At 41.5% G+C, this 53,371-nt stretch overlaps 4 protein-coding genes across 7 annotated transcripts in view; all 4 read left to right on the forward strand.

The window, feature by feature from the left end:
* The first annotated feature begins 400 nt into the window (after nucleotides 1-400).
* Nucleotides 401-3,960, forward strand: SRGN (serglycin). The gene is made up of 3 exons (XM_062580180.1): nucleotides 401-579; nucleotides 2,047-2,194; nucleotides 2,995-3,960. Exons 1-3 carry the CDS (start codon nucleotides 489-491, stop codon nucleotides 3,206-3,208), a joined length of 453 nt encoding a protein of 150 aa, XP_062436164.1. The 5' UTR covers nucleotides 401-488; the 3' UTR covers nucleotides 3,209-3,960.
* Nucleotides 3,961-5,147: 1,187 nt separating this feature from the next.
* On the forward strand, nucleotides 5,148-16,743 carry VPS26A (VPS26 retromer complex component A). Of its 2 annotated transcripts, XM_062580361.1 has the most exons (9): nucleotides 5,148-5,255; nucleotides 8,100-8,249; nucleotides 9,830-9,905; nucleotides 11,782-11,938; nucleotides 12,829-12,993; nucleotides 13,415-13,521; nucleotides 14,647-14,715; nucleotides 15,544-15,686; nucleotides 16,421-16,743. In XM_062580361.1, the coding sequence occupies exons 1-9, from the start codon at nucleotides 5,253-5,255 to the stop codon at nucleotides 16,532-16,534; spliced, it is 984 nt and encodes a 327-aa protein (XP_062436345.1). In that variant the 5' UTR covers nucleotides 5,148-5,252; the 3' UTR covers nucleotides 16,535-16,743. The 2 variants fall into 2 exon arrangements, with proteins under 2 accessions (XP_062436345.1, XP_062436346.1); XM_062580362.1 differs by lacking the exon at nucleotides 14,647-14,715.
* Nucleotides 16,744-18,858: 2,115 nt separating this feature from the next.
* SUPV3L1 (Suv3 like RNA helicase) lies at nucleotides 18,859-38,285 on the forward strand. 2 transcript variants are annotated; one of them, XM_062580012.1, is made up of 15 exons: nucleotides 18,859-18,962; nucleotides 24,612-24,689; nucleotides 25,195-25,302; nucleotides 26,865-26,979; nucleotides 27,495-27,663; nucleotides 28,897-29,008; nucleotides 29,316-29,393; nucleotides 30,453-30,544; nucleotides 31,479-31,659; nucleotides 32,137-32,230; nucleotides 32,880-33,099; nucleotides 33,474-33,554; nucleotides 34,971-35,147; nucleotides 36,952-37,100; nucleotides 37,493-38,285. In XM_062580012.1, the coding sequence occupies exons 3-15, from the start codon at nucleotides 25,239-25,241 to the stop codon at nucleotides 37,983-37,985; spliced, it is 2,025 nt and encodes a 674-aa protein (XP_062435996.1). In that variant the 5' UTR covers nucleotides 18,859-18,962; nucleotides 24,612-24,689; nucleotides 25,195-25,238; the 3' UTR covers nucleotides 37,986-38,285. The 2 variants fall into 2 exon arrangements, with proteins under 2 accessions (XP_062435996.1, XP_062435997.1); XM_062580013.1 differs by lacking the exons at nucleotides 18,859-18,962; nucleotides 24,612-24,689; nucleotides 25,195-25,302; nucleotides 26,865-26,979 and having other exon boundaries at nucleotides 27,608-27,667.
* A 4,266-nt stretch (nucleotides 38,286-42,551) lies between these two features.
* The window catches only part of LOC134143096 (hexokinase HKDC1), a 19,372-nt gene continuing 8,552 nt past the window's right edge, over nucleotides 42,552-53,371 (forward strand). The window contains exons 1-9 of one of the 2 annotated variants that reach the window (XM_062580819.1): nucleotides 42,552-42,935; nucleotides 46,047-46,209; nucleotides 48,268-48,416; nucleotides 48,508-48,627; nucleotides 49,495-49,590; nucleotides 50,943-51,042; nucleotides 51,558-51,741; nucleotides 52,091-52,246; nucleotides 52,781-53,014. In XM_062580819.1, coding sequence (XP_062436803.1) covers nucleotides 42,873-42,935; nucleotides 46,047-46,209; nucleotides 48,268-48,416; nucleotides 48,508-48,627; nucleotides 49,495-49,590; nucleotides 50,943-51,042; nucleotides 51,558-51,741; nucleotides 52,091-52,246; nucleotides 52,781-53,014 — 1,265 coding nt within the window. In that variant the 5' untranslated portion in view covers nucleotides 42,552-42,872. Of the gene's footprint in view, nucleotides 42,936-46,046; nucleotides 46,210-48,267; nucleotides 48,417-48,507; nucleotides 48,628-49,494; nucleotides 49,591-49,890; nucleotides 49,969-50,942; nucleotides 51,043-51,557; nucleotides 51,742-52,090; nucleotides 52,247-52,780; nucleotides 53,015-53,371 lie in introns of those variants that run through there. The other variant, XM_062580820.1, reaches the window with a different exon arrangement.

Consider the following 53,371-nt stretch of genomic DNA (forward strand, 5'->3'; position numbering starts at 1 on the left):
AAAGGAAAAAAAAAAGCAATTGGCATGCTGTTCCTGAAATAACTTATGTCCGAGAGGAAAGATTATTTCCCATTGGGTGCCACTGCTGGGTTCCCGCTGCGGACAGCAGGCTTCAAACCTCCCCAGTGCCAGCACTGTCAGAAGGTGGGATGAAGTTTTCTCTCTCCAGAGGAAACAGTGACCATGTGAAAGCCCTCTGCTTTGGGGCCGGCTTGTGTGGACCAGAGGGAGCGGGCAGGCTCAGACCCTGGGCATCCCCCTTTCCCGCCTGCCCACTCTGGTTGAGGGTCACTGTCTTTCTCAGGCAAAATTAGAGATGAAGGCGCTGGGGATTTTCTGTAGATGCCTTGCTTGAGTGAAGCAGGAAGCTGTGACGCAGGTTATGGGCTGGGTCTGAGGTTTTGGAAACCTTTTCTACGCACGCAGCTCCTGGCCCCACTGTATTTCTCGTGAAATATTTCTGCACGAAGCCACGGCAAAGGCTGGCAATGCAGGGCAAGATGCAGCTCCTGATCGGGTACAACGGGAGGATTTTCGTGACTCTCTGTATAATCCTCTTTGTGGGATACACAGCACAAGGTAAAACTGGGAGCAGTTGTTCTCTCTGTAATCCTATTTCTGAGCTATGTGGTGTAGGCCAAGGGAGCAACCTCTGAATTTCAGGAAAAATACTTGAGGTTGACCTTCTTGTAACAGTAACAAAATCAGCTTCTAAAACAAAAACTGTTTTGCTAACAGTTTTTGAGGAGGGTTATAAGAAAAGATGTCTTTTTTTACGTGGACCATTTCTGTGTCCCTCACCCAGTCTGTCTGGGTAAAAGGCTTCATTAAAAAAGTTAGTTCAATATTTATTTTTTAACTAGCTGTTTCATAGCATCTCATTTATTCAAGTATTATTCAATAATTTAGTTACAGATAAAGTATGTAACAGCTCCCATGTTACAACTCTACTTTTATTTTTCGAGGGAGGAAAATTAAATTAATGAGGAAATGTTTGATTCTGTAAAGTGAAAGAATTGCGACACATAGCACTAAACCACCCAAAAGGAAATGTTGATTCATGATGACATTTATTCTGTGGATTTGTTTCTTGTAAGAGATAACTACTTTTCAAGTACGTATAGTATAATTTTTACCCAAACAAGGCTATAATGGTGATCAATATCTACCACTGTTTCTGCTTTGAAGTTCACCTTTGAGAGATGATGGCCTGCTTTTTGCATGTCACTTATTTGCAAATTATTCTGCTGAACTAGTTTATTTTTTTGCCACTTTTACAGAAAAAAATCCTCTTACTAATATGCTATCAGAGGCAAATAAACATGAAAGGGAACTATGTTATAAAAGGAGCATGAAATGATGCCTGTGAGATATTCTTTCTCTTACAGAAGAGTAGGAGGTGACTGAAAGTCATCTTGTACATTATGGTAATATATAAGGCGAGAAAGAACTGTAATTACAGAAAGATATTCCCAAGGAACAGAGAAAAATTAGATAAAGTGCCAAAAGAAGGAGAATATGCCAGGAGGCTTTAGAACACATTGATTAAGCAAGACCAAACAGAAGGATGAAAGACTGTTGTTTTTATTCTGATTTTGTGATCATTATTTTTTCCTTTTGATATCTTCTGAAAACTTCCTTCTCAGCAACAGTCCTGGTGAGGCATCTGGGGTGGGCGGATGGGATGGGACGGGACCAGAAACAAAACTGTTGGTTTACTTAATTCTAAAGAAGCTTCTGTAAGTGTCTGAATCACCTATTTTCCCTGAACTTGCTTCAAAAGCTCCCTGACAGCACACTTCCTTGATTTCCAAATCCACTTGGTTGCCCTTTAGGCACCTTGAGTTTTGGGTTCCTCAGGCAAAACTCATCCCATTGAGCATACAGGACAGGAAGGGGCCAGGGATTCACTCACTTTTCTGCAGCTGAGCAATTGCGGTCACAAAAATTTCTTTGCTCCTGTAAAGTTTAACGGGTGCTCCCCAAGTTAGCGGGTCACAGAGGTGGCTCGGGTCCACATGAATAACGTCTCACTGCTTTCTGCAGGCGCATCGCTGCAGAAGGCAAGATACAAGCGAGTGAGGTGCAGGCCAGATGCCTGGTCTGCCAACTGCATCGAGGAGAAAGGGCCCTGGTTTTATATGCCCGAAGGTGGAGCCAACCACATCCTGCCTCCCATGGCTCATCCCTCTCTGTAAGTTCCTGCACTGTACCTTCGCGATTCATGCTGGCATCAAAACATTTTCGGTATTCCCATCTCAACTACTCAGGCAAGAAGTATATGAGTGGAGAGGCAAAGTTTGAGGAATAAATCCCACCACTCGGCAAGTGAGTAAAAATCACCATGCCCTGGGCAACTCAGCTACAGCATTTATCAGTGTCATGGCTTTAATGAGTTCAAAGCTAATAGAAGAAAGATCTACTAAAGACCACTGATACAGATGCTTCACTTCTGGGCAAGAAAATCTTTACGGCATAAATTATCAGACTAGTAGGGTATTTTGGGGAAGTGTCAATATATGCTTGGTCTAGTCTTACCCTTTTCAACTTCTCTGGAGTATACTGGATGAGGCAGGCGTTTTGTCCAGTCGAGAGGACATGGCTGGGGTGACAGCCGTGATGATAACTTTAGAGTTGACTTATGCAGTGAAATGTTTACCACTAGTGAGATGGAGATAAATTATCTTTTGAAAGGCTTCAGTGTATTAATTTTTTTAAAAAGATGTATAAATAGGACTGTGACAGTGGTGTTACAGGTCACGTGTTACGGCTCAGGCCCCACTTCAGGAGGAGGAGTTAGCTCTTCTCCGCATGCAGGTGGAAAGGGGAAATGTTGTTCCTCTTCTCTGCGGTGGAGAGAAGTCCACAGGCCGTTAAGTTTGTGGCTTGGATGCTAGTTTCAAGTTTTGTGGCAACACATGATCTCAAGGTTTCCCTTACAACTATCCAGTGAGGGTAGTTAACCAGCATAAATGTTGCTGCTCCATGTTTCAGGATGAAGGACTACCAGGAGCTGGCCAATATGTTTCCACTTTCGGAAGAAGAGTCCGGCTCTGGGTTTGAGAACGTGGCTGAAGTGGAGCAGGAATCCGGGTCTGGGGCTGACTTTGGCACTGATTACCCTGGCATGAAGTTCCACGACTTCTTGGTGGGCCAGCAAAAAAGCAAGCTGAAGCGGAAGCTCACAGAGGAGGATTTAATTCTGTAGGGGAGGAAACTTGGCCCTCATCGTAAAGATTGTGACCTTTCTTGCCTTCGGCATGTCTTCTCTGGTGTATGACCAAATCCGATTACTCTCAGGACAAAATGGTTTTATAAAAGTTCTAAATCAATAAAAACTGCCTTACAATCTCTATTGCTTTTATTCACTAAAAATCTGTATTCAATCTGAACTTACTATTTGCTTTTTAAGTGTAGGGTAACGATCCAAATCAGGGGAAAATAGGATTTTAAAGGATCTGAGATAACCTTGTTTGTATAAATATTATGGCTTGCAAAAAAAAAAAAAAAAATCACCCACTGGTAATAAATTAAAAATGTTTATTTGATGGGAATCAGATGCACATTAACACAACTCAACTAATTCTGTAAAATCAACTCAAACCGTTGCCTTTCATCTAACTTTCCTTAGATTATTTCCTCAAGAAGCACAAATGTTGTGAACTGTTCTGGCACTATAGATGTTATTTCCTGTTACGAATGTAAGAGTGGGTCTTGTTGTTATGGCCGGTTTGCCTCAGTGTAGCTTTTACACTATTTTGGCTGTGTAACCTTAAAGGAAGCCATGAGAGGCAAAAGCCATAACTCCCTTCTCCATTCTCTCTTATGACTCTTAACATTAAAAGTGGCCAATGAGCAAGTGCACCTACCTTTCAAATCGCTGAATGGATTTTCCCCTGATGTCTGTATCTACCTGGCTGTAATCCTATTAAAATCTAAATTAAACCATTTTTTTCTTAAGCATTAGACTGAGCTCTTGAAGCTGTGTGTGGTGAGCCCCTTGAGATGTACAGCGCTTAAATGACAGTGCTTGCGGAAAGGGTTGCGGTCTGACACGAGTGTTCCAAGAGCCTGCTACTTTCCAGTGGGAAGCTCTTCCAACTGATTTTTCAAATCAGTTTTCCTAGCAGAAATGCATAAATGTTGTATTTGGAGGGACGAATGCTGCATTTGGAAGCACTAGCAAAAATACAGCTCCGTGAAAGTCCATAGTCTGGACACCACTGAGCTTTTCTGGTTGCCTCCAGTGACATCCGCTCTCTAAAATGTGAAAAGAAGACCCTAAATCAAAACCAAAACCAAAAAGCTAACTAAGTCTATAGCTGTAATCATGCGTTTGCAAATGAGCTTACTTTTAGTTGCTTTTCTAGCTCAGACTTACTGTGCAAGTTGCAGAATTGAAACCGATGGTTGCTGAGCACCACCTAACATTGCCATCTGATGGCCAAACTACAAACTGACAATTCAAAATACTGGGCTTTCGAGTGTAGCCTTTCCTCTGTTTACCTGAAAGATGGTATCTGGAAATAAATTTTTCTCTGGAAATAAAATTGTCCGTGTATCAAGACATCAGCCGTCCTTCATGCTCTGATCACTGCGCAGAGGTGCAAACAAATGACAACCTGTTTGCCAAGAAAAAAAAAAGAGACTTTTACTGATAGATGTTTTCAAAGTTGGACAATTTTATGCAAAGCTCTTGATGGATTATTTTTTCGAACAGAAAAAGGAGTCTTGTAGTTTAATTTAAATGTATTGCTATTCCATCTAAGATAAATATAGAATGAGACCGAATTAAGCTGAAATAAGTGGGTCCGAACAGTTTTCTGGCAGCTTAGCTAAATCAAAACGCCTTTGCGCTACGAGTCTCTAGGCTGCTGAGGAAGCTCATACCGCCTTTTAAGGCCGTTGCCGCCACGTTACTCTCAGTCTCCACACGAAGGCGAACACGGCAACCCCACACAGCTGCAAACGGAAGATCAATTAAAAACGTAACGGCCGGCCGCGCGGCGCCCCGCCTCCCCGCGGTGCGCATGCGCCGTTCTGCCCCCCCCCCCCCCCCCCCCCCCCGCTCCCGCCCCCAGGCCGGCCCCGTGCGGAAGCGGCGCTCGGAGGGGAGGGGAGGGGGCGGTCACGTGCCGGGCGGGGGGCGTGGCGTGGGCGCCTCTGCGGTCACATGACAGGGGCGCGGGCCGCGGCCGCTGGTGCTGGTGCTGCCTGGGGTGGGAGTCGGCCGCCGCCGCGGGGCTCCGACCATGGTGAGTGCGCGGCCGCGCGCGCGGCCCTTCCCCCCTCCCGCCGCGAGACCCCGACGGCCGTTGGGCAGCGCGCGGCGCCTCCCCCCCCCCCCCCCCCACCGCCCCGCTCCCGTCAGCCCCGAGGCGGCGGCCTGGGCCGGGCGGTGCCGCCTCCTCCCTCCGCCACCTGTGGCGGCGCGGGGCGGGGGGAGCTGCCGCCCGCCCCCTGCCCTCCGCCGGCCCCGGCGGCCGTGCGCCCCCCCTCCCCCCCCCGCCGCCCCGCGCGGCGCCCCCTGCGCTCTGCCCGCTGCTCCGGGGGCCTCGGCGGCGCCCGGCGCCCCCGGGCTGCGTCACGCGGCGCTCGCCTCCCCACGCGGGCCCTTTGCGCCGCGTGGGGCGGCCGCGACGCCCGCCCCGGCTCGCCGAGGGGACGCGCCGGGCAGCGCCCGCGGGGCTCCCGGCGTCCCCGAGAGCGACTGCGGTTATTAATCCTGCTGGGCTGCTGAGGCAGCTGCTGAGGCAGCTGCTGCTCCGTGTGCCCGCGGCGCTCGGCCTGGAGCAGCCGCTCAGTGCGCTGCGCGCTGCTCCTCTGAAACTCAGAGAATCAGCGGGCTCGAGGCGCTGCGAGTTTCTGGAGCTCGTGCGTTCCTTAACGCACATCCGTGCGGGGCGCACACGAGCTTTCTAGGGCTCTGCGCAGAGCCGAGGCTGGGATTTCTGTACAGTTTATCAGCTTCCGTCAGATGCTGGGCTCCTTAGTACAGCCGTAACGTGAAAGGAGTTGATACAGACTGACTTGAGTGCTGGTGTAGCAAGTAACGTGGCTGTGTTGTACATGTGATGGAAGGGCTCCAATACACCGAGTCTTCAGAAGCGGTGCTCTCTGTCGGTAGCTCTGGTTGGCTGCAGTAAACGATGGTACAGCTTTATAGAAGCTACTGTGGGAGCCTCTTGTACAAAATATATACTGTAAAGGTAATGTGCTTCCTTGTTTAGTTTAGGGGTGGAGGAGGTATAAGATTAAGCTAGAAAGTGAGTACAGAATTTCTAAGGAAAAAGATAAGAGCATGCCCAAAGTAGTCTATATAACAGTTTAAAGTAGGCTAAAGATTGAGGGTTCTTGTTGAAGCTTTATTTTCTTTCTCTCTCCCCTTCTCCCAGGAGCTGAAAATCAAGAACAGCATTAGTGTATGGTCATTAAACAAACAAACAAACAAACAAAACAGCCATGCATACAAATGTGTGCATAGCAGAGGCTTGGAGGACCCTTCAGTCTTGGGTTTAACCTTCTTGTGGATTGTGCTTTTGCTTTCCTCTGAGAATATGAAGTAGGTGTAACTAATCTAGGTTTCAGTTGTAGAATTACATGCATATTCCTGGACTGAACTAGAGCCATTTGCTATCTGAACGAGTACACAATCAGTTTAGTCTTGCTTGAATTGCTGTTTCATAGCTCAAAATTGCACAATGCTTTTGCTTGACTTGTATGGGTAAGCAGAACAGTGCCTCAGTATTCCTGCTACTGAGGCAGTAGCATTCACATGAAACTTTCTTCTAATTTTTCTACCTTAACGCTACACTTTAAGCTTCAGGTTCCGAAAATGTTTTGAACATGTTTTTAACTCCTTAGTTCTTGTCACTAAATTTGTAAAGTTCACTGAAAACTAATTGGTAATTTTGCCAAAAAAAGAGAAGTTGCAGTGAGTTACCAAAGTGTTGTCTACTTCAGTACATCGAAGAAGATTCATGGATTAAGGCGGAAAAAAATGTGGGGTTTTGTACTAGCTTGTTGAGTTCCCATAGAGCTGCTAGCATGTTTCTCAGTTCCTTGTAAGAAACTCTTGTACAAGGTCAAAGGATGGTCTTTCTTCATTTCTTGTATTTGATGCTGGTCAGGAGCTCATGCCTAGCAAAGAATTTTGTAAGGCCAGGGTGACCATTTAGTATTTCTCCACAATACTGCTTTAGGTGTCAGTATTGTGGCCTGAAAGCTTCCTGGGCTGGAGGTGATACTTTACACTCAGTAACCCCTGATGAGTTTGTCCCCGTTGAACCCATATAAACTTCTAACATCCACCATATCTACTGGCAGAGCTGTAAAGCTGGAGTACACTATGTGAAGAGGCACTATCTTTTGATCCTGCTACTGCAGGACCTTCATTTAAGGTCCTTCATTTAATGAATGAACTATGGGGCACGGGAAGAGGCAGCAAATGCTCCTCATTCACCTTCTCTAGCCAGAGGAATTTTATAGGACTTTTTTATATTCCCTGTTAGGTAGGTGTTCCCCTCCCCCCCTGCCCCCCCCTTCCCGACTGAAGCATCCTAGTTTGCTTCATTAATTCTTCAACTTTTACTGGTGTTTATACAGTAAGTTATAATGGGTATAAAACAGTAAGTAATTTGTTCCATAACATTGCAAATCTTAAACCTGATGGAATCAGTTTCTTAACAAGATAAGGTTTTTAAAGCATAATTAAAAGCGATTAATTTTTGAAAGTAATAGCAATTAATAGTAAATAGGAGGAGAAACTTTGTAGTGGCAGAAACCAAAGCTGTGTTTGCAACAGTGATAGTGTTTGTTTTAGTAATATCTTAATGGAACAGTAGTAATGATACTGTGTGCTTTGTTACAAACATATTTTGTAAGAACTGCTTCTCCTTGTTACTGATCCCGTTTCAATTATTTTCTAGACAAACAATTGTCCTATGTCATTGTGATATTTCTTGGTTCTTTAATACAGAATAGTCTTGTAGTGGATGTGTAGATTTTTCCCCCTAATTTAGAGTGCACAGCTGCAAGTAAATACCACATTTTAAAAACTGTTTACTGTGTAGTAACTTACCTAATTATTCTTATTTCAGAGTTTTCTTGGAGGCTTTTTTGGTCCTGTGTGTGAGATTGATGTTGTTCTTAATGATGCTGAAACACGGAAAACGGCAGAAATCAAAACGGAAGATGGTAAAGTAGAAAAGCATTATCTCTTCTATGATGGCGAGTCTGTTTCAGGAAAGGTAACTTTCTTTTTTAAAATGCTTATGAATTGTTCTACTGATTCTGGTATGTGAATACCTATAGGAGGTTAAATGATAACTGATACAAGCAACATCTGGGACTGGAATTGCAGCTTGTACTGCATTTCAAATCAAAAACACTTTCCCTATATCTGATCTTTCCAGCAATAGTTACTGAGGACAAAACTGAACCTTTTTAATGGTTTGCTGCTGCTTATTTGTCTCTAGTTAGCTTGTCTTTATGGAGAATCTGTTTGTGCAATTATGTGCAATCTTGTCATTGGTTTTGACAAGAAAACTATTCCCAAGTGGATCTCCTCTTCTCTTCCACTCTGCTCTTCCCCCTTAAACTTCAAAATCCACAATGTCTTACATGTAACAGTAATCACTGGCTGATGCAGCTGACTTGCTTTGCATATCCTGAAGCCAAGTCTTAAGCTTCATGCTGTGAGGACATTTCTGGAATTGCATCAGAGGAGCAACATACTAAGTTTAGCTGGCTGCCCAAGACATAGGAGTTTTTCTGGTTGAAAAAACAATTAAGTTAGGATTGCCAGAAGAATTCCTCATCTTTCAGTATTGCACCTAGGAACTCCTTGTGATTACTCTGGTTTTAACTGAGCCACTCTTTCTCTGAATGTTTCTATTCTAATCCACTTCTCCTAGAAGCTTGAGCCAGATATTGGGTTCTGGGATTGACTTCTAAATACCTACTCCAGCCTTAACTAATCTATTGCTACTAGGCATCTTCCTGCTCTTCAGATACCTTTCCATATTATGAGCTTGAGTCATTAGAATCCTTTCCAGGATGTGAAACTCTTGCAATAGGCCTCAAACTCAGGGAACAGAGGAACTAGCTCTCATGTGTTCTCTGGTCTAAGGACTTCTTGCTTGTGTCAGTGACTCCTGAGGGGTGCTTGATGAGTTTTGATTAACACAATCACAACTGGATCGGGGGTTTGGAAGACCAGTGACTTGTTGGGCACCTTCCCTCTGCCTCTCCATTGCTGCTTTTCACCACAAAGGCAGATTGTCCATGTGGTTTATTTGCACTCAGATGTCATCGATACGCTGGTATGAAGGTCCTGATAGTAGGTTTGATTGTCTGTTGTTTTTGCTTTGACTTCTCTAAAACTTCTGCTGAGGAAGGGGCTTAAATTCACTTGACTTGAAAGGAATATATCTCGTGATGGTTCTTTTTTTGCACATCTCAATATGACTGTCAGATGATGTTTTGAAGATCTCTGCCTTACAAGATGGTAAGATGGTCATGGCTGGCTTGCGTGAATTGTACTGAAGCTCTGGCTTAGTCTTTGCTATTTGTGGGACTTGAATTTCAAGCCTATTTATCAAATCTACTCACATGGATGATTCATATATGTTTTACTGATGCCTTGCTTGGTGATGCTTAATTTCATCATCAACTACTTGATTTGTTTGCCTTCAGGCTTATCCAGTATTCTTAAGGAGAAGGTCTCCGTATTCCTTGGCATGTTTTAGTAATGTATTTTTTTCTTTACTAAGATCAAGTAGTAAAGTGAAAACATTTAAAGCTAACTGGTACTTTCTTGCTTTGGTAGGTGAACGTCGTCTTTAAGCAGCATGGGAAAAGACTAGAGCACCAAGGAATTAGAATTGAATTTGTAGGACAAATTGGTGAGTTTTGGAGCTATAAAGGGGCTGTTAGGTAGGTGTGGTTTATAAAACTTTGCATTTGTGACTGACAACAGTCTGGCTCAACCATCCCAGCTTGATCAGGTTAGTGAATGGCAAGTGCTAAAGGAAGTATTACCTACTCACTTTAACACAAATGATATACTTTATGGTATTCAGAAAATTAATGGGAGGGAGGACTGGGGTGAGAAGTATTCTGTCTGTCAGAGGCTGGTTGAGAAGCTGAATGAAAGCCGTTAGGGGTCTCTGAAATTAACTGGTATGTGTTGCTTTTGCAACATGGTACACATTGCTTTTGCTTCACATATTTCTGACTATTAATTTTTAAGTTAGACACCCCTGAAAATTACTATAAATAAACGATATTAAAAATGGGGTCAAACTACTTTACTTTTTTTTTTTTTTTTTTTTTTTTTTTTTTTTACTTTCTGCCTATGTCTTACTTCATCTGTATTTGAGGTTCCAAGCCAAAATGTCAGCTTATCTATTTTGCCAAATATCTTAATTCTAGCTTTTAATTCTGGACATGGAAGAAGAGGCATAGGGGAAAAAAAGACAGAGCAGCTTAGAGTAACATATTTCTGGAAATAATTCTGTGGTGGTTGCTTTTCTAAAGCATAGCTGTATACAAATGACAAAATAGGGTTGAAACTTCAGAAGATCACTGCTCTTTCTAAGAAGATTATGTGGTATTCACATTAAAAATATCAGTTTCTTAAAACTATCCAAATCGAGTTGGGTCTTGATCACATCTTACCTCTTCTCACTGGCTGAGCTAATCTCTGTGTCCTTAGGTAGATGCTAAAATTCCTTCTTTCTCTGTTAGAAGAGTGTGTGCGTTAGTGTCCCCTTCTGAAATTAATCTTCAAGTTTCAGCTTCATACAATTGATTTTGATTGAATTTTCACAAAGTCTCTATTTTTGATCAGCCTTTAGGCTCTAGTACCCTGTGTGTGAACTGTTTTACAGCAGACTTGACTGAGTTCTGACACCTATTACACTATACATCTGCTCAGATGCATAGGTTATTTGTTTAACAATTTTCAGTTGATGTATTGTGTGTTGATTCTAGGCATCTTTCTGTAGTGCTAAAATTTAAAATTTCTCAAGGAGTTGTGGAGAAGTGGCTTATTTTAAGCCATTGCTCTTTGTACTTGTTCATGTTTTTTGCATCCTCTATAAAATTGAAATAATATAATATTACAAAAACATTCCAATACTGTGGTGAATCTCTGCCTTACTTGGAGACTAGCTCCAGCTGCATGTCACAGACTTATTTTAAACCACCTCTTTAGAGTACAGCTTTTCTGACTTGAACAGAAGTATTGGATTTGCAGCAATAAATAAACTTTGTTTGCTATGACAAGTGTTTAAATAACAAAGTGTGCCTCAGTTTATTTGTAGTCATTTTGGAAAGAAGCAGATGTTTTAACTTGTAAATCAGCAATGATAAACTGAAGTTGAGGATGTGTTCAGTTCACTTACATTCTTTTGTGGAATGCCTCAATCTATATAAAACAATTCAGAAGCTAACATCAGGCAGTGCTAACTGCAAAGACTACAAAGCAAGAAATACTTAAATTAGCTGCACTGTCATTAAAAAGCATGGTGCTAGCGAAGCTTTAAATAATTGTTCTTTGCCTTGCCTATGGTACTTTAGGAATACTTATTGTAGGTTGTTGAAGCTGAAGGTAACTTTGAAAAACTGGATAAAATTTTTTAACAGATGTGTCGCTTGGGTCTAGAGGTAGTTGCTTCCTTTCTCCTTTCCTGTCTGCTCCTGCCAAATTAGAGAAGAAGTTCTGATTGCTAAAAGTAAATACTGAAACATGCTTTCTTTTGACTTCCTCAACTTTAGAGCTCTTCAATGACAAAAGTAATACTCATGAATTTGTAAACTTAGTAAAAGAACTGGCCTTACCTGGAGAACTGACCCAGAGCAGAAGCTATGACTTTGAATTCATGCAGGTTGAGAAGCCATACGAGTCGTACATTGGTGCCAATGTCAGACTGAGGTTTGTAACTGTCAAGTGCTTCCTCTAAGCAAATTATAATTTAACAATTGTGTTCCTTCTTCCTCTCCTTTCTCCCCACTCCTACTCCTCCTCCTCCCCTCTCCCCCAAAAAAGAGAGCCAATTTCACTGCTATGCTGAGGGTAAAACTATTGTGAGAACAGTAGTCCATGATTGGCTTTTGTGAACTTCAACAGTTATGTTTTGATGTTGTTAAAATGTACAAATGGCAGCCTAAGGATTTGATTGAGATCTACCTTGTGACTCATTCTAAACTGCTAAGCTTGTCTCTGTTTTGCCTTGAGTTGGAAAGGGGCAGAGAATTTTTTTATTTAATTCTTGAAAATAAATTACTTTGAACTGGATTTTTTTTTCCAAACTGTAGAGTGTTGTGGTTTGTTAATCTCATTTGCACTACGCATTTATGTAAAAGCAGTTGTATTTCAGTGACTTGCACCAGTGCAAGGAAAATAGCAGGTAGTGTGCACCAGTGAAAGCTGACTGGTGTCTATACTCATTTTGGTGGGTGGGCAATAGAAACAGAGAGACTGGTGCCCACAGAGGGTTTGGGTTTTGTTTTGTCCTTCAGCTATCTGCATTTTGGATTTCAAGTCAGAAATGTAACGGCCAATAACTAGTGTGTCTTAATCAGAAGAGTTGTGTTCTGTTTATGGATTCAGTTATTTCAGCTGAATCATGTGAAGACAGTCCGTGTCTTACTTAAAATTCTACTTAAAAGGTATTTTGTGTATTTTTTTTGGTACTCCTTTCTGATTAGTCTTCAGAGAGAATGTTCTCTGGTCTTTCAAAGAACACCTGTATCTCAGAACCTAAATGCCTTTGATTATGTAATTCTGAATTATTCTGACCGACTTGGTGGTTTTCTTCCTAGGTATTTCCTAAAAGTGACAATAGTAAGAAGGTTGTCAGACCTGGTAAAAGAGTATGATCTCATTGTTCACCAGCTTGCTACCTATCCAGATGTAAACAACTCGATTAAAATGGAAGTAGGCATTGAAGACTGCCTGCATATAGAGTTTGAATACAACAAATCTAAGTAAGTATAGCATGGAGCAAAACACATCTAATTAAGTATCTGAGGAGAAAAATGTAGACTACTGAATACTTGATGAGCAATCCACAGGTATTAAAAATGTAAAGCATTATTTTCAATCACTATTGTTTGAGTTGTTTGGCTAGTAATTATACAGTGGCCACTTTTGAGAAACACTGGTCTCTTCTGCTTTCAGTACTAAAAGGTCAGCAGCAAATATTTAAAAGATTATTTGAAATAGTATTCATGCTATTTTGGTATATAACTGCTGTGATGGAAAGATGCTAATTACTCTGGCCTAGCTGAGATGCTCATCTTGGAAGTAAGCTCTGAGTAACAAGTAGATAAGGTAACTGGCTATATAACTGTTTTCAAGAGGATTGTAAGTTGTTTGTTTAATAAACTCTTTTGTGTTCTCTTGAAGGTATCACTTAAAGGATGTGATTGTTGGAAAAATTTACTTCCTCTTAGTGAGAATAAAAATTCAGCACATGGAGTTGCAGCTGATCAAGAAGGAGATTACTGGAATTGGTAAGAGAAACAAAGGTCAAAGGAGACAGCAACTTGTATGCCGGTTGAGCCTAGACAAACCTGGAGAGTGAGGTCAAAAAGTTCCACTTTGGGCTGAAGTGATCTTCCATATGTTTGCTACTCACTGATAATTGACTAGTTTGTGGCATCAGTAATCGTACTTAGTCAACATTACTCAAGGTTTGCAGCTTGTTCTGGGGTTGTGAATGTCAGCTAGCTAGCTTTACAAACTTGAATCATTGCAAATGGAACTTGGGAGTAAATATGCATGAGCTTAAACAGCCTTGATAGAAGGAAGAGGGCATGAAATGTGTCTTGAAGAACTCTTTTACCTCTGCAGAGGTAATCTGGCAAAGTGGGCTTGGTAAATAGTGGCATGAATAGGTTTCATGCTTTGGAAGTATGTCACTTTCTGTCAGCCTAAAACTGATACAATGAAAATATCAAGAGGCTTTGAAGCAGCAACAGCTTGGTCTTTGCAGATCAGGCTTGCACACCCTGGAGCTAGGGAGACAGTAAGAGGCTGTGGCTCACGACTTCTTGTGCTGGTGCCTGAGGCCATAGTGAGCTGTTTGTGTGGAGAGTAAGAAAGCCTGTATCTCTGCAGAGGAAGGGCAGAAAGCTGCTTTTATTGCTGCTGCTGCCTTTTCTGGCTAAACTTGGCACTGCAACTTAATTGCCCAGGTGTTGAAGAAAGGTGGCTATGGAGAATGGTGCCACTTTTGCTGGATGGTATCCCTTCAGATTTCTAGTCTGATCACGGCCTAGCAGTGTCAAAGTGGCACTGCCCTCCGAACGCTTTCACAGGTCTTACCCTGCATGCTTGCCCGTTATACAAAGCCCTTGTACTGAGGGCTACCTGGAAACGTTAGCTGCTGCCTCTTCCTGGTCAAAGTGGGGAGGAGAGTAAGAAGCAGATACTCTGCCCACGAGATGACTTTATTTGCACTATCTGTGTAACTGGTATATAAGGCAATGATCTTCTTGCTTTGAAGACCTACAAAGATGAAAAAGTGTAGTGTTCTGCCATTTGAATGCTACCAAGTAGAAACTGCTGTGATAAAATTTTGTAAATATGTTAAAATCTGAAGTATGTGTTCTCAAAGTGAAAACTTGTTTGACCAGGACCCAGTACCACAACAGAGACTGAAACCATTGCAAAGTATGAAATAATGGATGGTGCACCAGTTAAAGGTAAATAATAGTGCCTCTGTTTTGAAGGGGGAGCACTTTGAGTTAAAACTGTTCTTCTCTTCCCTGCCCTCCCTCCCCAACCCTCAGTCTGAAGGACATGAGTTGACTTCTGTGAATTTTTTGTGGAGGAACTGTATTTCTCCTTAGGTTGCTGAAAAGAGGATTTTTTTCCCCCCTATTCAAAGCAGATATTTTCATTCGCTTAGAGCATTTGACTTGATCCTAATTTGTCCCTATTTACCATGCAAATTCTGACTGCTGCCTTTAGCACTTCAATTCAGACTTCCATTATGCTGAACTTGTATATGTAGGGCTGTAGATACTTCTCATTTTGTCTTGCCTGGCTACCATGCTTCCACCCTTTGATTTCACACTTGCCTCTGTAGGTTCAGTCTGTTTTACCAGGTATCTGAGCTGTTCCTGCCTTCAGGACTCAGATGTGCAAATGCCATTAGGTGCCTTAGGCAGCAGCAGCACTGTAAAGGTGACTTGGAGGTGGAAGATGGTGTAACTTAGGCTTGATCTAAGCCTAAAGGTTAAATTTGTTAGTCTAGGCTGGCACTTCCAACTTATAGGAGCTGGTGTTGATGACTGGAAAAAGCTTAAATGGTCTGAAACCTAATGAAGTGTGAGTGACTTCTTGCCTAGAAGGCTCTTACGAACTTCAGATCTTGGAAATCTGATATTGCCTTCTAGGAAAGGAAGGGTCCCTGTTTCCAGAATATATGGAATGCTTAGGAGCTAAGCTGCATTTATGTTTGAATGGCTTCGGAAACTTTAATGACACCTGGTTTTCAGGAACTTATTTAAAATTCTTTTCTCTTTAAGGTGAATCAATTCCTATAAGACTGTTCTTAGCAGGCTACGATCCAACTCCTACAATGAGGGATGTAAACAAAAAGTTTTCGGTGAGGTACTTCTTAAATCTAGTGCTTGTGGATGAAGAAGACAGGCGCTACTTCAAACAACAGGTATGGTCTCTAGCAATCTTGTTACGGAGTTATCTGGACTGTTGAACATGCTGCTTTAAATATCTGACACACTAGAAACCAACTGTTTCAAGTATGCCACAGATATTTGTCTGGTGTATTGTGGTCTGGGCAGAAAATGCTATCTTGAAAAAGGGGGAGCCATGAAGGAACTTCACAGTGAATATTCAGGCGGATTTATTTATGTCTAAAATGAGCTGCAGATGCATTTTTAAACTATTGCAGATTATTTCCTTTTACAGTAATAACTTGGGTTCAAAACTACAAAATTATACAAAGGATTACTGTAACTCAGCAAAATTTGAGGACATACAGAAGAAAGGTATGATATGAAAAGGGTCACTGGAATGAAGCTATGTAGATCAGCCTTCCTTCTAAAGAATAGACAGGATAATGTAATTTAAAGTGGAAAATGAAAGGAGACTGGAGGATAGTAAGGCTATGGTAGGCTTCAGATCTAGATGAAGAAAAATTACTTGAACCCTTCATAATGTCAAAGTAGGACTAAGACTGGGAGCTGACTGTTGAGGATTGATAACAAACGATCAGGTGCTAAATATGTAAACTGAATTACCTGTCTCTTGCTTCTAGCTTACAGAACAGTGCAATACAGTGGCAATACTTCTTGAAAATTATTTGCTTAGGAGGGTCTTATGATACTTGATACTGCTGGCTTAGTGATGAATGGTTGACTCAAGTGTTTGTTTTCTCAATAGGAAATAATTTTATGGAGAAAAGCTCCTGAGAAACTGAGGAAACAACGAACAAACTTTCACCAGCGATTTGAATCTCCAGAATCACAAGCATCTGCTGAGCAACCTGAAATGTGAACTGGTATAAGATGAAAAACTCTTGCAATGCTTCAGCAGGTTAAAGGTGGCAGCAGCCTGTGGGAAACGAAGGCCAAAATTCCCATTACAACTGTCTTCCTTCATCTTGCAGTGCTGCATTTACCATACTACTAAAATATTCTTCAGTTAAACATTCAAGTATGTATATACATTAAAATTAAAATAAAGTGCTTTCTCAAACACTGGAACTTTCTTAAGCTACTATTTTATACTGCACATTGACTTTTATTTTGATAATGTTATGCACTTGGATCTGCATAAGCTTAAATCTAGTCATTTCCATGCATGGTAGGGTGGTATATTTGATTTTTGCTGATCACCTATATTGTGTAGACTAAAGCATTTCCCTGCTCAATTCATATTGTTTATTGCATGTCTCTTTCAAATGTTGCTTAGCTGCATTTTTTGTTCTGAAACCAGTAAGACAATTGACTAAATTACACTAAAAATCAAGGCTTATGATGGACTACTTGCCATAAAAGACTTCTAATTATTGTATTAGGGTTTAACTCAAACTGCAGGTATATGCACTATGAATGATAACTGTGGAGCCTTCAGCCACCTTACTAAGGTTTTTAAGAAGCTTTGAATCCGTTAGTAACAAAGAATGTTAGTAATAGAGAATGTTAGTAAACATCTCTTTGCCAAAAAACAAACACCTCCCCCTGTGTTTAAAAAAAAAAAAAAAATCCATCATACTTCTAAACCTTTCATCTGAGTCAGAGTTATCTTAAGGTTCATTGCTCAGTAACTAGTGAAAGTAGAGATGTTCTCACTATTTCATTTTGAGGTGGTGTTTTGAGGTGGTGAATGGCTGAAATATGTGAAAGTAATTACTGATGAAACAAATGCTGGCAACTGATTATTTTGCAAATACACAGTTATTCCTCCTGGATTCACATTTCCACTGTCTTCAGTTTTTCCTCACTGTCCTAATAGGAGAGGCAAAACATCCTCAAAGGACACCCCCCAGAGTCCATCAAGGCCTGTTATGAGGGTAAACAAGCTTTTACTATTATTTGTGTGCTCTTCTAGAAAGGTGTTTTTTGAGGCCAGGTGAGCTTCAAAACTATTAGAAGCTTGTCTAGCAAAGCAGATTGTTTGTCTTGATCATCTTGTATTCATTTAGTGTTTGGAGAAATAGCTTAAACAAGTTAGCCTTCATCTGTTCACAATTGAGCATGTAGTCTGTTATCAGACATGTGGCTTGGGCATATAATGAAGCCTGCTGTGTAGAAGGCTACTTGCGCTTGTAGTTCACTTGGCCTTTAAACCAAGACTTTTCAACTTCAGTGCAAGTGTCATTGGTAACCTTACTTTATGAGTAAGTAAATAACTGAATTACATTTCTGTAAGAACCGTTTTACTACTCTGGCACTTTGATAAAGCAAAGATTCTGTGTACTTTATGCTAGGATACTTCTCTTCATGTGGATATCTTTGAGAGCAAACTTCCTCATGTAAGTGCCTGTTCAGAATTAAAAAAAAATAAAATAAAATAAGCCAAATATTTTCATGGTCACTTGCATGTTGTAATCTGGAAATTATTCTGAGAGATTTTGAGAACGGATTGTACTTAACCCGCCTCAGGTGGTGCAACCATGTATGATAAACAAGAAACATAATGAGCTGCTATTTGAATTATTAAAATAGCTGTATTCTCACTAAGCATTGGGTTGTGTTTGTTAATGGGGATGTGTGTTGTAACTTCTCTGCTAGTCTGGGGTTTAAAGCTGAAAACTGGGCATTTACTGAATGTACCTACTCTCCCTAGGCTCCAGTTCTGTTCCCCGTGCCATGCATTCTGTGTCAACTCTAAGGGGCGAGTCAGCACACCAGCTTTTGGCTGAAAATTCTGTTTTTCACTAGGAATTCAACTTCAGTCATGTTTAAACCTCACTTCCGAGCCAAGCGGCCCACTATGTAGCCCAAGCCCCCTCACGGAAGGGCGCAGGCACAGGGCCTGTTCCTAACCCAAGCTGTGGTGCTGTAACCCTCCCCCTCGTCGCCCGGTTTCTCGGTGAGTCTCGCGTCGCCCCCGCGCTACGCAACGGCCCCGCCGCCGCCATCTTCTTCCGCCCCGCGGCGGCGCGGTGACGCATAAAGGCCGCGCCGGAGCGGGCGCTGCCCTGGGCTGCCGATGCGGCGGTGCGCGTGGTCGCTGCCGCGGCTCGCGGCGCGCGCGGGGCTCGTCCTCCGCCGCGGCGCCGCCGCCGCCGCCCCCCCGCTGCGGCACGCTGCCGCGCGGCGCCCCGCGGCCGCCGCCGCCTCCTGCTCCTCCTCCGCGGCTGGCGGCGGCGGCGCGCGGGCCCCCGACACCTCCCTCTTCGTGCCCGTGCCGCTGAGGCCTGCCGACGGCGCGCCCGGCGAGGACGTGGGCGCCGAGCTCACGCGCCCCCTCGACAAAGGTGAGTGCGGCGGCCGTTGGCGGCGACCGTTGGCGGCGGCGGCCGTTGGCGGCGGCGGCGCGCGCGGGCCCGGGCGGCGGCGGCTTCCTGCCGTCGTGCCTCCCCCCCCACCACCCCGCCGCCTGCTGCGGCCTTGCCCCGCCGTGCCCGGGGGCGGGAGCCGCAGCTGCCCCCGCTCCGGCCGAAGAGCGGCGGCCGTAGGCGAACGCGCCCTGCGCGTTTCAGCGGCGCGCCGGCGGTGGCGGGGGCTTCGCTTGAGCGTTCGGGCAGAGCAGTAGCCTTGTGGGTGTTCTCGAGCCTTGAGCGAAGAGGGAGTACCTGTGAGTGCGGCCACTGGCCGTAAAAGCTGCGTTAAGAGCTCTCCGCTCTGTTGTTGTTGGTGGGGCTGCTGGGGGTGTCAGGAGCAGTGCAGGAGCCTGAATTTCAGCCTTGGCAGCACGTAAAATAGCGTCTTTCTCAGATGTTTTATTTATCTGTTTTATAGTCTGTTAGGTGTACTTCGTGTCACTTTATTTGACGTTCAGGTTTTGGACTTGTAAGTGGAAACAGCAAAGAAACGGTTTGTTAACTTTTAGATGCTTGATGTTTCTGTTCAGTTTTTGATACTTTTTTATGTAATTATTCCCCAAGAAACTTCATATGCTGTAACTACTCTGTTCAACTTTTTTCTCTTGTTTTAATTATGAGCCGTACGTGCTACTCATTCTTCATCCGTTTCAGTCTTCTGCTTAGGAATAGTCTTATTTATCTAGTTGTGCCAGAATGCCTTTTTCAAAGGCTTAAATAACAAATAAGTTTTAGCTTGCTTTGATATTTGGTAATTCCGAGCATAGTAGGCATAAATGAAAATTCTTGTTTTTATATGCTCTCCTAATCAAGCGTTCAATGAAGTAGTATTTGTATTAACTGCAGGTAAAGAAAGCACGGGAAAATGATCTTAATTTGTTTAGAGCCCACAAGAAAGCAATGCATGACTCCAGCAGCTAAAAAGCCTGGAAACGAGGAGGGGAAATCCTGAACAGGTGTAAGACAAGAAATCTGTGTTGTCTTCAGACTCCTCTCTGAGTGTCACCTTAACTTACTAGTACATTCCTCAGATGATAGTAAATCTGAATGATGGCATCTTACTCATACATAACTATGTGTTTCCTGTATGAGCAAATGAGTAATGTTTGTTTTTTTCCAAAGTTAAAACTAAAATGCTCTGGGAAAATAAGCATAGGCTGTGACTGATCTCTGGTAACTTGTGCTGGGAGAGCAGATTGACTAAAATTATTTACGTTCCCACAAATAAAAATTAAGTGCTTCAAACAGACTGAGTTTGAGTGTGAAGTTCTTTCACGTGAGACCTGTGAGGAATACAATCATCTGGCCACTGCAGTGCTTTGTCTGGCCTGTTGGCCTGTGACTCTCTGTGTGTGGCTGCTACTAATTTAATATTTTGAACTTCAGCAATAATGTTGAAAAGGAAAATCGATGAGACCTTCCTTATCAAATGTCCATTAAAAATAAAATAAATACCCTTCCTCCCACTTTTTTCTTCATTTTGTTCTGACCATGCATTGAATCAGGCAACTATTTGTTTTTGTGATATTTTGACTGAAGGCAGTTGGTTGAATTCCACTGTCCGATACTGAACTAAATTCTGGAAGTAAAGATTTGTAAGCTGAGTATTTACAGGCTTTCTTACAACAACTTTTAAAGAAATATTGTTAATTACAGTATGCTTTGTTCCAGTATGGATCATCTTGTTAACTTGTTATTTGTTGACATGATACGGTAGTCATATATTTCAAGCTAGTCAAACACTGTCAATGTAAGTGAAGCCTTTTTAGAAGCACACTTTTGCAAAGCCAATTTTATAGAAACCTTTATAACAACTGTGCTTAACTCCATGTAGTGGAACTCAGTTTGCAGCTGCATCTTTACGCTGTCTCTTACGATTTTTGTAGGAAGTGTATCATTGAGTGGTGGTGTACGCTTTTAATTCTGGGATATCAAGTGGGTTGTAACCCACTAATTACTTACTATAATTAGCAGATGTCTTGTTTTTGAACTTAACTTACAGAGATTACACCAGAACATGTCTTTCTATTCCTTTCATTGCATTTAATTTGCCTTTCATTGCTTGTACTTTAGCAATGTTACTGGTGTAATCATATAATGATGACATCCTAGCTGTAAAAAGCCCAAGCGAATAGTGTTACGGGAAACAACTGATAGAGCAGTATGAAATTATCACATGACAGAATGGTTTAAGATTTAGGTAGGTGTTTTCTAAACACTTTGTATGATTCCATGCTTCCTTAAACAAGCTGTTTAATACATACAGTTAAGTGGATAGGTAATACATTAGGACTTCATAGTGAAATATCTAAGCAGCAATTGCATAAAAAAATTGAAACTGTGATGCTAAATTTAGAAAGGAAAATGAAAAAAGGCAAGACATCTACTCAAGTGTCTGGTAGCAAAAGAAGAGGGTATAAAGACAGCAGTGAGAGAAAATGAGGATATTATAAAGATAAATGATCTGCCATCAGTACAGAGGGAGAAAGATCAGTCACTGGTTCCATAATATTTAACACTGGGCCTGAATGTTGCTAAATCAGCTGACAGCGCAAATTAGGTCTGGTTTAGATGCAGGCCTCGGGGTGTGGAGATGATGCATTAACCATTTTTTGATAAATTTGAACAGATAAACTGACTCTATGTCAGATCAGCACTTTGTGCAGTGTGGCTTCAGAGTTCTTGATATAGTTGTTGATTTGGAGCCCTAATGGTCAGTTTGCCACTCTGTCTGACCAGGGACTTGTCCTTACTGATGATAAATGTAAGCTAGGAAAGATGAGATGTTGTTAGCCACTCCTGTGTCAGAAACACTAAGTGTTTGAGGAGACAGGTTAATCTTAGATGTGCGAGGTCACTTGGACTGTACGGTGCAAGTCCTCTAATAACTCTGGAGGAATTCTAAATTAAAGCACTTGAACTGCCCCAGTGGAAGTGTGTGGTCCTGTTGAAACTGCCTGTTATGATCTTAGATGCAGGAAAATAAATGAGTGAATGTCCTACAAATAGGACTACTGTCTAAGTGAATAGGATATGTTGGAGGGTAACTGTATACTTTCTGAACAGTGCTGCAGTGTCAGCACTTTTTTATAGAGAACCCTAAGAAAATCCTACTAAGAAATTAAAGTAATTAGGGAGTAAGAGCTAAAAGGAGAAGAAAGGTTAAAAAGGGAAATCTTAGAACAGAAGTAAATGGTGAAAAGGAAAATGATAGAGGCAGAACACATCTCCTGGGTGTGTACCCTGATTGCTAGCTCAGGTAGTAGAAATAGGTGCTATTATATGCAGTTGATTAAAGCTAACGTGGACATACTTACTTGCTCTGCAATGCCAGCCTCATTTTATTTAGATGTACCTTATTGTTAAGGCAAATAGTTGTGCTTAGGAAGGAGAGTGACCTTGAATGTTGAGGGCTGTGATGGTCTCAAGGTTATACTGCCTAGGATAGTAACAAATATTCTGGCGCTGACCTTTTCATCTTGTAGTAAAGCTAGTATGTGGTGAATTTAGATTTATGATTGATGTCACGTTAACTGTTAATAGTGTTCTATACTTTCCAGTCTTTCAGAAGTTCTTACGTAAGCTCTGAAGAGACATTTAGCCTCATACCTTCTTTTAATGCAGTGTCTTCCAATCTCCTCTTGATTTCTGGGCCTTAAAATGTTTTCTGATATCAATACGGACGCCTGTGTAGTAAATGTAAGCCCACAGACAGTGAACTTGATTTTGTGTAGTTACCTCTGCAAACGCTTCGGAAGGAGCCTTCAGGCTGTAAGTTGAAATCTGTTAGTAGACTGCTCAGACCCGGTGTGGAGGGTGAGAAGTCTTTTCAGAATGGGATGTAGCCACTGTTTTTTACTCTCCTGTCTTTTTGCTGCTGCTGTTTTCTGCTTTGTCAGATTCTTCTCATCTGGTGATGTTTTATTATTCAAAGTGGTCTCTGCGCTCTAGAGTACAATTTCTTAGAAAGGAAGGCAGTCTTGCAATTCCATGAGTTGATCTCAAGGGGAGTTTTCCATCTCCAGGCAGAGACTTCAGAAGTAGGGAGTTAACTGCAGAGGGCAGAGCATGGTAGCGTTGTGTTCGCTGACTTGTGCTGGCAAACCAGTGGTGTGCTGCCCTATGTACCAGTCCTAGCCTTTTAAAACGTGAGGTTTCTTGAAATTCAGATCTACAAGGAGTAAGTTTGTCAGCTGCTTCCCACATTGGCTAGATGGAAGGTTTCTGATCTGCTGTAGATGAAAGGGATGCTTTTTTGCCATTGTGATTTAACCAATGTTTAATGAACTAAATTCAAACCATACATTACTAAATAGTTTCCTTGTAGTTTCCTTTGAAAATTTGAGTAATGTTAATCCTAGCTACTTTCAGTATTCAAAGATATTATCATATGTGATATTTTTGAAATATATCTAAAATATTTGATACCTTAGTTTTTCTAATAAGGCTAAAAATTTGAAGTGGTGGAAATCCAGTGCTTACTCTTTCTGTTCAGAATTCACTTAGAAGAATATTTGTTATGGGTACAGAGTCAGTGCACCCAAAGGATAGGCAGAAGTGAGGGGAGATTTACAGGCTGGAGTAGACTCGTTGCTATGCTTGCGCAGTCTGTTGCACTTAGATCCAACTCTAGTGTTTCTTTGATGGGCTAAAGGGAAAACACCGTTTGAGGGGCTGTTAACCCTCAAATTAATTAAATTTTTTGAACTTGTAAACAAATATTATTTTGACTGTTACTTTCTGCCTATTCCACTAGTTTGGACAGGAGCAAAAAATAACAACATTACATGTCACTTGAGCGTCTGGTACTGTGGAGAAGAGTACTGGTGCTGACTTTGTAGTGATGAAACATCCACTAGAAGATGAGGTTGGAGAGCATACCTCAGTTTACAAAGCATTCAAGAAAGTGAGTGTGGGGAAAGTGTTCAGGGAAGGGGTTTATTGATAAGTTTATAATAAGATTCTGTGCAAACAAATCTGATTTGCTGGCAGATGATATAGGAAGAAAGTCTGTCAAGTCATTTTCTCACCTTTATCTTCCTCTTTCCCAGCTTAAATAATGTCTGGTCTGTCTGCTCTTTCTGGAGAATGTATCTTGGAAGCAGTAAGGAGGGAAGTAACTTTCTTAGAGGAGATACAGTAAAAGCTTTCACTGAGTGACATAAGCAGATTTAACCTTCACATTAAAGCCTACTGTTTACTGGTAGGTATAGATAAAAAGCAAACAAAAAACAACCACAAAATTTGCCTGTTTATCATTCTGTTTTGTTACAGGTTAGCTGCAGGTTCTCTCACACTTTCCTGTGTAGTAACAGGGAGAGTCTGATCTTGGATAGTCCACTAGAATGTCCCAATCTTCCTGGCTGTTCTTAGTGCTGTATTTTACGATTGTCATCTTCCACAGAAAGCTTGAATGTTGTTTGTAATTAATCTAGGGAGAAACCGTTCAAATCTCTTCATCATGGCAAAGACCTCCTCCCTCTAAAGTAATGAGACTAAACCATGATCTTCAGGTCAGCAGTGTTTGATTTAATTTTGAGAAAAGGTAAACCTGATAACTCAGTGTTACTCTTTTTCTTGCAGGTGAAGTTCTAAAAAACTTGAATAAGTTTTACAAAAGGAAAGAAATCCAGAGACTAGGAGCAGAAAATGGCTTAGATGGTAAGCAAATGGCCTTCTAAGATTCTTTTTTTTTTCTGCCCCCCCCCCCCATGTGAAATCTGTTTTTTATTGCTGTGGGCATCCACCCAAGGCCCCCTTCTCCACTGTTTAATAGTGCTCTACCTCTGCCTGTATCCAGGCAGACAGGGTTGGATTTCTTTGTCTTTTAGTGACATTTTCTTTTTTCCTACTATTGTAGAGCAACTTTGTCTTCTTCAGACAATTTAAGTCTCCAATCTGCATACATTAACAAACATTGTCATTGAAAGTCTTTATTCACGTACCGCGTTAAGCGGATCTGATCTTTTATGGTTGTTCCCACAGCACAGCTTGCTCAGGTTATCTCCATTGCTAAGGTCAAGTAGCCTTTATGTTTATTTGTGTTATCTCACATTAAGGAATAGATTTGTAGTGAACTACTTTAGGTTTTTGATAGGTTTTTACAAGTAAAGTTTTCTGATTACAATCACATGATTATGCTCTGCTTTTTTCTTTTCTCTTACAGCTCGCCTTTTTCACCAGGCGTTTATAAGCTTTAGGAAATATATCATGGAATCCAGTTCTGTGAGTGCTGATTTGCATATTATTCTCAATGATATATGCTGTGATGCAGGCAAGTATTGGGAGTACTTGTAAAACAAAATGCATGTTTTATGAATTTCTTTGTTTCTAACTTCTCTGCTTAACTATCTTCCTGTGTAACTTTTCCACTATACTGTAATAAAGATTAAAAGGTCATTCCACTTTCTCTTTAGAAACATTTGTGCCCAGCCTATGGAATATTCTGTCTTTGAATCTTCCTAAGTAAGCTAGTAGAAGCCTGTTGTTTTATAGTGACTGCTCATTGATGAAATGAAAACTACTGTTCAATATATTCCTTTCAAATTTGGTAGTCACTAGAGGGCACTTCGAGAGCATTCTCCTGTTTAGGTGACTTTAAAAGCTTGGGAATACAGCTCTGTAACTGTTCTGTTTCTGTGTAGCACTAGTAGAAATGAGTGTTATTTGCTTATTGCATTGTGTGTTGTAATTAACTACACCTAACTGAGAGGATATGCTAGTTGGTAGTAACAGAAATAGCTTTCTCTAGAGCTTATAAGCTTCTGAACTTCTGTTTTGGTACTATGTGTATGTTTTTAATAATGGTAATTTAAAGGCTGTAGTGCCTGTAGATTTCACCTTAAAATGTAAATGTGTAGATTTAAAATGACTTCAAATTCAAGATGGTTTAGAAGTATTTTAATATTTTATCTGCATAGAATCTTTCATATGAAATCCTTATTTACCTGTCTATGAGTATTACTTAGATCCTTTAAAATTTGCTTACATAGGAGTATAAAGGATGGTTTATTGTGGCAGTTCTAACTTTTAAGTGAACTTTGCTTGTGATTAATATGATAATTAAAATACTACAAAATGTAAGTTATTCACAATAATTTCTGATTTATTTATTCAATACTAATTCTTAATGGAAAAGAGATTACTGATTGTTTGGAGGCTTAGATGATAACATTTATTTGATCTAGGTAGTTCTTTGAAATGCTATGGAGGCTGGACAATCAGTGTGTGGCCTTAAATGAGACCTTTAGGTCTATGTGTCTGCTCTGCAAACATTCAGAACAGCGTGTACTGAAACAGAGTCTCTCTTTTGAGTTGACTTTCTTTCTTATTTTTTCTTTGCTGTCCTAAGCACTGGGGATTTACAGTTCCGAACCAGATTTCCCAAGCTTTAGTGATTAAGGAAGCTAGAAGTCCTCTGCTTATCTCTCTTTATACATAAAACCATTTTAGAAGTTTTATTTATTTATTTATTCCAAGGCATCGTGTGAATTTAGGAAGAAAGCTAAGATCATCTTAGGACAGAAAAGCTATTTCTCGCCCAGATTTTCCATAGCCTCTCATTTAATTTAGAAGTTCTATGGGTATGTAGGCTAGCTGGAGTGAATATACAGAAATATATCTTTTGTTTGCTATTTTGTTTGTATTACAGTGCTTAATGAACTCATATATTTGTGTTAGTTTACTTTTCTGTTGTTGAGATAGTTATAGACCACTGTAGAAAGCCAGAAGTTGAAAGCATGTGGTGGGAATAGTTAACGTTATTATTTTTAAGTTTATGAATATGCATACCTTCAAACCAGCGAGCATGCAGACTTAAAAGGGTTTATCTTCTAGGTCATGTGGATGATCTCTTTCCATTTTTCTTGAGACATGCAAAGCAGATTTTTCCAATGCTGGATTGTATGGATGATTTGCGCAAGATCAGTGATTTAAGATTGCCGCCCAACTGGTCAGTGTTTTTTACTGTCACAGAATTGCATAGACTGTGGACTTAAGCTTCATGATATGTATCTTCCATTTCATGTATCCATCTGGTTTTACAATAAATTGTCTCAGAAATTCTTATCTTTGTTACAAGATATGCCGCAAACCTGTCTTGTGGCCGTATCTGGGAAGCAGTGCATCAGAACATTAAAATGTTAATATACTCTTAGAAACACTGCAGTAGCGAGAAATCACTCTGCACGTGTCATGAATTAGAAAATGAAATTATAAGACGTGGTAGCCTCTTTGTACTTTCTGTTTAAGAACTTAATCCTTCTGCTTTTACACGCTCCAAATATCTATTGATAAGGAACTGTGTAAGTTAATTTGGAATTTCACCTAACTTGGTATCCAGAATGCCAAATTGAATACACATGTTAAACAAATCTCTCTCTCTCTCTCTCTCTCTCTCTCTCTCTCTCTCTCTCTCTCTCTCTCTCTCTCTCTTTTTCTTTTTCTTTTTCCTTGGTATGTTTTTAGGTATCCAGAAGCCAGGGCTATTCAAAGAAAAATAATATTCCATGCTGGTCCTACAAACAGTGGAAAAACTTACCATGCTATCCAGAGATTTTTATCAGCAAAATCAGGAATATACTGTGGTCCACTAAAACTTCTGGCTCATGAGATCTTTCAAAAGAGTAATGATGCTGTCAGTATGTTATATTACTTACCTGCATCCTTAATACTAGGATGGTCTTGTGAATGCATGCTTGTAAAATGTTGTAGTTGCTTAAGGTAGTCTGTGAAGCAGTGTAGCTTTGCGTTGCATTGCTTCTTGTTTGTGTGAATACTGGTAGCGCGTTTCTGTGTGAGGCCCGCAGAATGGAACGTGACTTTCTCCAGAGCACGTCCCCTGTGCTCGTCCCTGTAGCCTGGTTCCATGTTTCTGTGGTGATTTCTCCTTCCCTGAGTTTGGTTAAGCTGTGCTGTTAGCTTTTTCCATGTGGAAGCTGTTTTCTTTTCTTTTTTTTTTTTTTTCTTTTTTCTTTTTTTTGTCTATTACCTTTGCTTTAGCATGTACTCAGGTAATTACCCTTGCTTAACTCTCTTCCCTCTTCTACTTCAATGTTTAAGTACATTTTACTTTGCCAGATAATAAAAAGTTTTGCAGCTTCAGATGAATGAGTTGGTGAACACCAGTGCCCTGTTATTTCAGATCCCTAGAGGAAGCTTTCATTAGTACTTTCTTTTGCCTCCAGCATCTCTTTGAAAGCTTTTCATTAGTGTGTTTCCATCTGCACAGAACAAAGCCAGTTTTAAAGCATCTCAGTAGTATATCACATTAGTGCAGCGTAACATGTATGTGCAGTAGGATTTATCAAAGGATCTTGTGAGGCTCGACCAGAGCTCCTTGGTGACTCCGCAGATGGCTGTCGAGTAGGGATGAGCAGCCATCTGTCTGAGATAGTCGGAGGCTCCTGCTGTCTCTCTCAGCTAAATCTTGTGAACTGTTACTGTGCCAGTCCAAGGTAGGAGGTGAGACACCTGCCAGGGCAGTAACTAAATGAATGGGGGAAGAGTGGAGCTTGCAAGGCTGAGCCTTGCTTTATGAGCCGCTCTTCCGATAGTTTTGTTGCAGATGTGGCAGTTCTGAAGTGCTGAAAGAAAGATGCAATCTCTTGCAGGAATGAGGGAGGGGGAAGAGGTGGAGCTGGCATCTAGTAACAGATACTACCTCTTTGTTATACTGGTACTTCAGTCTGACAGAGCTTAAACATAGGGCACAAATGTCAACAGGCTGAGTAGCTATTCCCTGGGTAACTTCTGTTATTGAATTTTTTGAAGATACTTTAAGAATCTCTTCCTCCCCACCCCACCCCCCTTGGTGGAATGATTCGGTTATATTCAAGAAATTTAATGTGAATTTTCTGACTTTCTTTAGAATGTGCCATGTGACTTGGTGACAGGAGAAGAGCGTGTGTATGTCAATGAAGATGCCAGACAAGCTACACATATTGCTTGTACCATTGAAATGTGCAGCACAAGTACGCCTTGTATGTATGCACGACTGTTTTGCTCACATCTACTGCTATCTTTACATGTGTTGCTGCTATCAAGTAATCTCCTATTTAGTAGCTGAGCTATACCTTTTCACTCTTATTTGAACAATTCCTGAGATAAGTTAGAACAGTTTTAATAAAACCTGGATTGTCTCAGATTAGCTTTCTGATGGTAGATAATTAACTTGATATGAGTAACTTTCTATAGAAAGCCTCTGAGATGCTCCTTCCTGTTTAGTACTGCTGTTCTAGATGTTCTTCCTTGCTTGGCACATAACTTTTTTTTTGGTTTGTTTTTAAGATGAAGTTGCTGTGATTGATGAAATTCAGATGATCAGAGATCCTGCTAGAGGGTGGGCTTGGACAAGAGCCCTTCTAGGTAAGCCTGTCAGTGCTGACAATTAGTAGTTTCTAAATGACATATTAAATTCAAACGTAGAACTCAGCATATTGAAGTGATTACAATGTGTGACGCAAAATAAAAGTGAGTATTTCTTCATACAATTCAGTTCTCTGTATGACAACAAGTTACTCGTCGTGTTGCTGACGGAATGGTTTTGAAAATTTTATTGTCTTAAGTTTTGCAGATGCATTTTTCTAGGCTTGGTTATTACAGAGTCTATATTGTCAGACTATGCTGTCCTTTCACATTGAGTATTTTCTAGAACTATTTTTTGTGCAATTAAAACTATACAGTTTTCAGAGTTAATTTTAAGATCCTATTAAATAATGGTAGCATGGCAAATTTTTACAGCATTAACAATGCTATAAATTATGAGCTATTTCAAATAGCTCACTTAGAGCATTAATCTATTAAAATCTTATGAGAGCAGTTTCTTTTGCTAATTTTGTAATTTTTCAAGAGGAGCTCTGAAATTAATTTTTACCTAGATTTTTCATCAGAAGTTTAGAATCAGATTCTCCCACTCCACTGCTTTGATGCTGAATTTGGCAGGATGATTTGTCACACTTCAGCTACCTTTTATTTTTAACCTTTTACCATTGTGACTACTTTAAAGATGTGTTCATAATTTTAAAAGATCATGCAGAAAGCAAAGCTTTCCAGTTCAGCTGTGGTTGGGGAGACAGCAAAGCATGAATAAATAGAACGTGCAGAAAGTTTTACTCCATTTATTCAGTGGCTGAGGGTACCTATTGTTTGAGCTGTGAAGATGCAACCAGGTATTTACAGCTCAGATGGTTGTGGTACCAGATTTCTAAACGCCTGATGAGATCAAGAGTAACACCAAGGACGCAGTGTCTTGTAGGGGAAGTTTTGGTATTGGGGTTTGAGAAGTTGAAGGAGACAGAATACAGTCCTTGCTGATGTGTTCAGAAAGCAAAATGTATTCTTTTTGGTAACTGTTAATGTCAGGTAGAGTTGCTGTGTATATACATATGTAACATTTTGCACTTTATTTCATTGGATCTTGTTCAGGGCTCTGTGCAGAAGAAATCCATGTTTGTGGAGAAGCTGCTGCTATTGAGTTGGTGACAGAACTCATGTACACTACAGGGGAGGAGGTTGAGGTAGGTTTTTTAATTCTGTAATGTTACAGACAGACAACATGAGGTGATTCTTGTCAGAAAACAGGCTAAAATAAAAGCTTTTCTTTGGGGTATAACTGATCAAAGCTATTCTTGCAGGGGTTTATTTTGTTAAAATGTTGCTCCATTCCTGTTAGTCAAAGGAGATGCTGCTAAGTTGGAGTTTTTGATGGTCATTTCTATTTTGATTTTTTTGGTCACAATGTTTTGCCTTTAAAAGGTAACTGCTCTGCTGACTTCACCTCAGGGAACACTGCAACTGTCCAGTGGCTTTCTGTGCAGTTCTGTTCTTCCTGAAATACACAATGGCCTCAATTTGCTCGGTTTACTCTGTCTGTTATTCATTCCTCATGTGACGAGGAAACTTGTTAGAAGGGCTAAACCACCAGAAGAAAGTGATTGAAATATCTCTCCAACGCAACCTTAGAGTCAAAAAACTTGTTTTTCTGGGAAAATTCCTTTCTAAAGATTATTTAACAACATAATTTTGGTAGTGCAGCCTGCATGATTTCCAGGTGAATTAGCTGTAGCCTTACATATCCATGCTTCATGGGACTCTCCCTCTAAAGAGGACAAGTACTGCATTCAAGTGACTGAATCAGTGAAAACTGTCTCTCAGTTCTCCCAAGGATTGCTTTGACTGTACAGTAGTCTGTATGCTTCTTCCCTTGAATCTAGTTTATATGTAAAAAAGCTTAGTTCTCTGCTTCTTGAAAAGGCCTTGGGCAATCCTGCAAATACATGGTTTTTGATTACATAAGATGTATGTCATCTTTTCCCCGGTACTAATCACTTCAGAATTATAAGACAACTTTTGGTGTTGCATTCAGTTGTAATTTTTAGCACATTAGCTGAACTTTTGTATGAATTTTACATAAAAAATATCTCATCTTTCACAACTGCTCTTTAATTCTAGGTTCGAAACTACGAGAGACTCACTCCTCTTACTGTGTTGGATTATGCCTTAGAATCTCTAGATAACCTCCAGCCGGGGGACTGCATTGTGTGTTTCAGTAAGAATGACATTTATTCTGTCAGCCGACAGATTGAAGCCAGAGGATTAGAATGTGCTGTCATATATGGCAGTCTGCCACCAGGTAAAGAACTCCTCCTTTTTTTTTTTTTTTTTTTTTTTAACATATATGTGTATGTGTGTGTATATATATATATATATATACACACACACACACACACAAGTATGTATGTATTCTGTTTTTTGCTTCTTTATTTAAATTTTTTTTAAATGAAACAGTACAAATTTTCCAATTTTTGCATCAGGATATGAACTTATAGAAAGTGAAACTCTTTGACTGGTATTATAATCTTGGGGTTGTATCTTCATTACTTACTTAATATTGTTCTTCAGTTAGTTTTAATTAAATGAGGCCTGTTCACAGCTCTGGGGAAGGTTTAAAAAAAACAACAAAAAATGCTACAAGCCACAGCCAAGTATCCAAAAAAAGGAAAAGCAAAAAAAATTTTCTCAACCTACTACAAAGTCATTGAGTTTAGAGATGTGCTATCTTTATATTACAAGAAGTTTGCTACATGAAATGTTTATCACACCCTTTTAGGAACAAAACTTGAACAGGCAAAGAAATTCAATGATCCTGATGATCCATGCAAAATTTTAGTTGCTACAGATGCGATTGGAATGGGACTCAACTTGTAAGTAATGCTTATTTTTGGGGTGATACTTGCCTTAGTTTCTTTACTTGTTTCCCCTCAATTTGTTTAATTTATTTAGATGTCTGTTATGTCTAGAGAACATTTGCAATGCATATGCTTTAATTTGAAGTAGTCATTGATTTGATTGGGTAGATCTAAGCTTTAATTCTAAAACTGATTTTTTAAGAGGTAAATGGTTCACTTGGCCTAATCCTGTATGAGATCAAGCACTGTCAAGGTAGTTTAGATTCACTGGGGTTAGGTGGGCTATGGTGACAGAACACGAGTCCCTTGCATTGAGAAATGTAGGGTAGGGCCAGTCCAGCTTCAGATGCATTAAATTGGTAAAGGTGATGCAATCAGTGCTATACGCTCTGCTGAGGCAAATGATGAATAGCCTGGGACCGTATTAGAACAGGACTGATGTATCCTGTGACTAACCAGCAGTCTTATGCTGCCCTCTGAGAATGCTGTCTTCATGGTAAAGCAATTCCTTTGGTCTCTTAATTTGTGGAGGGGAAATTTTTTTTTGTTTGTTTGTTTTGTTTTTGTTTTTTAAAAAAGCAAGCTTTCACTCTTCTGTAGTAGGTTGTGTATTGGAAATAATTTGCAAAATTGATTACTCTTTGTTTTTGTTCAAATATTTCAGATGTATAAAAAGAATAATTTTTAACTCTATAGTGAAGCCAAATATCAATGAAAAGGGAGAGAAGGAAATAGATTTAATTACAACCTCTCAGGCTCTACAAATCTCGGGTAGAGCTGGGCGTTATGGCTCGTCTTTTAAGCAAGGAGAAGTCACTACGATGCATCGAGATGACCTGCTGCAGCTGAAGGAAATTTTGAGTGAGCCTGTGCGGCCTTTGAAGGTGAGAGCTTAGTACTCAATTTGTACAGATGTTCTTTGGAGCTATGCTGCTATAACCTGATCCCAAATTATTATTCTTTGTGTCTGTTTACAATGAAGCAACAAAAATTGATTGTGTCGTGCCAGAGTGACTTGGAATATAAGGCACATTTACAGGATTCATAGGCCTTGCAATGTTTTAATTTATATTGAAGCTGATCTTCTGAGAATTGAAAGCTCAAATATGGAAGTCTTTAAGTTCCAGATAAGTGTCCTGAATAAATTGGATTCTGTAGGATACTTTATTTTCTTGCATTTTATCCTTCTATTTTTTTTCTTGTGCACTAACTTAAAGATGTTGAAGAGTAATGAAAAATTTCTTTATTTTCCCTTTAGGCAGCTGGCCTGCATCCTACTGCTGAGCAGATAGAAATGTTTGCTTATCATCTACCTGATGCCACCCTCTCCAATCTAATTGTAAGGATGATTAAAAATAGCTTTTGGTTTAAAAATTGAGCATACTTACAGGTGCTACTTTCCTACAGACACACACGCTCTCTCTAAGAACCTAATATACAGCTCTGTGTATCTTTAATTAATCAGATTGTTCTTTTTCCTGCAGCAGTGTTTGTAAATACATTTCGAATGATTACCTTCTTCATAACATAAGAAATCTGAAAGCCTTCAAAGTGTGCAAATGTGTGTACATGTGTTGAAGAGTATCTGACGCAAGAACCTTCTCATTTAATTTTTCTGTATTTTAAAAGTAAACTTCTTGGTCTGAGGCTGATGCCCTAGAGATTAAAATTTTGATAACTTCATGTGAAAACTCTTGGAAAACTGAGAGCTTTCTGTCTGTCTGAGAGCTACTTAATTATTTTTTCTGGTTCTGTGGATTTTATGGCAAAACAATGTTCGCTTAAATTAAAGAAATGCATTTTATGGGATCTACATGGCCGTGGTTGCTTGGGACTGGCAGTAGAATTTTTGTAAGTGTTTAAATATTTTAAAGTAGAAATTAAACTTCTAAGACCACATTAGTATTGATCTGAGAACTTTTCAGAACAATTTTCATTGATTTGAATGCATATGATAGTTCTTTGATGTCCTATTACTTAGGAAAGTGTATGGTTTCTAGCCCCCAGGTGAAAGATTATACTCAGACACATCTTGGAAGAGTTAATTGTTAGAGTAATAGCCCACCTTTAAGTTTAACTTTTTAGAATTTCCATAAGATTAAAAATGTGTCAGTATTGGTCTCTTAAGTATTCAGTCACACATTTAATTAAACTCAGTGCTTCATTAATGATCACATATACACTAGAGAGTACTAATTTTGGGGACCCATAAAAATTCCCTTGTGCAGTGGCATCTGCAGTTTTGCTAAGCATTGCGTGTTTCAGGTATTCTTTGAATGCTTCTGTTGCAACAGTGTATTTATTTTGTGATGCCTATCTTCCTAAAATAAATCTCTGACCTAGAAGTAACTCAACTATTGAATGTTATACTGTAAAGATAGCTTTTGGGGTCATGCTAAGAGATAAACCTGGAACAAGTTTTAAACATAGAAATAACTGGCTCTGATGTTCTTTGTAGCTAAAATCTATGCTTCTGGAATATTGTGTTGGATGCTTAGATTAATTGAAAATGCTTAAATAAAGCATAATGCATTATGTCCTCCCCGATCCTATGTTAAAGAATTTAGTTAAAATCCTGTTAGAAGTGCAGAGGGATCTCCTCCAAATTTTTATTACTATAGGTAGAATTTGATTATTTGAATTGTTCTTTCAGTATCATTGGACTTTGAAAAACCAATCATTACTTGGTTTGGTTAATAGGTTTAACAACTCTCTTTTGTAATAACATACTCTTCATTTGCTTTTGTTTTCACAGGATATTTTTGTGAGTCTCTCACAAGTTGATGGACTCTACTTTGTCTGCAATATTGATGACTTTAAATTTCTAGCGGATATGATTCAGCACATTCCACTAAATTTGCGATCACGGTATGTCTTCTGCACTGCACCCTTGAACAGAAAGGAGCCCTTTGTGTGTACAACATTGTTAAAGGTCAGTTGTTCCCCCTCCCCGAAAATATGGCATTTATATTGGACTAAATGGGTCTTGATACGATGAGGCCGTGTCTAGTTTTTATGTTTATCACAAATTTGGTCGTTAAATCATTTGAACGTATTTTTATATTTCTACTTGTGAGCATTTTAAAATAACTGGAGGTATATATTTTTTTCTTTTTTAATATTTGGATTCTTTACCATTTTCATTGGCTGAAGCTTTTCACTTCTGAGATTTGATTCTCATTTTGGGATATAAATTAAAATTTGTAAGCTTTTCTGCTCTTTGGCTCAGAATCCTACTGCTTTCCTTGCAGGTGATCATTGAACTTTGGTGAGTGGGAGGGTCAGAATTTTTTGTCACTTGAGAACAATTAAGTTTTACACTAAATTTTTCTAAAACTAGTCCTTAAAAAGGAGATACCACTAATCCAGGTTGTAGCTAGAAGAATATGGGCTTGAATATGATTTCTTATGTTGTAAGTTAATAGAATTAAAACTTCACAGGACATAGTGCTGTAGTTTACTCTCTGAATTACATGAGTTCAGTTCTCACGCCTGGCTGAACTGTTCTCCACTGTACCCCTGGAGTGATTATTTTGAGGAATTTGTAGTCAGATGACTTCAGTTTTTCAGGATTAAGACTTTTGTTCAGGGCTGTTACTTGTTAGACACTATCATCTTTGTCCGCTTTTAGACTATATTAAACACTTTTACTATAAAACATTATAAAAATTTAACTGCTGTGTTGTCTTCATGTCACAGATGTTCAATAGACCTGTACTTTTCAAAAATAACTAAATTTCTTTAAAAATTAGATGACTGATTTAAAGAGTTTAAAAATTGTGCCTCATTGAGAAAATACTGAGCACTGAGATCTGAAGTAATGTAGGTGTAGAGGGGCCTAACCACTGTCAGAGGGAACTAGGCTGGTAAAACACCCGTGTGAATTTAGGGCTCATTCCATGCTGGACAAAAATCTCTAATATTAGCCATTTTGGAACTAGTTACTCTGTCATTAACATTTCTGAAAAATTAAATATTATTTGACTTATCTGTTAGTAAAAGAGCTGAGATGTTTAGGTTTCAGGAGGGCTGATTTCTATTACAGAGTAATCTTTTTTTGTTTTTTGAATAATACATTTCCTAAGTCAGGCAACAAATATTTAACATCACTTTCTCAACCCATGAGATTCTGAAATAAGAGAATTAGCAGAATATGAGCAGGAGGAGAAGAGAGAGACTATCTGATTCACTAGATGAAATCGTCTGCCTTCAAAGTTCAGTTTTTCTGGATAGCTCCAGACTTTGGTGCTTAATTCTGTGCATGACCCATGGACAAATTGTGTTAATGAGGCCTAGAAAAGAAGAGGCAATTCCTGTGTTGAGGAATTAAGTAAAAGCATGTGTGACACTTACAGTGCGTAAGATGAAGGAGATATTTTTTGGAGTATTCTGTGTATACAGACTCAAGGGAATTTAATTCACTGACGTTTTGTTACATTGGTTGATCATTTCTTCAGTAATAAACTGGCCTAAAAACGTACACCTAAGGGCGGACTCTTCAATTAGTACTGTGCTGTACGGGTTGAAGCTCACCTTTGCTAGTATATAACTGTCTAAATACAAACTCATGTTCTGTCAGTTAAGAACATGAACAGCCTGTTTGTTTATAAATTGCATGAATAATGGAATTCCAGAAAGTAAGTTCAGCTTTGTAAATAAATGCACTGGAAAAAAAAAACACACAAAACTTCTTTCCTTACTAACTGCAGATTTGTCTGAATCCACTTGTTTTCCAGTTTGCAAGACAGTTTAGTAGAAATGAACCTTTGACGTTTGACTGGCTCTGTCGGCACACCAAATGGCCACTAGCCCCGCCAAAGAATATCAAGGAACTTGTGCACCTCGAAGCTGTTCATGATGTTTTTGACCTCTATCTGTGGTTAAGGTATTGCCTTTGCACTTGGGAATTATTTTTATTTTCTCCTAATATGTGTGATTTAAAGTCCTAGAAAAATAGCATCTTCAAGCCGGTATGGATATGGTGCAGTATGGGCTCCTTTGCTGGCCCTTTAGAGAATCTTAACAAATGCTGGTGTAGCCACTTGGTGGGGGAAAGTCGTGGGTTCTGCAGAGAACAGTTAAAGGGACTGACAGAGAAAAGAGTAGAAACAAGGGGCCTCTGGACTGCAACAGCTGAAGTGTGATTTAAAATAGTGTTTGTCCTATGTAACATGTAATAAGGTTGTACTTAACACAGTATATATCTGATCTTCATCTCAGTCATTAGTTGTGGGGTGAAAAGGTTTAATTGTGTGCTGTTTTGTTTCACCTCTTCAGTTACCGCTTCATGGATATGTTCCCTGATGCTGCTCTTGTAAGGGATATTCAGAAAAAACTAGACAACATTATACAAATTGGTGTCTGCAACATCACGAGGCTGATTCGGGCTTCGCAGTCTACTGCTGCTTCTGGAGCAGCAGTAGCTGTGTCAGAAGAATTTCCTCTTTCAAGGACTAAGAGGGATACCAGGCTGATGTCAGACCTTCAGGGGGGAAAATCTACAGTGCAACTCCCTACTGCGCTGGAGGCTCCAGGAGAGAAAAGAGCAAAGGGCTTGAAAGCCTATAGGTCCACTGCAAGGCAGGAGGACGTGAAAACCCATGGACGTGGATCTCTTGCTGACAGATTGCTGCGTGAAGGACTTCTAACGCAAGAGATGCTGAGACAACTGGAGAGTGAGTGGCAGGTTCAGCACAGGAATGGTAGATATAGCTCTAGTGCAAAAAGAGATCAGAATAGTTCGAAGGAAACAGGGAAAAAGAAAAAATAATTCTGTTTAGTTTTTATCCATAAAATAAAACTATTTTAATAACTTGACATTTCATGATTACACTGCTGCAGCTCTTTAATGTTTTTCCTTCTCTTGTGACCAGTTGCATGAAGCAAACACTCGGAGGAATGGACTCATGTAAGGTTAGAGGCCAAAAATTGCTTTTACCAGCCAGCTGTACACTGCAGTCATAGTGTTCAGCGTAAGTGTATGGTATGATGCTATGTGAAAATTTGAACGTAATGTCGTCTTGCAAGATACCCTTGCAGTGCTAATAAAGGTCAGCTATTTCACTAGTAATGAATTAGCTACTCATTCCACTCTTTCCCAAAGGGCAGAGTTTAACAGATAACGAACAGGTAATGAACAATCTGAGAGGAAATGGGGGTAGAATGGTGATAAGAGTCATGTGCCTCCAACCTTTGTGTCCTGTGAAAAAGTGAAAGGAGGCAAAAAGTATTTGTGTTAATGCTTTGTGGCATGATGAAATTCTGGTCACAGGAATGTTTGGATAAATTCCAGTTCTGTCATCTGAAGGTAATTACTAAAGAAAAGCAAAACCTTTTCTTGCTCTTTAAATTGTGCTCCTTCTCCTGGGAAATCATCACCACATTGATTCAGGCAAAGTGGGTTTTTGCTGGTTTTTTATTTTGTTTTTGGATTATGATTTTGGGGGGAGATGTTAGAGGTATAGATATAATTTAATTCACTTTTGAGGAACTCAGATCTGTTTCTCTCTGGTACTTCTAATTGTTTTACACAAATGACTTTGTTCTGTTACTTTATAAATGCTCCCTTGCTTCATATTCCAGTTGCTCTGTGATACCTGAATTTTAAGGGGGAATGAAGTATTTAAGCTCAACTGACATTTTAAGTTACAGCTTAGAGGTTGATGCTTGTGACATGAGTATCCTCACATACTTGTTTTATGGTGGTTAGCATGAACTTAAGTGCTTAGCACATGGAGGAAGGTTTAATTTGTTGGAGCTAAGTTCTCAGCAAACTCACTTCTTCAGGTTTTTCTGATAAGAGTTACTGCATGCTGATTAAGGCAGTGCAACACCAGACTATACATGTTTCATACACATGCAGATGCTCGGTAGCCCTGATATTTGTATTTAGTGGAAGCAATTCTAACATACGCCTGTGAGAGATTGTGGAATGGAAGGAATCAGATGCTGAAACTTCTGTGCTAATTCTCAAAAATGGATTTTGGCAGTGGGACGTGTTGCTATGGCTGCATAAAGAGAATGTATGTGTAGCCACTGTGGTTGGCTGTGCCAGACTGTAGATATTGCATGTGTTAATGTTGAGATACTTGAGAAAACCACGTAGAATTTCACTATATCAAATATCCGCTTTCTAAAATGGTCAGACGCGTACCTCTGCAGATTGAAGGTTTGTGCTAAATCTCCTTCACATTCCTATTATGCTTCCTATAGGCTATGTCACATAGCATCAATACTTTAAGCTGCTGTTCATAAACAAGCCTGCAGCAGTTTGAACGCATTGAGTTTTTAACACCTGTTTTCAGTGCATTTGATATACTCTTTCCCCATTATTCACTAAAATGAAAAAAAAAAAAAAAAAGAGCTTTTCTGGTTCGTGTGATGTCTTCAGTGCCAGACTGGTGAGAGGGAATGTTTTTAGATCCTTCTCTTGCAAAGCCTCCCCCGAGGAAAACCACACAGCTTTGTTAAGTTGTGATATGACTATGTGAGTATCTTGAATTTTCTGGTTTGGGAATGAGCAATTCTTTGCTTTTCCAGACTCCTGACAGCTTCTGCCTAACAGCAACATGATCTACATGGATTGCAAGCTTCTGATTAACCCTTACAAACATATTCCATTTGAAACTATTCCAATAGCTTGAATGATGTGGGTTACAGGACTGAGTGGTATTGATTGTCCCCTTGTTTCATTTGCGCTTGACGAACTAGAAGGGAAAATGTAGTCAGGGAAGCTTGCAGAATGTGGTCTGGATGAGAGCAGGGATCTACCAAGCTACCTTTTGGATTGCACACTCTCTCAGATTTGCATTTTAAGACTGTATTCTGTACAAGGATGACTGCCCTCTCTGCTCTACCACGTGCACCTGGGGGTGGGCTGCAGGAGACCCACGATACTGCTGTACTCTGCTTGTAGTTTGTTTTGATAATGAGGTTTATTCTTTAAGAATGCTAAGCTGCTTGCTAGTCTGTATTTTTTGAGCAGGGAAAAAGTGACTGGGACTTCAAGGTGTAAGCTGCGGTCTTGTGTTTGAGCAGCAAACCTTGCAGTAAGAAAGCTAAATGGCTGTAAGCATTCTTGTGTTTTGCTGAGATTAGCACTTCAGCTTAACTGGTTGCTTGTTTCTATAGTGACTCCATAGCAACTGTTATAAAAGCTCTGAAGTTTATTCAGGCGTTTGCAGGTTGACTTTTTATGAAAGTTTTCTTTTCTTCTGAGCTAATGGTGTAACTGTTACTAGTATGGCTGCTGAACTGAACCCACATGGTACAACTGAGGCTGGTGTGGTGCAAAGCTGTGACAACTGCACAACTGTGCTGGCCAGAACAAGCACAAAATGGCCTTAACGTATTTGGCAATTGGGTTCTTAGTGCATTGAACTGTGGTCTGTATGGAAAAGTGATAATGTCCTTTCTTTTCTCACACAACAGCCTGCCTGAAGCTAGGATGCACCAGGAACAAGCAAAGGAGTTTCGCTGTGTGTCTGATGTGTCAGGTATTTAGCAGAGCTTGCAACCTGTTTAGTAATATTTAGATCTTTGAGACCTTTTTTCAGTGGCATCCATTAGAAAAGCAAACAGAATGAAAAAATAAATCTGCTGTATTACAGACACAATGAGCTCTGGATCAAAGTGGGATGGAGCTAGAAAAGTGATGTTTTCAATTTTGCTGGCCGGAGGGGTTGTGACTCAGATGGCCTGGGTAAACAATGAGGGAAGAGACGGTCCCTCTGGGAGCGAGCGTCTGACTTAGCGAGCCAACAGTTATTAAAAGATGAATACAAGAGAAGTGAACCGTGCTTTCTGGCTGGTAGTGTGAGTTTTTCTTTTTTTTTCTTCTCTCCCTTTTTCTTGAAAAGCCTAATTTTAGAACAAGCCCTATTTCTGGACTGTTCAGCCACACTGTTTAACTCTTGCTTTTTTTTTGTTTTGTTTTAGAATAGTGGAAAATAAATAGAACAGGCACGGTATCCCGGGGTCCCCAGCTCGTTTCTGACACAAGGCAGTAAGACAGAACGAGACCTTTCCTGGCAGAGAGTCTATTGTCTCTGCAGAGGCAACTCTCTTCCCCTCCCTCAGCTCTTTCTATCTTGTTATCAGAGGCTGAGAAAATGTAGCTTATGACTGCTCCTGATGTTCAGCAATGAGCTAGCTCCTCCTGATCGCATTTTTTCTTTGAAGTGTAGCTGCCAGAACTGGATAGAGTCTTCCTCCTGAGAGTGGTGCCAAGTAGAGTTGAAGGATGATGTTGTGTGTCTATGGATGATACTCCTGTTCATACAGCTCAGCATGATGATCAGTCTTTAAAATAGCATGAGAGTGTTGAGTCTGCTTTAGGCTGTGACTTGATACAGCCTGAGATCCTTCTCTGCCAGCTGATCACTTATGCCCTGCCCCACTGTGGAGCTGTGCAGAAGGTTTTCTTTCTGCTCAGTTCTTTGCATTTTCTCTTTCTCTCCCATCTTCCTGCCCTCAACTGCTTTGTCAAGATAATTTTTAATTGTCATCTTGTTCTGGACAATTTTTGAGTGGCTATTGCCTGCAAAAATGCAGTCAGTGTGCTCTATTTCAACTGAAATACTGAAATGCTGAACAGTAGTTGAGGAGAGAGCCACTAAATGTAGGTGTAGCTTAAGAGCAAACCCATGAGAATACCTTTTCTTCCCTTTGTGTCCACATCTCTGTTTCATTTGGATGAAGTGCCTGTAGTTTATGGGAATATTATGTGAAATCATAACAAAACCCTAGAGAAACTTAGGTTTTCAGAATGATTTTTTTTTTTTTGGAATAGTTAGAATAGTTAAAGGTTGAGTCAAATTCAGCTCTAGCATAAGGAAGCAGCTCTTGCTGTAGGTGCAAAGATAGACTGCTCTATTGAGTAAGACAGTCCGATATCAAAACTGTCTGCTGCTAGATAGGTCTGGCCACTCCCTAGGTTTTGCAGCTCTGAGGAGCTCACTGGTCTGATACTTTGTCTTTGGGAGGAGTGAAGGGAGAATAATCTATGCAAAACCTCTCTTGGCTGGAGATTGTGCAAGAGGCAGTTCATTCGGGGGTATGTGCTGTCTCTTGCTCCCTTTATGCAGCTGAAGCTTTACTGAAAAAAGCTGCAGATACGGGTGAGCTGTGTGGAGCAAGAGTGGACTTAATTCATGCAGAAGAGCTCGTCTCGCAAGTAGGAGCGCTGAGTTAGAAGAAACCTCCTAAAATCTCCCTGCAGCACTGCTGTGTGCTCGGGCTGGTGCGAGGCTGTCAGCGGCTGGGGCAACCGAGCAGGGTGAAGCTGGGCATGCTGCGTAGCAACTGCATTGCGAAGTGGGAACAATTCCCAAGTGGGGCAGGAACAAAATCGATTTTTCTCCCCTTCAGCTTGGCGGCTGTCCAGGTGCCTGCTATGGCACAACGAAGTGTGTAGCTGCGGAGGGAGGGACTTGTGGTTGGTGTGGAGGGAGCTGCAAAGAGACTGAAGTTTTATCATTGAACCAATCACACTTGATGGATTTATTTCTGGACTCAATTTCCCAGGAACTCTACCCATCTCACCCTGTAGGAAATGCCTCGGCTGACGTTTCTCTAGCTCCGGCTTTGTGAGTTAAGGACCTTTGGAGTTACTTGCAGCAACTCTGTCACAACTGACACGTCCATCAGCTCCGAGAAAATGTTTGCTGTCCACTTGCTAGCTTTCTATTTTACCAAACTAAAAGAAGATCAAATAAAAAAGGTATGTAAGATGCAACGTTAGCAGAGATTCATGTTCTGACCAGAACTGTATTACTGGGAGGGTACTTTGGGGTCTGCAGTATGTAGTACAGCTAGATAATGGCTTTATGTACTTCAGCCCTAAAGATGAAGGAAGAAAGAAGTATTTGGACTCCTAACCATCTGATGACTATGTGAAAGCAGATCTGGCTGTGTTTTTTTCCTACGCAGTTATAAGCTCTCTTCCAGTAATGAAGTAAATAATCTCTTATAAAGAACACTGGTGCTAAAACTTTGTAAGACAAGTATAGTGTAGTCCAGAGGGCAGCAAGGAAGCCTTTGTTGAATTGCTTTGGGAGTGTACTGTGAAGGATGGGATTTTTAAAGCTGAATAGGAATTTGATTCACTCGCATTGTATGTAGGGGTAGGGAAAACTCCTGGGCTCTTTGGGTGAGATCTTTCGGGACTTGACACAATTCCTACTAATGCTAGTGTGGGAGAAGTACCTTTGCCTCCTGTCCGGTTGTCCAGCCTGGCTGAAGGCTGATATTTATAGATATGAGCTTTAATTAAAGATGGAAAAGTCCAAGATGGTCTGGCTCTTAAGCTGTTAGTGTTTGGAGTGAGCTGCCTAATGGTTACTCTCCCTTGGGCACAGACTAGAGCGTGAAATCTGCTTCTGTGGTTGTGCTGCAATGGGCTCCTGTCTCTCCCAGGCTTCTATGCTCAGTGGGTGGGAAGTCCTCTGGTCTCTAGCCATGTCCTCAGGGGATCCTCTATCCTCTCCATCAGGTGCTTCATGAAGGGCTCTCTCTTCCCAGCTCTGTCTTTGTATTTTCCAGCTGGCTGAGAGCAGGCCGTGTGGTAGATCAGAGGTCCCCACAGGTAGTGCCACCTCCACCACTGCGCTCATCAGTTAGGCAAGTGACACTAGGTTTTCTGTCCTGTGCCCTTGCTCAAAAGCAGAATGACTTGTTCTTAGGGGGCTTCTTCCACTAATTCTGGTGCTGCAAGTACTGGCCGTTCCTGTGGTTACGATCAAATGGTGTGTTAGTGGGGCCTTGCTCTGGTTGTAAATCAGGCTAGAGACTTAGTGAGCTTTCCTGAACTCTGCCTTATCTAGTGCTTTGGAGAGGACTGGTCCTTCTGTGACTGTAGGCAAACAGGGTGGAGAAGGCAATTTGTATGGGAAGCAGATAGCTAGCCTGTGACCTCTGCAAACAGAAATGTAGCCATTTTTATTACTGTTTTTTTTTTTTTTTTTTTGCTAGATACTTGGTTATTTGGAAAAGAAGAGAATCTATGTGAGAGAGAGTGTGTATACCTCTTGTATTTTAAAACTTTCTTCAATGTATGTGCACTTGTCATTAGATAAGCGCTTCAATTATTCTAAGGGCCCCCAATAGGTCAGTCACTTCTGCCCATGAGTTTTAAATGAGACTGAATAGGTAATTATTTTGTAGAACTGCACCTTGTTAATGTATGGGGTTGGTTGATTACAAAAAAGGCCGGTTTATCCACGACCAACCTTCTCCTCTGTTTAAACAATGCTACCTCTTACATCCAGCCATGTTGCTGGTGGGACTTGTTTCATGTATGTTCTCCCATTCCTTTAGACCTCCCTGTCCCTGAGTAGGACTGATAAAATCCTCTGAACAGATAAAGCAGCATCAGAACATAGCCCGTGTTACAAGAGCTCCTAACTGTCTGCACTAGGGAGGTGTAGGAAGCTGTCCCACACCTCTCCTGCCTGATGGCTCTGGCCTTGAGCTTTGCGTTGTGAGGAGTAAGATTCTTGCACAGATCACCTTGCAGGAAACCTCTAGCTATCTGGAGCACAAATATTATGCCTGTATCATGTTTGTTCGTGCAGCACCAGAGCCTGGTAGAAACTGCAGGGCTCCCTAGTGAGCATTTGGATGCTCGGAGCATTTGGATGACGACAGATCTTCTTTTGCTGCATTAATTCTTTGTCTTATCTAGCTATGTAGTTTCCAGGCCACCTTACTTATAGCCATGTATCCAGCCCTGCAGGTAAAGGTCAGTCCAAGGAGTTGTGTGGTCTTGAAGAGGAAAATCTCAAGCTTTGTCCAGATGAAGCTGTATAAAAAAACTGCCTGGTTTATGTACCAGTTTATCTGAATGAGTGCTTGCTTCTCCACAGATGCTTTTGTATCCCCTTTGGTCCCCTTCAAATTCGGCTGGCTTTGACTTTGGCTGCATGCTGTGTGTTATAGACCCTTCACAAAACTACAGGTTGCACTCAAAAATATTTTCTAGGTCTAGTCCTAAAATCACAGTGAACAGAGGACAGACGTGGGGTAGGAAGTGGGCTTTAAGCTCAGCCTGGCCTGCCAGCTAGGTTAATTGCAGAGCAAAGCTGAGTAGATGTTTTCAGATTGTGGTTGATATGCTTAGGCACTGGCAGTGTTTTCTGGACCTAATTCAGAGCAATCAAATTCTCACCAGGTTGAGACACTTTACAACTCTAGTTTGTTATATGTGTAGAGAAAAGATGGTTTAAAACCAGCCCACTAGAGTCTATAGCAAGACTTAGAGGCTTATGTAGGGTGGCAAGTTACTGGTGTATCAGAAAAGGTGGCTAACTTTTTGACAATGTTTTGACAGAGTTGGGTTAAACACTTTCAAAGCTTGGTTTTTGTAAAAGTTAATGTTCTGATAACGTCCTGGAGCTTGCTCCCACTTCATGGAAGTTTAGCTACTGAAGTCAAAAATTAAATGAGCTTGTTGAATCAGAAAGGTAAGAGGTGGTAGCTCACATTTAGCCTGTCACACATGTGGAACAAATCCTTTGTATCTCTATCAGGTCTGTTTAGACTTGTATTTGTCAGGCAGGTGGGAGCGAGAAAAGCAATTCTTGTCTGTGCAGCAGTGCTGCTGAAATTGGAGATATTTATTGAGCTTTCATGTTAAACTGCACTTCTTCTGGTTAGAAAACTCGTGAAGGTGGCTGGGAAAATCCTGCAGTTTTCCGTGCTGGCTGAGATGAAGGAAGCCTCCCCTGGTACGCGTGGGAGAGGCCTAGGCAGCACGAGAGCAGTGCTGAGCCTGGCCGGCTGCTGAGCACCGAGGAGCCTGCGTGCTTCCCAGTGACGCCTTGCCTGTTTCCAGGTTGACAGGTACCTGTATCACATGCGCCTCTCCGACGACACCTTGCTGGATGTGATGGCTCGCTTCCAGGCCGAGATGGTAAAGGGCCTGGGGAGAGACACAAACCCTACGGCGGCGGTGAAAATGCTGCCGTCGTTTGTGCGCTCGCTGCCCGACGGCTCAGGTGAGTCACCCCTGCTTGCTGCCACGGACGCGCTTTTGTGCGTGAAGGGCCTGGTTAGCGCTCTGGAAAGAGCCCTCTGGGTCTCTGCAGACGTGGCCTCGCCACCAGAGCTGCGGCTGGACACGGCAAGGGCAGCCTCTGCAGCCCAGACCGTGCAGTGCAGCGCGCGGCCGTGAGCTGCTGCGTGGGAGCCCTGGGGTGGGCAGGGTGCTGCCGTGGGCGCTGAGCGTCAGCCTGCTCCCGCGGGCTGAGAGCCACCGCTGGCAGCGGCGGGGACGGGGCCGAGACCCACGGGGGTGCCAGGGCTCCCTTTGGGAGCCCCCAAATTGCAGAGTCTTCCCTTGGCTGCTGCCGGCAAACTCCACGCTGTTCTTTCTCTGTCCCCAGAAAACAATCTCCTGCCCTTCTTTACCATCTGCAGTGGAAAAAACACAGTGTGAGCATCCACGTAGTCTGCCAGGGCACAGCCTCTGCTGCTGCAGCTGCGTTCTCCATTGCAGCCACCAGCGGGACTTAAACAGGGCAGGGGAGAGCATTTCGGCAGTGGGATGCTCTGAGGGGACGTGGGGTGAGGCAGGATCCGCAAGCCCGTCCTGCTCAGAGAAACGACCGAGTCCAAAGCAACTCTGAGGCCGCTGCTCAGCTGGCTCCTGGCAGCGCGCACTGACAGAAAACGAGGGTTTTTCCAAGTTTAATAGAATCCCTGAATCTGTGCAGGGCTCTGTCTGGCCTAGGTTGGGACTCGGTGTGTAACAGCTCTTCATGCAGGAAACTTAAGAGAAAGGCTTGTTCTGTTCCTCCTTTCCACAGGACTTTAGTCCTGGAAGTAATTTCCCCCTCAATTAAAGGAGAAATAGCAGCTGTAGTGGCATACAGGGACCATTCGGAGACAAATCCACTGAAACAAGGGACATAGAGGAAAATCTGTATATTAACAGATAGGGAAATGCCTTGTGGAAACTGAATACTCCCATTCTGGCTGCTGCTTTCACCAAAGAAAAAGAAATATTAGTTTAGAAATATTAGAACTATTCAGAAAGGAATACTAGCCTTGTTGTCCCTGTGGCTGTCATAGGTCCATGCTTTGCCCTGAAATCGCAGGGAGCCCTTGAGGACATGAGACTCGGAAGATTGCATGTGGTGTCATCGTTGTTACAAAACTTAGTGGACAGTACTCTTCCGGCATTGCCCCTGTGTCAAGGACGCACTGCACGGTCATGTCTGCATATCTCTTATTGACAAACTCCCTATTTTAAGTATCAAATTGATTTTTTTTTCTATTTTTGTACTCTTACTTTGAGTTACTTACTGGTTACTCTGTTTCCTGGCAAAACTTGCAGCAGGTTCAGGCATCTCAAACTTGGCTGGCTTTTGCCGTTTGCAATAGCAGTGAGCTTCCAGATTTTTCAGTACCTTCAGTATTGCTGCTTGAAATAACCTTTGTGGAGCATCAATCCTTTTTAATCATTTAAGGATTAATGACCTGACTAATGTCACAGTTTACTGAGTAACCCGGTTTGTCTCCTTGCCTTTGTGATATCTGGCCATAGTGTTACAGGTAGAATTTCCTGCTTTCCTGTGAGTCATGTTTGATTGAAAAAAAAAAAAAATTAGTCAGATGTTTGTACCATGGGACAAAGATTGTGCAAGTCTAGGTGCTTGCCACTGAATGGCCTTTGGGGAAGGGCTGCTCCGTATGTGTGGAATGGGGAGATAATTGCTTTATTGACGCAATGAGCCCAAACTGCCCTTCTGTGCTGAAGTCCTGCTAGGGAAAGACATGTTTGAGCTGAGAGTGCTACTAACTGAGGAACAAATTGTTTTTACAGGAGCACAAATGGGAATTTGGAGGTAATTATGTTGGTTGACATTGAGGCGGACAAGTTAGTCTTGCTCCCCCTGGAAGTTGGCTTTTGCAGTAGGGCCTGCAACCCATGTCCTTTCCTAGGTGTAGGTAATGCTCTCAAATACCCGTTTTCCTGAGCTGTGGCCTTCCACATGGTATCTGAGCTGTGCCTCTCAGCTCTTGCGACTGATAGTTGTCCACTTGCATTGCAGAAAAGGGCGACTTCCTCGCTGTTGATCTGGGTGGCTCCCAGTTTCGTGCCCTCCAGGTGAAGGTGTCTGATGTTGGGAAGCAGAGCAGCCAACTGGAGAGCAAATTTTACCCCACACCTAAGGAAGTCATCCAGGGGAATGGAGCTGAGGTAGGGCCTGCAGAGCTGCTCTGGGGCAGTGCTGTGCTCAAGCATGTGCCTGCTAGGCATAGCCTGACCCGTACTCTCCCTTCTCCCACAGCTCTTCGATTATGTTGCTGACTGTCTGCTAGACTTCATGGAGTCCAAAAACCTGAAGCATAAGAATTTACCTCTTGGCTTTACTTTTTCTTTTCCATGCAGACAGACCAAACTGGAAGAGGTAAGATCCAAAAAGAAAAAAGAAAAAAAGAAAAAAAAAGACTGCAGGCTAGTTTTGCTTTTTACACAGCCCGGAGGAGCTAATGGGTGGGAGTGGTAGCTCATGGCCTTGCATGTGGGATAACATTTGCATAGCTCTCTGAACAAGGCATGGACCAGCCATTGCTGTTTCAGTATGCTTGACTACTATTCAAGGATTTGTGTGCTATCTCAAGACAACAGGATCTTTAAGCAACTCTTTTAGTTATCAGTACCCAGCTCCATAGTAATCACTTGTCCTTGTATGAAGGCTGTTAGACTTTAAAACTCACACACTTTAGGACACAAAAGTATATATGGTGTGTTTTTCTTTTCGTTCCTTTTCTTTCTTTTCTCTCTCTCTCTCTTTTTTTTAATTCTTCAATTCTTGTTCAATGTCTTTACAGTTTCTTCTAAGCAGTAGAGACCTGTAGCTGAGCTGTTTGGAAGGCTCCATGGGAGGAGATGAAAGACTAATTGCAAATATTTTGTGACTTCTTACTCTTCCCCCTCTTTTATTTGTAGGGAACCTGTGCTTTAGGCCTCAGTCCTAAAATGCGTTTTTCTTAATGTTGTTAATTTGTGCTGAGCGTTGGTAAAAGCATTCATGCTTTAAATGAAATACAGGGAGATATGTTTGCAGGGTTGGGGCCTTACTGTTTTATCTGTGTGATTGTGTTTACAGTGGCTGTCAGCCGCTGTAACTGAGGTGAGATGCTCTGCCTTGACTATGGCGCACGTTTCCACAAGTGGGGAGAGATAATGGGCTTTGTCCCAGGCTTTCGTCTTGGCTGTCTTTGCAGCATGTTTCTGTGCCAAGGTTGGAGCTTTTTGGATTGCTACTTTGCAGGGGGTGCTCCTTAACTGGACAAAACACTTCAAGGTCCGAGGCGTTCAGGACACGGATGTGGTCAGCTCTCTGCACAAGGCCCTCAAGAAGCATAAGGCAAGTTTTGTTCCTGCAGGAGCCAAACTAAATTTGCCCCAGATCATCCTGGGAGATCTGCACTTGGTGTGTGGGATGTCTGAAAGTTGTCTGACATCATTCAAGGACATCCAGTAACAAGTGCCTGACCTGGCTGTATGTTGAGTAGATGTGGCTGGGGCCTCCAAGGGCTGCTCTGTCTCCTCATTGCCCAGGAGTTACTGCCCTGCAGCTGTGAAAGGAGACACGCAGCTCCGATGCGACTGCCTCAGCTCACAGCCTGACAGCGATGGCAAGTGCACACTATGATAAACTGGGTAGGAAGTGGCCCAGTTTGCTGGCACCAGTACAACCCCACTGTCACCTTGAGCTAAAGTGAATGTGCTGTCAACCTGCATGGTGAGATGCAGATGCATGCTGCGTTTTGCAGTTTGGGTTGTGGGATGGAGAGTTGGGAGGGTTTTGCCTTGAATTAGCACACCTAACTCTGCTAGGGCTTGTCCACTTCCGTCTGTGGAATGGGGTGGCAGTAACTTTAAAAATCAGCAGTAAGACATGAATAGATCTGCCCTTTAACTAGTGTGTTCCTTTGAATAACATTGTTTCAATGTTTTGCAAAGTATTTTCATATTCTGTACTAGTAGTAACATCCTCTAAGAAACACAAAACAGTTTTCCCTATCTTGTCATTGTTGTAGTAAGGAGGATGTTTCTACTGTTTTCTCATGTGGTAAAAATCCAGCCTTGATTTTTGGTTCATTTCTTTCTCTGCATCAGTCTTGCGACAGTTAAGAAGATCAAGGATGCGAGACATTCTGGGTGAAGCCCAGCCTCCTGCTAGTGGGGGCACTTGCGTTGCAAGGATCCCTTTATAACTTTGTACTTTATCTCAGTGTAAAAGGAAAGCTGCATAGCTCTGATGGAAAGGCTTTTTACTTGGATGTGGTGTTGACGTACTTCCTTGTGTTGAGTGGTTATGCATTTCCTGACAGTTTGATGGGATCTGGTCATGGCACAGGACATTAGCGTGTGCAAAATACCAGAACGCAGCTCCTAAGGGCACATGTGCTGGTGCCAGCACATCACGAAATTCAATAAGGCATTGCTTTCCTGGAGAAGAAAGGTAGACTGGGGAAGAACAAATCCCACAACCAAAGATCTTGGCTGGCCAAGCACTTGAGAATTCAGAGATGTTCATTGCTTTATGGCATTGTAGGGATAGGGTTATAAAAGCAAGTAGTGTGCATTTTTGGTTCAGGCAAGCTCTTACAGTTAGCCTTCAAAGCGCTACCCAGGAATATGTGTGGTGTTGCTTCTGCAGCCAGGATGCTTTCTCAGCATATTTCTGTTAACCACTCATCTTCATGCTACCAGGGCATAGATGTTGATGTCTTAGCACTGGTTAATGACACCGTGGGAACCATGATGACTTGTGGATATGATGACCCGCGCTGTGAAGTTGGACTTATAATTGGTAATTTTTTCACTAAATATATATTTTTTTTAACTTTTTCCCCCTTCATTTGTTTAATACTTAAGAATTCCTAAGTATAAGGAGTGTCTCAGCAGGGTCAGAGAGAAAATGGAAAAACAGTGGTCAGATTTGCAAGCCAGGCTGCCTGGTGTAAGGCAGCTGTTCCTATGATGGTCACACTGCCATCGAGTATTAAGGTATACTTGTTTTGTATGGATCCAGTTGTGACCAACACAAACTTTTCTGCTGACAGTATAGAAAGCTAGTATCTCTCTCTCCAGAGAAAGCTGAGTTCCTCTCACCTCTGGTGATAAAGATCACTACTCTTTCCATATCTTGTCTGCTTCAGAGCACTGTGGTGCATTTTTCTAAGCTCAATAGAGGTACATATGAAATAGAAAAATTGATTTTAAATGAGTCAAGCCTTAGATCAACTTCTGGTGCTTTCACTCAATGTAAAACGATTATTTAAAAATAAGCATACAATTTTTCCATACTGGCTCTAATATGCTCAGGGACAGGCACCAACGCCTGCTACATGGAGGAGATGAGGCACATCGACCTGGTGGAAGGCGACGAGGGGAGGATGTGCATTAACACGGAGTGGGGGGCCTTTGGGGACGACGGTGCTTTGGATGACATCCGCACGGAGTTTGATCGAGAGCTTGACCTGGGGTCTCTCAATCCTGGAAAACAACTGTAAGTGACTTCTTCTACTGATTTGACTTGGCAGTCTGAGAACATCACGTGTGTACCAGGAGCCCCTCTGAAACGGCACTAAGGTTGAATGAACCTGAGCTGACTTGATTCTTGTCCTGCACAATTTGGACTTTTTTAATGATCTGGGGAGTGGGGAGTAGTTGGGTTGCAGCACCTCAGGAAGCTGTAACACCCACAGCTTAGCTCCCAAGCACCTTTTGTAGATGCTTAAATTACGTTTGACCTGTGTAAGAACATAAGATGCTCATACTTGACCATATCATGGCTCTGGCAAGCAGTGAAATGAGTCTAGGTGAACACCTGTAATCCTACCTGCACTTCATTTCAGGTTTGAGAAGATGATTAGCAGCCTGTACCTGGGCGAACTTGTAAGACTCATTCTTCTAAAAATGACGAAGGAAGGCCTGCTTTTCAATGGGAAAGTATCAACGGCCCTGTGTACTAAGGGCAAGATCGAAATGAGACATGTGGCTGCAATGGAAAAGTAAGAGCTGTGGCATGCCCTCAGAGAGTGGCTGTTAGTCTTTCATGAACAGTAGCGCTGATAATAATTTCACTGTAATCTGTGGGTACTTGGAACTGATCCTAGATTGTCAACTTGGTTTTACATTTATCTAGGAGACAAGTGGTCCTCCTTTAAGTAGGATTTGGTGGAAGATGAAATTTTAACGAAGGATCGTGGTAGCAAATGTACTATTAACTGTCACAGACATAAATTGTTTAAATAATCTCTTTTGAGACCTGAGCACACTGGAGGCTTTCTGCAGTTTTTAGCTTCTGTGATGTGGGATTATTTGGCTTGTTTTGTGGGTCTAGAGATGTTGTACAGACTCTGGATCATCTCGTGGATGGAAAACTGACAGATTCTGGTGTTATCCAGAGTAATCCCAGCGCACATTGGTACTTCAGGGATGATTTCTGTGTTCTCATCGTAATGAGGGAAGCTGTGCATCTTTTACTGATTTGTATGTGGCCTGATATCCTTCATCAGATGATTCATTTCTTTGTTTTGGGGCAGATATAAGGAAGGTCTGAGTAACACGAAAGAGATACTTACAGAGCTGAACCTGTTTCCTTCTGAAGAGGACTGTATTGCTGTTCAGCATGTCTGCACCATCGTTTCCTTCCGCTCAGCCAACCTCTGCGCTGCAGCCTTGGCAGCCGTACTGACACGACTGAGGGAGAATAAAAAGGTGCTAAGGCTGCGAACCACCGTTGGAATTGATGGGACCCTCTACAAAGCCCACCCCCAGTAAGTAACCAAAGAGCCCGTGGTAGTTACAGGCTGTGTGTAGTTGTTAAGAGTCCCCACCTGCACATATGTGCAGCTTTTCAGGAGAACCACTTGTCTTGCGCAGAGCCGGGGTGAGATCTGACTGGACTGCAGAGGGTAAGACTGGTTTGCTTATCACAAGGCTGGCTCAGGAATGTTAGAGCTGATGGGGCTACGCTGATGTTCAGCAGAGAGCAAGTGACTCCTTGAGTGATTGCCTCCAGAGCACTTGCGTTTCATTTATTTCTTGGATTTTCAAACATATGCTCAAATTTCTCCCAAATCTGGATGGAGGCTGAGTGCTTGATGCTGCAATTCTGACTTTCTTTTGCCTGC

This window comes from Rhea pennata, chromosome 7 (assembly GCF_028389875.1).
Source record: "Rhea pennata isolate bPtePen1 chromosome 7, bPtePen1.pri, whole genome shotgun sequence".
NCBI lineage: Eukaryota > Metazoa > Chordata > Aves > Rheiformes > Rheidae > Rhea > Rhea pennata.

Excerpts from the sequence above, each read along its gene's own strand:
- SRGN (XM_062580180.1), top strand. The coding sequence starts at position 489 with ATGCAGGGCAAGATGCAGCTCCTGATCGGGTACAACGGGAGGATTTTC. Across the intron at positions 580-2,046 it reads TGTGGGATACACAGCACAAG|GCGCATCGCTGCAGAAGGCA; the intron begins GTAAAACTGGGA and ends TGCTTTCTGCAG. Across the intron at positions 2,195-2,994 it reads CCCATGGCTCATCCCTCTCT|GATGAAGGACTACCAGGAGC; the intron begins GTAAGTTCCTGC and ends TCCATGTTTCAG.
- VPS26A (XM_062580361.1), top strand. Across the intron at positions 9,906-11,781 it reads TGAATTTGTAGGACAAATTG|AGCTCTTCAATGACAAAAGT; the intron begins GTGAGTTTTGGA and ends CCTCAACTTTAG. Across the intron at positions 12,994-13,414 it reads TTTGAATACAACAAATCTAA|GTATCACTTAAAGGATGTGA; the intron begins GTAAGTATAGCA and ends GTTCTCTTGAAG.
- SUPV3L1 (XM_062580012.1), top strand. The coding sequence starts at position 25,239 with ATGGAATCCAGTTCTGTGAGTGCTGATTTGCATATTATTCTCAATGAT. Across the intron at positions 26,980-27,494 it reads TTAAGATTGCCGCCCAACTG|GTATCCAGAAGCCAGGGCTA; the intron begins GTCAGTGTTTTT and ends GTATGTTTTTAG. Across the intron at positions 27,664-28,896 it reads TTCAAAAGAGTAATGATGCT|AATGTGCCATGTGACTTGGT; the intron begins GTCAGTATGTTA and ends GACTTTCTTTAG.